The sequence below is a fragment of the Cololabis saira genome, chromosome 18 (assembly GCF_033807715.1).
Source record: "Cololabis saira isolate AMF1-May2022 chromosome 18, fColSai1.1, whole genome shotgun sequence".
Classification (NCBI taxonomy): domain Eukaryota; kingdom Metazoa; phylum Chordata; class Actinopteri; order Beloniformes; family Belonidae; genus Cololabis; species Cololabis saira.
Genome location: NC_084604.1, coordinates 38057486 through 38129276, shown reverse-complemented (window position 1 = coordinate 38129276; position 71791 = coordinate 38057486). Strand labels below are relative to the sequence as shown.

General features: G+C 43.6%; 4 protein-coding genes across 4 annotated transcripts in view; all 4 read left to right on the top strand.

Moving 5' to 3' along the window:
* LOC133464636 (uncharacterized) overlaps positions 1-2123 on the top strand; it is a 7639-nt gene extending 5516 nt beyond the window's left edge. The window contains exons 4-5 of the mRNA XM_061746737.1: positions 646-780; positions 1243-2123. Of these exons, the coding sequence (XP_061602721.1) occupies positions 646-780; positions 1243-1256 (149 nt within the window). The 3' untranslated portion in view covers positions 1257-2123. The remainder of the gene's footprint in view (positions 1-645; positions 781-1242) is intronic.
* A 14302-nt stretch (positions 2124-16425) lies between these two features.
* LOC133464833 (uncharacterized) lies at positions 16426-21886 on the top strand. The gene is made up of 8 exons (XM_061747018.1): positions 16426-16627; positions 16792-17085; positions 17251-17376; positions 17516-17541; positions 17639-17803; positions 18749-18817; positions 21093-21161; positions 21824-21886. Exons 1-8 carry the CDS (start codon positions 16504-16506, stop codon positions 21884-21886), a joined length of 936 nt encoding a protein of 311 aa, XP_061603002.1. The 5' UTR covers positions 16426-16503.
* Positions 21887-29361: 7475 nt separating this feature from the next.
* On the top strand, positions 29362-42895 carry LOC133418524 (uncharacterized). The gene is made up of 6 exons (XM_061707258.1): positions 29362-29475; positions 33663-33962; positions 37662-37949; positions 38066-38200; positions 38657-38680; positions 39757-42895. The coding sequence occupies exons 1-6, from the start codon at positions 29427-29429 to the stop codon at positions 39768-39770; spliced, it is 810 nt and encodes a 269-aa protein (XP_061563242.1). The 5' UTR covers positions 29362-29426; the 3' UTR covers positions 39771-42895.
* A 10473-nt stretch (positions 42896-53368) lies between these two features.
* LOC133464832 (uncharacterized) lies at positions 53369-68878 on the top strand. The gene is made up of 5 exons (XM_061747017.1): positions 53369-53400; positions 54613-54671; positions 59843-60340; positions 60724-60909; positions 66861-68878. Exons 1-5 carry the CDS (start codon positions 53369-53371, stop codon positions 68450-68452), a joined length of 2367 nt encoding a protein of 788 aa, XP_061603001.1. The 3' UTR covers positions 68453-68878.
* Positions 68879-71791: the final 2913 nt, after the last annotated feature.

Genomic DNA, 71791 nt, shown 5'->3' with positions numbered 1-71791 from the left:
ATGGAAGAGAAAAAAAAAGAATACAATACCACTGGCTCCAAATCATATTCAAATGTATCAACTTTAGTTATCCATCTTACTTAAAACAATATTTGATTCCATATACATCCTCATATTTTCTCAGAAACACTCAGCAACCCTACTTTTTCATTCCTTTGATATTTAAAGAAATTGGTAGACGTGCTTTTAAGTTCAAAGCCCCATCAGATTGGAACAACCTACCCATCAATATAAGAAAACTTAATTCCTTACATCTCTTTAAAAACTCACTATTCTCCAATCTCAATAAACCATGTAGTTGCCTCTAGTTGTATTGCCTTCTCATTTAATTTTTATTTATTTATTTTAAATATAATGTATCTATTTCATCATATATTGTATAATAATGATGATGACAATGACTATTATCAATATTGTTGTTCTTGTTGTTATTACTGTGTTATACGTAGTATTTACTGGTTTGTGTGTGAGAGCCTTATGTATTATGTATGTGACCGATTTGTACTGTGTTGGATGTTTTATGTTGGATCTCCTCGAAAACGAGATGATTCATCTCATCCGTTAATATATCTAAATAATATATATATAAAATATATCTGTTAATATTGACTTTTCTGACCATTTTGTTGAATCCTTTGGTTCCAGATTCCAGTGTGATCAATACCAGATTGATTATTGGATGGGAGGTCAGGGGGCTGATGGTGGTTCTGGTCAACATCGCTACGTTTCTCATCATTTACAGGATGAAAGTTAAAAGGAACAATCCCAAAAATCAAACAGGTGTGTTTGACCTGCCTGTCAGGTTGTTATTTAGTATCTGAAGTTAGTTTGAGTTGAACTCTGAAACAAAATCAACAAACAGCGTTTTCTCAAACTGGAATAAAGCAGTTAAAGATGTGATTGTTTGTGAAAATGGCGTGGAGACTGGTGGACGGCATCCTCTGGATCTGAGAGTCAGTGAGAGTCTGAGATGTTGGATTTCTAAATACCAGAGAGTCAATCATTATTTTGATCTTAGATGACTAACACGAGGTTAAATAAACATTTATAGCTGCTAACTTTCATAAATGTTACCAATGGATGACTTTCTGGTTTTCATTCAGATATTGATATAAAAGAGTTTATAATTGCAGATCAATTTCATAGGAACCATTGAGAACGGTACATCATTATGTAAATATGATCTTTATCTCCCTCTTGTGGTGAAAAAATGAATTACAAGAACATTGTATGTTTCCACAGGTGAAGAGGGATGATGATGATGATGATGATGTGGTGAACTATGAAAACGATGAAGACCTGTCTGCTTCTGTCCGATCCACAGATCCATAAATCAGCTGTGTGTGATGGAAACATTAGCGTTAGCCTGGGTACAGAGCAGCAGACGGATGTTTGGTCTCTGAAAGATCAGCTCTGGGGTCACCGGGGCTGTTTATGAGAATCCTAGTGTTTAGTTGTGATCTTCAAAAATACTATGCAGCTTTTCCTCGGTGTCACTCCTGCATCGAGGAGTCTGATGTATGTTTGACCTGCTTGCATGCTAACGATGTATTAAATCTCCTAAACTGGGATCATCTCTCACGTCTTTATTCCTGATAGTCTCATGCATATATTAATCATGTTTGTAAAATAGCATTTTTCCATCTCCATAATATCACAAAGATTAGGAACATCCTCTCGCAGAGTGACGTGCAAGCACTAATTAATGCGTTTGTATCTTCTAGACTAGATTACTGTAATGTGTTATTAGCAGGATGTCCAAGTAATTTGCTGAATAGGCTCCAGCTGATCCCTTGAGTGCTGACAGGAATCAGCAGAGAGACCACGTTTCTCCAGCGTTAGCGTCGCTCCATTGGCCCCCGTAACTTGTATTACTTGCGTATAAAGCCCAAAATGACTTAGCTCAGTGACATTTGCAAGACCTGATAGTGCCTTATGTTCCTGGCAGAGCTCTCAGAGTTCAGGTTTACTCGTAGTTCCTAGAGTATCCAAATGTAGATTTGGAGGGCGGGCGTTCTGCTATCAGGCACCATTACTATGGAACAAACTAGTTAGTGTTCAGTAAACCTCTAGTTAGTGTTTAGTAAACCTCTAGTTAGTGTTTAGTAAACCTCTAGTTAGTGTTGGGCCACAGTCCGATGTGAACTATGGATTGTGTGATTATATGAACAGTTGAGGCCTTGGGTCAACTTTGAGGCCCAGTTCTGGGGCCTCAGACTGAGACCAGTCTCGAGTTTTATGATACCTGACCGCATGGTTTGGAACAAAAAAAAAACATGGTTTCTCCAAGCAGAATTTGTGTGGACAGAGTTTCCTCCTTCAGGTTCCTGGGAGTCCATGTGGCTGATGACCTGGCATGTCACACCAACACAGCAGTGGCTGTCAGCAAAGCCCAGCAGAGACTGCATTTCCTGAGATTGCTCAGGAAGTGCAACGTGCAGCCCAAGCTCATGCATTGCTTCTACCGGTCGACAGTGGAGAGTGTGCTGACTTTTGTCATCACAGTGTGGTATGCCGGCCTCACTGTGAAGGACAAGACAGCTCTGCAGGGGGTCATAAAAGTGGCCCAGAAGATCGTCGGCCGCCCCCTGCCCTCCCTAAATGACATTGCAGACTCTCAGGGGCTGAAAAGGGCAAAAAGGATTTTGCAGGACCCATCTCATCCCGGGCACAGTCTTTTTGACCTGCTGCCCTCTGGCAGGAGGTACAGAGTCCTGAAGCAGCGGACAAACAGACTCAAAAACACCTACTATCCCTGGGCCATTAGACTGTTAAATAATACACAACATAGCATAACATAGCATAACATAACAAAACATAACATAACATAACATAACAATACACAACATAACAGGTGTATTTTCTGAACGATGTGGGAGTGATGTTTGGGTCACAGTTTGTTGCACTTTATCCATTCATTGTTTTTATTGCTTTTATGTTTTTATTCCCGTGCTTTTTATACTTATTTATTCATCTTATTTTGATTGTTTCCTTTGCACTTTGGTGGGAACATCCTAACCAATCTCATTGTAACCTGAGCACAATGACAATAAAGTCTATTCTAATTAGCATCTAAGGCCCTTCAGTGATAAGGAACAGCCCTCTGATTGGACATGGACCCCAAACTGCAGGAAGGGCCGCATTGACTTCCTGGGCTCAGCTATAAAGAGCAGACTCTCCCCTTTCTTTCTCTCGTCTCCTCTGCTCTCCTCTGGCCTTCTCTCCTCTCTTCCAGGTCACAACTCCTATTTTAGCATGAGGAACGACTAGCTACGGCCTCCTCCCAGAAGAAACGTCTGTCTGGAGCGCTGCACGAGTGACCAACAAGGTCCCGAGTCTCAGAGGAGCCGAACCAGGGACCCTGTACGCCTCGACGTGAACGCCTTTGGACCGACCTGGAGCTGAAGGAGGCCCAGCTGCTCTGCCCATAATGCAGAACCCTCATCCACAAGGAGACACGGATAACAGGAGTAAGAGAGAGCCGCTCTTTATCAGGATCCCCTGCTGAGCGCAACCACCATTTGTTCACCAAGGAACGCTGGCCGGGCAGACCAAACCACCTTTTATTCCACTACAAAGATCCACGTAAGAGGCTGTTTGTGTCTGGCAGAGAAACTTAGTTAACACAAGTTTAGTTTTACATTGTGAGCTGGACCGTTGATCCCTTCAAAACTGTGATCATTAGTTTAAGCGTGTTTGTTTACCTTTTGGTTTTTCTTCTCTCATCCTGTCCTACACAGGATAGGGTTAGGATTGCTATTGATGAAGCATTTTGACAGCACGTGGCCCCTGCAGGGACAACGACGCCTTGCAGATTGCCCCAGCCTCATACCCTCGATTGACGCATTGTCATGCAAGTTCCAGTTTCCTGAAACCCCTGCAGGAGACGACACCTTGGAAGTTGCCTCAAACAGACTTGGAACACTAGAGCACCCCATGGGGTGTTTTGGAACTTAGTGACAGTCATGCCAAATGCCCGATGGGGACATTTGGCCACAGATCACATCCAACTGTAAATTACTTTTCGTCTGTGACATTGTCACGCAAGTTCCGGCGTCTTGAATCCCTGTCGAGATGGCACCGTGGAAGTAGCTTTGACTTACAGCTCCTGCAGAGACGAGGACTCGATACCATATATGGACTTCCTGACTCAGGGGGTAGTCCCGAATTGGAAGATCACAGGCTTCTTGTATAAAAACAAGTTTTTATTTTATTTTATTTTATTTTTTTATTTTATTTATTTTTTATTTAATTTTTTTTATTTTATTTTTATTTTTATTTTTTTTTCATTGTCTTTTTTTCTTCTGTGCATGATGCTTTGCTTTCTTTTTTTAGCTACTTTTATTATGGTGATTGTTTTTGTTTTTCATTGACTTTTTTTCTTTTCTACTGTGCTTGATGCCTTTCGTTTTAGCTACTTTTATTATTGACTAGGGGTGGGCGGTACACCGGTGTCATAGTCATCACCGGTGTGACACTGCGCCACGACATGGATTTTGCAATACCGTCAATACCGTAATAAATCAATGATAAAATAATTAGCCTAAATAAGGCATTAAAAACGTCGGTGATATGCAAGGTTTGCTGCCGTGTTGTGACAGCAAGAGGTGGAAACACAAGCAACCTGTTTCATCACTTAAAAAACATGCACGCCCGTGAATATGAAGAGGCAACCCGGGCCAAAACGAGCGCAAGTGGGACCATCAGCTGGTCCCGCTGGGACCGCTGCTCCGCTCAGCACCAGCGGAGCAGCAGGCATCGTTTACTGCTGCTACACCTTACGACAAGAGTAGTAAGAAATGACAGGGCTTAAAGTATTCCGGCACCGTGCCGGATCTCCGGCGTACGGAGTTTTTTTTCTCGGCGTGCGAGTTTGACTGCTTTAAAAAAAAAAAAAAAAAAAAAGGTTTGAGAGAAAAAAAAAGTCTGAGTCAACCGAGTTCGTCTACCAATGGAATGAGAGGAAAGCAGCTCTGGCTCTCAACCAAACTAACACTAGCCAATCAGAAGCAGAGCGGGGCGGGTCTTTGACGGCAGCGGAGCGCAGAGCGCCGTTTCAACCTGCCGGAATACGAATCACCGACTTCAAGATGGAGAAAAAATTAATGAATGTCGGTTTAAAAGAATCTTTTTGGCCAGAAGAAAAAAAGAGTGACAAAAAAATACCCATAACCATGTTCTTCTCTCGAAAAAACACACCTGTACCGCGGGATTTAGGAGAAAAAGACGCTACAGCGCGAGTCGGGATGAAGCGGCTCAGAACAGCAGGGAAATACGTGCGAGGCGGTGCTGATCTCCGCAATTTGAAGCTTTGTATAATAATTATTAAAAAAAAAGGGTTGCTACTATGTGAATATCACTTATCACGGGTTCTTTTTGGAACGTAACCCTCTCGAAAAACAAGGGATTACTGTATATGAATACTCATGGCATAAACCTGTCAAGTTTTGGATTTAAAATTAAGGGAAATTTTCCACCACCCGCTGTCCAACCAGCCCAACAGAGGTCCAGTATTACATTTTAAGACAGGTTTACAAAATATTTAAAATATAATATAATAAAAATAAATATAATATAATATATATGTATATGTAAGATCTTTAGGTTTTTTGCCAAATAAATATGTTGAGAATGCATAATACTCTCCCATGTCTCTTTTTGATAAGGATACCTACCATTTACTTATTATATTATAAAAATATTAACCTTATTCACATAAAGGGACAGGACAGGCTACTCCTCCCAAAACGTACCAAAAAATACCGTGATATTATACCGTCACCGTTCAAAAGATGAAAAATACCGTGATATTAATTTTAGGTCATATCGCCCACCCCTATTATTGACTCACTTGTCTTTTAATTACTTTTATATTGACATACTTTTATATGTCAAGAAGAAGGGTATACACTGTATATATGTATTATTGTTGTTATTATTATTATTATTGTTATTGCTACTTTTATTCCTTTATATATCGGATACTCTTATATTGCAAGAAGGGGCCGGACTAGATAAGAATTTGCTTCTTCCTGTCCCTTCTTGAACAAAACTGGTTGTGCTTTATTATTGTTGTTGATGTATGGTGTTTTTTTTTATTGTTTTGTACAAGATGAATAAAGATCAAATCAAATCAAATCAAATCAAAAACCCTGTTGTAAAATCTCTCGGGGTCGGCATATCAACCAGACTCTGGTCTGTGTAGATCCGCTCACCGCCGGCTGAATAAAATCTCTCAATCCCACAGCGGATTCCTGAACTGGACTTTGTATTATTCTTCAACACTATCCTGTCCTCATATATATATATATGTATATATATATATATATATATATATATATATATATATATATATATATATATATATATATATTGTGTGTGTCTTGCAAAATAGCCTACCTGTCATACTCACATACCAGAATATTCTATTACTGTTAAGCCTACTATGAATATTAAAATACGCCGATCATGTGTCCGGTACCATGCCTAGATGTATGACGTTTGCAGAACCCCCCCCTGTGAAAATCAGTTTGCTATTCTGGTTGATCGGCGAAAAAAGATTCTGTTTCAGATGTTTAGGTCTTCAGATAATCCGTCCGTCCACCTAAACCTTGAACTGGAACTCTTGGTTGTGTGTTCAGAGGATTTACAGAAGTGTTAGGACAGTGGGTGTTGATGTGAAGATGTTTTTAGCCAGCAAGTTAGCAAGAAACAGGAACTAACATCAACATAATCAGATGAGAACAAAGAGAAGCCTCATTTCATCCGGCAAAGACAGAATGACACCACGACTGCAGCTCTTCATCACTCTACTGCTTCAGTTTGAAGGTAAAGATCAACTTTATTTCACATGTTGTATGTGATTTAAACCAGGGGTGGGTAGTCCTGGTCCTCCATTAAGTCTCTAATGGACAGAGGGGGTGTCGTTGGAGGAATTTTTTTAGATCTTCGAAAAGCCTTTGGCACTGTTAATCATAATATCCATTAGTCTAAATTTGTCCAATTACATTTTTCTGTACTTCCAACTGGTTCAATGGAGGGATGGAAATGAATTAGCCTTTTGGCTACAATTGGGTGCATTTACATTTTTAAAAATGTTCATTAATGTACATTATCCCTCTATAACAAATAAATGCAAATCAAATCAATCAGTTCAGGGTCGTGTCCTGCAGGTTTTACAAGTTTCCCTGCTTCAGAAAAACCCTGACAGACACGTCTGAGTCGTTACCAGAGCCGTGCTGACCTGGACAGGTGTGTTGAAGCATCTAAAACATGCAGGACACAGCAGGTGTCTGTCCTCAGCATCCGTCCTCCACCGACACTCCTGTCATCTGTGAGACGCCCCCCGGTGGCAGCAGCTGGTATAACATGTAGACGTGGATCAGTGGAGGACCGGGTCGTTGTTGGAGAACCACGTTCAACCCTCAGCTCACTGATTTCAGTCCGTTAACAAAAACTGAAGCTGGTTATTCACCTACATGTCTCTGCAAAAACAGGCTGGTTTAGAAAATCAAATATATCATATCAGCTAAAACTATGTTTTTCACATTAAAGTGTAAGAAAGAAAAGAAGTCAAAAGAAATAACTTTACATATTCATCTTTTTATAAAAGGAGACTTGACTGATTTCAGTATTTTACCAAAACCAAAAGATCTTTTTTTATTCTTCTGTTTCTGAGAAAATGGTTCAAAGACGAAGCAGAAGAGGAAGGTTTGCTTCCTCTTTTCATGTTTCCATGAAACCAAATATAACATTGAATTAAAATAAGCCAGTCATGTTAAGTTTGTTTTAACGATAAAGACTTGCACATGTGACAGTGGACGTCGGCCCGGGTCCTGCAAAGCTGCTGTCCTGCAGGTTTCACATTGTGGCAGGGTGGAGGAGCTGCAGCCACTCAGGCTGATTAGGGCACAGGTGGCCCCAATCAGCCTCTCCACCCTGCCAGCCTTCATAAGGCATGGCTGCCCAGCAGCAAGGGCTCTCCTGTGAAGCTGCTGTGAAGGTGCTTGTTCACGTGTTGGCGGTGTTTTGGTGACAAATAAACAGGGTCTGCACGAAACTCCGTGTCCTCTCCATCCTGTCGGTTGGGCCCCCGTAGCACTCGCACTGCTACATCTGGCGCCCAACGTGGGGCCCGAAGGATGGAGGAGAGAGGCATGGAGCGGGCCCTGGATGCGCTCGCCCAGGTCATGGCGGACCTGGCCGCCCTGCGCCGGGACCAGGGCCTCAGGGCCTGGCGGATCAGCTCGCTGTGCTGGCGGCTTCGATGCCCGCGGACCGACCCACCCCTGCACCCCGTCTGAGGTTCGCCGCAGCAGCGCTGGTGGTACCGCAGCTTAGAGGCCGGGAGCCAGAAGCTGCGGGCCGCCAGGCAACGGCTCCCGAGACGGCGGGGCCAACGGAGCGACCCATCCCTGCACCCCGTCTGAGGTTCGCCGTGGCAGCGCTGGTGGCGCCGCAGCTTAGAGGCCGGGAGGCAGAAGCTGCGGGCCGCCAGGCGACGGCTCCTGGGACGGAGATGGCGACGGAGACGGAGGGGGAGACGGAGACGGAGGCGGAGTTGGCTGGGGAGGCGGCTGCGGAGGCGCAGCCGCCAGCGACGACGGGTCCCGCGGAGACGGGGCCGGACCTGCGGAGACGGGGCCGGACCTGCGGCCAGAGCAGAGTGTGGCAGCAGAGAGAGGCGGTCCTGGAGGCGGACCAGCAGCCGGCGCAGGGCCGCGTCATGGAGGAGGGGGTGGTCCTGGACGCACCACGGCCACGGCTGCGGATGCCGTTTGGCCCGAGGCCACCATGGGCCCGGTCCCGAGAGCGGCTTTCTCGGCGGTCGGCTCGACGCCGAGGGCGGCCTCCCGACCGGTCTCATCATCCGTCCAAACCAGGAAGGCGCGGGGCCGCAGACGGTGATTCCGGGCTTCCTCTCCCGCTCCGAGGGGGGCGGGGGGGGAGTAGGCTCGGCCGGACAGACCCCGGCACGAGTTTGGCGTTGGGGGTGTGTGGCAGGGTGGAGGAGCTGCAGCCACTCAGGCTGATTAGGGCACAGGTGGGCCCACTCAGCCTCTCCACTCTGCCAGCCTTCATAAGGCATGGCTGCCCAGCAGCAAGGGCTCTCCTTTGAAGCTGCTGTGAAGGTGCTTGTTCACGTGTTGGCGGTGTTTTGGTGACAAATAAACAGGGTCTGCACGAAACTCCGTGTCTCTCCATCCTTCGGTCGGCCCCGGTAGCACTCGCCCTGCTACACACATGTTTCCCTGATTCAGCAAAACCCTGAAGGCGTCCAAATTGTGCAACAGACCGGCTTGTGTCACCACTGATACATGGACATATACTGATGAAAAATGAAAATGATTCTATCAAGTGGAGGTTATTGAATGTTGCTTCTGTGTTGACAAACCTAAATATGTAGATTAAATATGTTTCTTGGGTCAGGTTTTTGTGTGAAGTGTAAAACTTTTGTGTTTTTCTCTGCAGCAGGAATCAGTGATGGATGGATCGTTCTCCATCACAGAGCTGGAGATGACGTCGTCTTACCGCCTGACTTTGATTCACATTACCCATGTTCTGATGTTGACTGGCTTCTTTACAATCCATATAGAAATTTCATCGTTAGTCAAGGAAATATTGTTGAGACGTCACCTGGAGGTGACAGGATGAATGTGAGCAGTAACTGCTCTCTGATCATCAACAACATCACTGCTGAAGATGCTGGTCTTTACATCTGTTGGATTAGATATGATGTTGTTTACTCCTACACATATGTGTTCCTGAATGTTTTAACAGGTGAGTGTTTTGACTTAATAACATCCAGACTGTCAGTTTGAATCCTCCTCATCAACTCTGAGTGAAACGCTGTTAAAAGCTTGTGTGGATTTGTCAGCGACATGAACGTCTGATCTGTTTGGGATCGTCCTCAACATGATGGATCCTCTCAGAGGAACTGGACCACAAACACCTGACGTTTATTTACACGTTTAAATATTTGATGTTTCCATCAGACAATCACTCAGTAAAACTGGATCAGAAAAATGAGGAGTTTCTCATATTCGAGTGGCTGAAATAACAGTTATTTGTTTTCTTCCAGTCTCTCCATCTCCACCAGATGTGGATCCAGGAAGGGATGGAGATGTGACATTACACTGTTCTCTGGTGAGATAAATTGATTTGGGTTCCTGTGAGCAGAACAGCATCATCTGGGTGGATGAGACAGGAAGTGTGCTGCTTGGTGAAGGTGATGGGTTTGTGTCTGGAGGACAGAACAACTGTGTTTCTGATCTGATGGTGAAACATCAGAGAGGCTCCAAGAGAAGATTCACCTGCCAGGTTGTTGAAGGAGACAGAGTGGAGATAGATGCTGACTACACGCTGGACTTTACAGGTAAGACCCTGAAATCATGAAGATAATTAAAACTGGATGTCATCATTCAGACTTTACACTTTTAATCAGTTAAAGTGTTAATATTCACTTTCTGACCATTTTGTTGAATCATTTGGTTCCAGATTCCAGTGTGATCAATACCAGATTGATTATTGGATGGGAGGTCAGGGGGCTGATGGTGGTTCTGGTCAGCATCGCTACGTTTCTCATCATTCACAGGATGAAAGTTAAAAGGAACAATCCCAAAAATCAAACAGGTGTGTTTGACCTGCCTGTCAGGTTGTTATTTAGTTTCTCAATTCAATTTCAATTCAATTCAATTTCATTTTATTGTCCCCCAGAGGGGAAATTCGCTTTACAGGGGGGGATGAAACTAAGAAACATAGAACATAAAAGGCTGAGGATGTAGTGTGGAGAGTGGAGAGTGGAGTTCAGGGGCCTCATTTAAAATGGAGTGCGTAGAATTCATACTAAAAGTGCACGTACACCCAAAAGCCGAAAATGGCGGGCGCAAAAAAAAATCCGGATCTATAAAACCGCGTGCACGCAGACTTCCACGCAGTGTTCTCTTTATAAATCACAGTCCAGCTGGAAGGTTGCGCAGCTGAATCCGCCTCATATCCCGCCCTCAACACGCCCACTTCATACCAAAAATGGTATGTTTTTGCATATGAATGAGCCTGCTGAGCATGCGCAGTGGCTTCCTGTAGCCTGTTTGGCGTCAGAATGAATGAGAAGTGTCGAGCCACCGTGCCACTGAATTTCACTGAGATCTGAGATCGAGATGTTGTGGATGAGGTGGAGGACAGGAAAACCACATTATTTTGTGGTCACAGTAAAAGTAGAAAAATAAATAGTATAAAATACAGCGAGTGAGTGGCAGCACGCCGTTGCTGCGCGGAACGCCGTGAGTGCCCCGGCGCAACAGGGGGGACATGCCCCCCGTCTTTTGAAAATCATGTTTTTGTCCCCCCCACTTTTTATAGTTTAAAAACTAACGGTAGGATCAGCTATTAACTGCAAATCACACCCTGTGCGAAGGGCCCGGCAGCCCCGCTTCACCCCCCGCTCCCCCTCCTCCCCTCCCGTCTCCCCTCAGAGCTGCTCAGGGCGGGTTTATGGTTCCGCGTCACCAACGCAGAACCTACGGCGTAGGTGCGCGTCACTGCGTACCCTACGCCGTAGGCTCTGCGTCGTTTTAACGCGGGACCCTTACACCCGCACCTAAAGGTTTCACGCGCTTAAAACTCATTATATATATAAAACAATTTGTGTCCATTTAGGGAAGAAATTAAGGGCTCCGTGGAGCCCCTAAACGCTCTACGAAGCCCCTCATTTGTTCTGTCCTAAAGCGGTGGGTGAAGAGGAGGTTCCCGGCGTGTCCTGGCACTGCGGCTGCAGCAGCAGCAGAGTCCTGACTGACGCTGAGCTTCACACACAGAGGGACACGATCAGCGCTATTTTTATTATAAGTCTGATATATGTTGTGATATGTGATGACATTATTAAGAGTATGACATGAATCTGGCTTCATTTCACCCCCTCACAGCCTGCGTCGCCAGTTCCCTGTGTCTTAAGTAAATTCTTACGGAAGGGGCCTAGTTGCCGTAAAGATAAGCAGATTTTTCGGTTAGTTTTTTCTTTTTAGATCCGAGGATTTGCGTAGAAGGCGGCTTCCGCAACTTTCAGGCGCTTTTTCTGCGCAAGCAAGCTTTTATAGATGAGGCCCCAGAGCTGTTAATTTTTCAGTCCGTTAGATTTGGTCCTGGGCAATCTGAATCTCCTGCCAGAGGGTAAAAGTTCAAATTGGGCATGGAGAGGATGGTCAGGACACTGTAGGATGTCCTGAGCCTTGGATGTTTCCCTCCTGCCAAAGACAGTAGGCAAATCAGGGAGGGCAACACCAATGATTTTGCTGGCAACTTTAACAATATGTTGCAGCCTCTTTTTATCTCCTAGTGAGAGGCTACCAAACCAGGAGATAATGCTACCAAACCAGGAGATAATGCTACCAAACCAGGAGATAATGCTACCAAACCAGGAGATAATGGCGAATGTCAGGACAGATTCAATCACAGAGTGATAGAACATGGTCATTAATTTCTTGCACACTCCAAACCGGTTAAGCATCCGGAGAAAGTGCAAGCGCTGTTGTCATTTTTTTATACACAACATCTGTGTTCTCATTAAAAGACAACTTGTTGTCGATGACCACACCCAAGTACTTAAAAGTTGTGACTCGCTCCACACTCTCCCCCTTAATTACTGTTAAGGGCTGTGGGTTTGGGTTCCTCCTAAAATCAATGCACATGTCCTTGGTCTTTGTCACATTTAATTTTAAAAAAGAATCGTCACACCAGTGGATAAAATCGTCCACCACTGGTCCAGGAACTCTGCCCTCCCCCTGCAGCAGATTCACTATGACTGTGTCATCCGCAAATTTAAGGACATGTCTGTTCAGGTGGAGCTTCTGCAATCATTGGTGTACAGGATGTATAAAATAGGTGCGAGGACACAGCCCTGTGGAGAGTTTCTGAAGTTAGATTGAGTTGAACTCTGAAACAAAATCAACAAACTACGTTTTCTCAAACTGGAATAAAGCAGTTAAAGATGTGATTGTTTGTGAAAATGGTGTAGAGACTGGTGGACAAAATCCTCTGGATCTGAGAGTCAGTGAGAGTCTGAGATGTTGGATTTCATCTGTGACTTATTAATAAACAAGTTTATCAGAAGTTATATTATTATTATTAATAACAATGACAGAATGAAGATAATAAATGTGTAATCTTGTCAACTAACTCTAAGAATTTACCATTCTCTGTTCCAGATGTTCAGTTGCCAATGCAGCAGTATGTGAGTATCTTCACTAATATTTAATATTTCATATATATATATACCTTTAAAATATAAATATGTATGAAATATCTAGGTTCATCAAATGTTTCCTTTTTGTTCATTTCTATCAACATTTGCTGCTGATTATTCTTGGTTTTCTGTTAAAAACTTTCATAAATGTTATTAATGGATGATTTTCTGGTTTTTATTCAGATATTGATATAAAAGAGTTTATAATTGCAGATCAATTTCATAGGAACCATTAAGAACGGTCCATTATCACATAAATATGATCTTTATCTCCCTCTTGTGGTGAAAACATGAATTACAAGAACATTGTATGTTTCCACAGGTGAACAGGGATGATGAAGATGATGATGATGATGATGTGGTGAACTATGAAAACGATGAAGACCTGCCTGCTTCTGTCCAATCCACAGATCAATAAATCAGCTGTGTGTGATGGAAACATTAGCCTGGGTACAGAGCAGCAGACGGATGTTTTGTCTCTGAAAGCTCAGCTCTGGGGTCACCGGGGCTGTTTATGAGAATCCTAGTGTTTAGTCTTCATCATTTTGTGAAAAATACTATGCAACTTTTACTCGATGTCACTCCTGATGGATGTTTGACCCACTTGCTAACGATGTATTAAATCTCCTAAACTGGGATCATTTCTCACGTCTTTATTCCTGATAGTCTCATGCATAAATTAATCATGTTTGTAAAATAGTATTTTCCATCTCCGTAATGTCACAAAGATTAGGAACATCCACTCACAGAGTGACGCGCAAACACTAATTAATGCATCTGTATCCTCTAGACTAGATCAGTGTAATGTGTTATTAGCAGGATGTCCAAGTTATTTGCTGAATAGGCTCCAGCTGATCCAAAATGCAGCAGCGCGAGTGCTGACAGGAATCAGAGATACCACGTCTCTCCAGCGTTAGCTTCTCTCCATTTGTCCCCGTAAAACTCAGAATCCAATTCAAAATTGTATTACTTGGGTATAAAGCCCAATACGACTTAGCTCCGCAATATTTGCAAGACCTGATAGTGCCTTATGTTCCTAACAGAGTTCTCCGTTCTCAGAGTGCAGGTTTACTCGTAGTTCCTACATTTGGAGGACCCAAGGGACAGTCCCAATACACCCCTTAGCCCTACTTTTCAGTCCTACCCCTAAATTTTGCGCGTTCCTGTGAGGGTAGTGGTGTCCCAATTCCTCTTTGCATTTAGGGGTAGTGGGCATGAAGTGGGTATGAATCTAGCTCTAAAGAGCGACGGATTTCAGATGCTGACTCGCCGACCGAGGGCCAGAAAAATTTCCCAGAATGCTTTACGTCATCATTTGCAGACTGAATCAAACAAAAAAACATGGCGGACATTTCTCTTTTTTTTAACACTTTATTTGTCCCCGAGGGGCAATTTAAAAGGCCTAAGGAACAGCATTAAAAGACAAATAGAACATCAACAACATAAAAACATACATACATACATAGGGTGTGCAGTTAAAAATATCCAGGCTACTGTGAAGACGTCGTCTCGTCGAGTATTTTAAATGTGCCACCCGCTGGTGAAATGAGAAGGAGGATTATTCCGTAATAATTGGACCTAAACAGTGAAGCTGAAACTCATAATCTGAACAGTTCAAATTCCAGTTCGTTATCTGCAGATCTGAACAAGTTCAAGTTCTTTATTTGCAAATATGTTGCGTTCAGTTTAATGTTCGATGAACACGTTCATGCACAAGACAGGAAGTTACATCATCACATGGGCCTACACACCTGCAGAAGAGAAAAAGTATTTATATCACTGATCAGAGACAGATCAACACCACGAGTGGATTTGATGGGAGATAAAAGATTCTGTTTCAGATGTTTAGGTCTTCACATAATCCTTCAGATAATCCGTCCGTCCACCTAAACTCTGAACTTGAACTCTTGCTGGATGTGTGTTCAGAGGATTGACAGCAGTGTGAGGACACTGGGTGTTGGTGTGAAGATGTTTTTAGCCACTACGTTAACTAGAAACAGGAACTAACATCAACATAATCAGAGGAGAAGCAGAGAGAAGCATAATTTCATCCGGCAGAGACAGAATGACACCACGGCTGCAGCTCTTCATCACTTTACTGCTTCACTTTGAAGGTAAAGATCAACTTTATTTAACATGTTTCAGGGTTTTATGTGATTTATACCAGGGCTGGGTAGTCCTGGTCCTCCAGGGTCGTTTCCTGCAGGTTTTAAATGTTTCCCTGCTTCAGAAAAAGCCTGACAGACACGTCTGAGTCGTTACCAGAGCTGTGCTGACCTGGACAGGTGTCTGTCCTCAGCCTCCGTCCTCCACCGACACTCCTGTCATCTGTGAGACGCCCCCCGGTGGCAGCAGCTGGTATAACATGTAGACGTGGATCAGTGGAGGACCGGCTCGTTGTTGGAGAACCACGTTCAACCCTCAGCTCACTGATTTCAGTCTGTGAACAAAAACAGAAGCTAGTTATTCGCCTACATGTCTCTGCAAAAACAGGCTGTTTTAGAAAATCAAATATATAATTTCAGCTAAAATTCCTTTTCACACTGAAGTGCAAGAAAGAAAAGTCAGAAGAAATAACTTTACAAATTCATTTTTTTATAAAAGGAGATTTGACTGATTTCAGTATTTTATTGAGAAAATGGTTCAAAGACGAAGCAGAAGAGGAAGGTTTGCTTCCTCTTTTCATGTTTCCATGAAACCAAATATAACATTGAATTAAAATAAGCCGTGTCATGTTAAGTTTGTTTTAACGATAAACACTTGCACATATGACGGTGGACCTCGGCCCGGGTCCTGCAAAGCTGCTGTCCTGCAGGTTTCACATGTTTCCCTGATTCAGCAAAGCCCTGAGGGCGTCCAAAGTGTGCAACAGACCGGCTTGTGTCACCCCTGATACATGGACATATACTGATTAAAAATTAAAATGATTCTATCAAGTGGAGGTTATTGAATGTTGCCTGTGTGCTGACAAACCTAATATAATAACAATATAAATATGTAGGTTAAATATGTTTCTTGGGTCAGGTTGATGTGTGAAGTGTAAAGCTTTTCTCAGAGTGTTTTTCTCTGCAGCAGGAATCAGTGGTGGACGAATCGTTCTCCATCACAGAGCTGGAGATGACTTCGTTTTACCGTCTAACGTTGGTTCATCATCGAATCGATGTTCTGGTTTTGACTGGATTCATTACAAAGATGGAAATATATACAGACAATTCAAGTATCGTAATGGAAATATTGAGGAGACGTCACCTGGAGCTGACAGGATGAGTTTTAGCAGAAACTGCTCTCTGATCATCAACAACATCACTGCTGAAGATGCTGGTCAATACATCTGTTGGACTGGATATGAATACTGTTCCAAATCTGTGTATCTGAGTGTTTTATCAGGTGAGTGTTTTGAAAAAATAACATCCAGACTCTCAGTTTGAAGACAATAATGAGACATGAGACAATAAGTTAAACCAAGGCTGTAACTTAAAGACATTCTCACATTTAATCAGTTTGTTGGACATTTTTTATCCTGTGACAACACATTTTTTGTCTTCTTCCAGTCTCTCCATCTCCACCAGATGTGGATCCAGGAAGGGATGGAGATGTGACATTACACTGTTCTCTGGTGAGACACAGTCATTTGGGTCCCTGTGAGCAGAACAGCATCATCTGGGTGGAGGAGACAGGAACTGTGCTGCTTGGTGAAGGTGATGGGTTTGTGTCTGGAGGACAGAACAACTGTGTTTCTGATCTGATGGTGAAACATCAGAGAGGCTCCAAGAGAAGATTCACCTGCCAGGTTGTTGAAGGAGACAGAGTGAAGATAGATGCTGAATACACGCTGGACTTTACAGGTAAGACACCCTGAAATCATCAAGACCAGGAAATAAAGAGGAGAAGAGCAAAACATCATCTAAACTGTTTGTTATAATCACAATTAACCTCATATATGTATAATTAATTCAGACAATTGTTCATATTTTCCTTTGCAATCATTTAGTTGAATCCTTTGATTCCAGATTCCTCTCTGATCGACACCAGCGTGATCATCGGATCAGCAGTCGGGGGGGTGGTGGTGGTTCTGGCTGTTGCTGTTGCTCTTCTCATCGTTTGCGGGAGGAAAGAAGATCAGCAGAATGAAACAAGTATGAAAGTCATCAGAAAACAGCACATGTGCAGAACTGAACCAGCTCTTTTATTAGTAAAAAAATTATTTACTGAATTAAGCTGATGGACATGTAATGATGTTGTTGACCAACTCTTGAAATGTGACCTTTGTTTCAGATGTTCAGCAGCTGATGCTCCACAATGTGAGTTTCAGAGCGCTGTTTCTTCCCCTGTAGTCAAACATGGAACTGCAGCAACATTGAGTTTTAGAGACATTTCTGCATTTGTCTTTGTCTCCAGGATGATCCAGAGATCAATGTTACCTATGCTGCTGTTGGGGGTTTTAATCCAAATACTTCCACTAAAATAGTGGGGGAGTCCGAGCCGCGACACATAGTCTCTCCAACTTACCTGGGTCTTCTCTGGGGTCTTTCCCGGTGGAGAAACATGGCATCGGTTTTGGAGGTGCTGAGTCTCGTTCCAGCTGCTTCGCATTTGGCTGTAAACTGCCCCAGCACATGCTGAAGGTCCTGGCCTGATGAAGCCAACGGGACAACGTCATCTGCAAAAATCAGGACCCACTCTGGCCCCTGGCTACGCCTAGAAATCCTGTCCATAAAAATTATGAACAGGACCGGTGACAAAGGGCAGCCCTGCCGGAGTCCAACATGCACCGGGAACAAGTCTGACTTACTGCCGGCAATGCGAACCAAACTCCTGCTCCGATCATATAGAGACCAGACAGCCCTTAACAGAGGGCCCCGGACTCCATACTCACTGAGCACCCCCCACAGAATGGCACGAGGGACACGGTTGAATGCCTTCTCCAGATCCACAAAACACATGTTGACTGGTTGTGGACCGGTATCTATCAAGCTCCTGCACAAGCTCCGGCTCCTTCCCTCCCAGTGAGTTGACATTCTATGTCCCCACTGCAAGGGTTTTGATACAGGGATCGGGTTTTCGAGGCACCCAGCCATGACTGCTACCCAGACCACATTGCACCAGTCTCCCATGGTCCTCCTGCGGGGGAGAAGAACCCATGTCGCCGTTTTGGGCTGAGCCCAGCCATGTCCCATGGGTAAAGACACGGCCACCAGGCCCTTGCCTTCGAGCCCCAACCCCAGGCCTGACTCCAGGGAGGGGCCCCGGTGACGCCGATCCGGGCGACCTAACGGTCCTTGGTTTTCTTTTGTCCATGTTTGGCTTGTGAACCGGTTTTAGTCACCGAGGACTTGCTTGCCATGGGAGACCCCAATTCCTCTTGTAACATTTGTAATCTGATCTCCTTCTCGTCTCTTGTTGCTAATAACAATTAACTTTCATCGTGACAGCAAAATCAAACTTGTAGTTTCAAACAGCAACACAGATCTTGACACCATTTTCTGAGTATTTCCTGTTTTCCTCCAGGATGAGTCAGAGAACAACATGACCTACGCCACTGTCGATCACTCTGGGAAGACTCCTGCTAAGATAAATGTAAGTAAATAAAGAACAGGTGATTACAGGCTTCTCTTTCAGGGGTTATTGAAGTGTATTCTGGGGGCGGAGCTAGTTTCAGAGGTTCCTGTATTTTGGGGCAGAGCCAGGACTTACTGGACAGATTGTATTTCTCTGCCAGCTTCAGATTGTCTCGGTGTCTCTGGAAGAAATTCAGGAGGACACTGCTGAGAAGAAGACTGGGGATGCATCATTGAAACGTTGCTTCCACAACCAGCGTCCTCATAAATGATCAATGACTGAGGGCTCGGCCAGACGTTCCCAAGAGACCCTCACAATATGTTGGGGTCTGCCCGGTCTGTCCAACCTCCTCCTCCGCCAGCGCATCCAACTCACCACCAGGTGGTGATCAGTTGACAGCTCAGCCCCTCTCTTCACCCGAGTGTCCAAAGCCACTTTTGCACTAGTATCGGCTCAGCCCGGCTCGGCTCGGCGCGGCACGGCACGGTTCCACACGTGTGTTTTCGCACTGCCAGGGGAGAAGTGGGGGGGTTGGGGTGAAGCTGCTGTGATGCACTCGATTGCGCAACCGCTTTGTTCATGTCGGCGCAGATGAGAAATCAGCTGTAGCCGCGAGCGGCTGAGAGTAAAACAGCCCGTCTACATTGCTTTTTAAATTTTTTCTTGACAGCCACCAGGTTTATGAACATCTGCACCTCAGAGTTGGATCACCAAACAGACGTTTTGCGCTTTATAATAAAATCGCTGCGAGCCGCGAGTCGCTCTCGCGCTGACTCCCGCTTCCTGATTCAAACGTCTGCCGGCCCTGCCCCCCGACCAATCAGAGGCGCGGAGGGTGGTGACGGCCCCGCCCCCCCGACCAATCGGTGGCGAGGAGGGTGGTGACCTCAGAAATAGTCCCTGCTCAGCCCGCAATAGAACCTCACTGAAATGGTTACAGAAAAAAGTATCGACTTGGAGCGGCTTTACCCGTCTCAGCCCTAGTGCGAAAGCGCAAAATGGGTCCGTAGCGGGTAGAACCGAGGAGAAGTGAGACTAGTGCAAAAGCGCCACAAGACATGCGGCCGAAGGTCCGATGAAACAACAACAAAGTCGATCATTGACCTCCGGCCTAGGGTGTCCTGGTGCCACGTGCACTGATGGACACCCTTATGCCTGAACATGGTGTTCGTGATGGACAAGCTGCGACTAGCACAGAAGTCCAACAACAAAACACCGCTCGGGTTCAGATCGGGGAGGCCGTTCCTCCCAATCACGCCTCTCCAGGTATCACTGTCATTGCCCACGTGAGCGTTGAAGTCCCCCAGTAGAACAATGGAATCCCCTACTTCAACAACAAAATCGATCATTGACCTCTGGCTCAGGGTGTCCTGGTGCCATGTGCACCGATGGACACCTTTACGCTTGAACATACGGTTCGTTATGGACAAACCATATAGTCCAATAACAGAGCCCCGCTCGGGTTCAGATCGGGGAGGCCGTTCCTCCCAATCACGCCTCTCCAGGTATAACTGTCACCCCCGGCAACTCCAGAGTAGTGGAGAGTCCAGCCCCTTTCAAGGAGCTGGTTCCAGAGCCCAAGCTATGTGTGGAGGTGAGCCCAACTATCTCTAGCTGGTATCTCTCAACCTCACGTACAAGCTCCGGCTCCTTCCCCCCCAGTGAGGTGACATTCCATGTCCCTTCTTCAAGGGTTTTGGTCCAGGGATTGGGTCATTGACCAGGCCTGGCTCCAGGGAGGGGCCCCGGTGACGCCAATCCGGGCGACGTAACGGCCCTTGGTTTTTTTGTCCATTTTTGGCTTGTGAACCGCTCTTAGTCCGGGCCCGTCACCGAGTACCTGCTTGCCATGGGAGCTTGCCCTCAGACAACATAGCTCCTAGGATCATTCGGGCAACACAAACCCCTCCACCACAGTAAGGTGGCGGTTCAAGCAGGGGTGATCAGAATGACCATAAAATAATATCAATTAGCCTCATAGGTCATTATAAGATCAGCTAACCAAGCTAGAAGAACTACCTGTAACTAACTGCAGGCTTCTCAGGTGGGTTTGTTCCTTTCATTTGCAACGTGTCACTGCACAGTACAAAGAATCAGACTCTTCAGAAACATGTGGCTGATATCACCGAGAACTTGTCCAATTCCTCTTGTAACGTTTATAATCTGATCTCCCTCTTGTTTCTTGTTGCTAAAAACAACTTACTTTCATCGTGACTGGAAAATCAAACTTGTAGTTTCAAACAGCAACACAGATCTTGAGACCACTTTCTGAGTATTTCTTGTTTTCCTCCAGGATGAGTCGGAGAACAACATGACCTGCGCCTCTGTCCATCACTCTGGGAAGACTTCTGCTAAGATAAACGTAAGTAAATATAGAAGAACAGGTGATTACAGACTTCTATTTCAGGGGTTATCGAAGTGTATTTTGGGGGCGGAGTTAGTTTCAGTGGTTCCTGTATTTTGGGGGCGGAGCCAGGACTTACTGGACAGATTGTATTTCTCTGCCTCTGATTGTCTCGGTGTCTCTGGAAGAAATTCAGGAGGAGACTGCCGAGAAGAAGTCTGTGGATGCATCGTTGAAACGTTGCTTCCACAACCAGCGTCCTCATAAACGATCAATGAAGTTAAACATTACAAACTTATACTTCAGACAGTAAAAGTGACTTCCAGCTGCAGACGTGTTGCAGAAAAAACTAAAAAGTGGTGATGTCATCGCAACTGAATAAAAAGGGGCAGATTAAATAAGATTCTTCTTCTTTCTGCTCACTTTCATTCCGAATTTAGGAACGTTTGTGTTTATATTAAATTGTTTGTTGTTTTATTTTATCAATGAATGAAATAAAGAATAAATAAAATAAAAATAAAACCTGATTGTGAAGTCCCAGTTCTTTATGATGAACTAAACATCATATTAGCACAAATGGTTTCAAACTGAAATGTCCAACCAGCACATGTGGGTGTAAATGTGGCTGATGAGCAGGATTTCTGAGCAATCATGTGACGTTTCTGGTTTGTTCACTTCAGGTCAAGGAGGAAGAAGATGTGGTGATTTATTCTGCTGTGAGGATCAAAACTAACCAACAGTGATCCCAGCAGTTTCTGCAGCCGTGTCTCCAAACCAAAATAGAGGATAAAAGACCTGGAGGACGTCCAGTTGTCCATCTGCTGACAGGAAGTGGACGGTTGGACTCATGTTCAGTCGTATTAGATGTAGTTGTTCAGCAGGATCACTTGCCTTCTTCTTTCTCTGCTCTACCCTTCATTTGTACTCTGATGGTAATATTTGGTGTTTTATATCTGGGGCTGTTGATTGCATCTCAAGTTGATTCAAGTCTTAAATTTGTCTCACTGTCTCATCAACAGTTGTGTCTGGTTTTCAAGCTTACTTTATTCAGTATCAATAAACTGGACTAAACAAGTGTCTCACTCTAATATTTAATTGGAGCTCCTTTAGATGTCATGTGACCATGTCCTTGTTTCAGTCAGATCATCATGTATCTAAACTCAGGTCAGCATGCAACTCCTGAAGCTCTGGCCTGCAGACATGCACAGAAGAGAAAAGAAGGGGGGGGGGGGGGCAGACCAGCACAACACACTACAAGAACAATGGAGAACAATGATGGTTATGAGATACTTATAATTAATAATTGAGAAAGGAAAGAGAAGGAGGGGTGATGGGCACCGCTCAGTGGATCATGTTGGTGTGTCCCCCTGCAGCGTAGCTCTATAGCAGCGTAGCTCTATAGCAGCCTAGCGCTATAGCAGCATAGCTCTATAACAGCGTAGCTCTATAGCAGCGTAGCTCTATAGCAGCATAGCTCTATAACAGCGTAGCTCTATAGCAGCGTAGCTCTATAGCAGCATAGCTCTATAACAGCGTAGCTCTATAGCAGGGTAGATCTATAGCAGCGTAGCTCTATAGCAGCGTAGCTCTATAGCAGCGTAGCTCTATAGCAGGGTAGATCTATAACAGCGTAGCTCTATAGCAGCATATCTAAGATGAAGCTCTGTTTCAGACCAGCTGCTCTGGTCTGGTCCTGCAGCTATGACTACTAACACACTAGTTGCACTAACTAGAGGTTTACTAAACACTTATTGACACAGGAAGTGAAGAAGCGGGGAGACTATTTAGCTAATCAGAATGCAGAACACAATGCACAATGCAAATCCGTGAAGCAGCGAGACGTGAAAAGTAAACTGCGTTATGGCGAGAGATTACTTATAACACTTGCCTTCATAAGGATAAAGTTGTTTAAAAAATTAAAAAATAAAAGAATTAGTCCCTTCTCCCCTTGTGCGTCTGCCTGTCATGCACAGGTACGCGCGCGCGCATACTGTTTGTTTACTTTTAGCCAGTTGTTGCAGCAGAAGTGTCACCTTAAATAAAGTTTTTGCATTTTGGATCGTTCAATGTGTACGCTCCGCTACCTGGACCCCGCACTTCGTCTTGTTTGTCGTCGTCTTGAACGATACTCCGCAACCTTCTTGGTTCTCGGGGGCCGTTGACTTTGCCCTGTTGCCCTGTTGCCCTTAAGCCCATCTTCTTCCCTTGAGCAAATATTTCCCTTTTACATGTTTCCTCCTGTCTTCAACACCTTTCTTCTCCCATCATCTCAAGAATGTTTGGGCTACGTTTGACCATTTTCTTCAGATTTCCACCTGACTTTAGCAATTTCTTTGATTTTCAACACACAGAAGTTTTTTAAGCAAGGTTCAGCTAATCAGCGTTCAACCCTGCACTTCTACTGACGTCTTTACTCTGATGTTCTCATCACTCTGGAACAGAGTCAGTCTGAATCAGAATCAGAAAAAGCTTTATTGCCAAGTCAGACATAATCAGACGAGAGAAACTTGACTCCGGTTCACACCGCTGGCACCATTTGCACCATTTGTACGCCATTTCTTGGAGGAAGGATGACATTGGGATGGAGGAGGAAAAAAAAAGGCATCTTCACACTGTGTATTAAATACCCTGTGTCAAGGTGCAAAAAAAACCCTTAGCACAGAAAAGCAACATACACACAGCAAAACAACATCATAACTTGCATGGGTATGGGGGGTGGGCAAGCCGGGCGGGGGTGGGGGCTGGATCCCAACACAGTTCATCCAAGTGAGGGCCGCGGCTTTGTGGCACTCGAAACCGGAGACCGTGTCAGGGGGGCTGATAAGAGGGGAGCCGGGGAAGGCGGTGAACATGAGGGAGGTGTGTTATCAGTAAGTGTGTGTGTGTGAGCGGTAAGTCTGTGAACTTTGCCCCAGAGCTGCTCCTCAGCCATTGTCCTTCATGTTATCAGACGGCTCGGTACAGTTCTGATACTAGTCCACAGATGTCCTGGAAGGGGAGGGCTAGTGGGGGGGAGAGTGTCTTGTTTTCATTCCTCCAGGGAGATTGTGACTGGAGCAGCCTGCCAAGCTGCCCTGTCTAGGTCAGATTATAGAATCAACAATGTATTGAAAAAAAGGCAGATTACCAGTAATTTTCCGTCTGCCTTAAGTCTCTGGTTCATCAATGGCGACTCCAATCAAACAAATTTGTGGTTGTAGCACGGCAAGTGCCACGGGCCCTGACCGACAGGATGGAGAGGACACGGAGTTAGTGCAGAACACCAGAAACCCTCACACGTGCCCAAGCACCTTCACACAGCTTCAGCTTCATCATTCCCCTTGCTGCTGTCCAGCTCTGCCTTTTAAGGCAGGCAGGGTGGAGAGCGGCCGCCACTCAGACGGATGGGACACAGGTGCGTGTGTCCCATCAACCTCTCCACCCTGCCACAGTGGTCAATTCCCAAGACGAGCTTCCAACTTCTCCAAGGTCTTTTCCATCTTGCCAATTAGATCAAAAACTGCCGCCAGCCTGCGCTTCTGCTCAAGATCCGCATCCAGCTTGCGATTTAGCTCTCCCAGCGTTAGAGTCTGAGTGGTGGTCGCAGAGCTTATCCCGTCAGCCACGTCGGGCAGATCTGAGAGGGCCAGAACAGCTGTCAACGACTTACGCATTTGTCGATATGCCAGGAATCCGCCAGCTCCAAAAAGCAGAAATCCTGCTATCATGAATTCAATTATGAAGGCATCTTCAACGTCCTCGACCGACAGAATCGACAGACACACAATCCTCCAATGTTTCCAGGAGTCCATCACGTATAAAAAAAAAATGTCCCATCGGGGCAGGAGGGCTCCCTTGTCCCCTGACTTCTCGTCGCAAAAATTTGGTCAATTGTGCTGAGAGACCAGTTAACCAATTCCATGATTGTAGAGTTTCGGAGGATGTGAAAAAGAGAGGCTCTAAGACCAGAAAAAAAGCAGGCAAAAAGCAGCAGCAGGGCAGATAAGGAGGGAGAGGGAGCAGAAAAGCGTCCGCCTTCACCGAGAGCCGGAAGAAGACTGGACTCATGAGATCACGTGACCTCATGAGATCACATGACCTTCCTCCATTTCTGCAGAGTCCAATGTTCAGGTGTGCTTTTATTTATTTTCTCTTTACAGATCATCGTCATCAATGACTTCCTCAAAGATCATGGTTGATCAAAATCCTTTCACGATTTGAAAATGTGTTTTGGGAAAATTTTTACTTATTTCTCAACGAGAATCTAGTTTTCGAGGATGTTGGAAAACTATGAAGTTGTGTGTTTATCCAATTCAACCATTTGTCAAAAGAAGTTGTGTATTTGTGTTTGAAGCCATCTTATGACAAAAACTCATACAATTATACAAGATTACGAGGAGTATCTGACACCTCCAAGCGTTTGTGAGACTGCCCCCAAGTGGCAGCGGCAGGATATAACATGTTTTCTACAATTTCCAACTCAGAGCTGCTACACGACCATCTTCAAACCCTTAGTGGACCACAAACATCACGAAATACACACAAGTTCATCTTTTAATAAACCTCTAACAGGACAAACATGAAAAAGAAGTTCATGTTTTGTTTCCCAGGTCAACAATGACCTCTCAGAAACGACAAGAACGTCTTTTAAGTTGAGGTACAACAAAAAGACAAAAACTGAATGTTCAGTCGAATACAATTAAACCTAAAAACAAGGAACTTTTTAAATGCTGCTTTTGCAGACATTTCATTTGTGTCGGTTATTTTCCAAAGACAGTTTTAGCCTTTTGTGGCCCACAAAGAGGAAATAACACCATCACACACCTGCAGCAGAGAAAACCACCAGAACATGTGGTTATTTTTAAAAGATGGTCTGATGTTGTAACTTTATTGCCATATTAGTCCAGAATGCCCCTCCTTGAACCGTCACCTTACAAGACCTCTGAACTCATGACGTCATCTCTGTGCGCGCACTCTGTCCTCCGTTCAGTGAGCTCTTCAGCCGTATACTCTGGCTCAAAACGGTAAGGACGTCCATCATATTCAAAGTCGTCGTCCACAACCTCAGAATTTGACAAATATTCAGACATGTTTCAAATAACTAACAGTAAACTAACAGTAGAACTCCAGCTGTACACGGAGCTGTGTCTGGGATGCGCGCACAGAGATGACGTCATGAGTTCAGAGGTCTTGTTTACAAACTGATTTATTTGTTACACACACAGCCCCGGATGTAGACAACAGGTCCTGGAAGCAGATCTAGTGATTCATAAAAGAAATGAACGAGTTTCGCGGCAATCATGTGTTATTTAGACGCTGCATCGGCTGTGTCCCGCTGTGCCCCATGCGCTACCATTATATGGAGAAGCGGCTCGCACAAAACTCTTAATATCTTCCGAAGGACTCCAAATGACACCAAACTTGCCTGGGTGAGTATACGACCGTAAAAATTGCCAGAAATAAGGTCCAGGTTGTAAAAAACCGAACTTTCCCTTTAAAGGTTCTAGTTCTATCCAAGGATGTTAAAGGTTCTAGCTCTATCCAAGGATGTTAAAGGTTCTAGCTCTATCCAAGGATGTTAAAGGTTCTAGCTCTATCCAAGGATGTCGCCTCCGGAGTTCGGACAGGGAGATGGCGGCGTGTTAGGAAGTCGGAAAACCAAGATTCTAGATTCTACAATGGTTATAACATAAAAAATAAAACAAATGCAATGTAATATTACTTTAAAATACCTTTCAGACTGAACTGAACTTCTTAACTTCATGATGCGGTAAGTGACACATGTCTCACTTTACCTCAAACCATTTGTCTCATTTTACTCCACAGCCACCTTTTTAGAAAAAACACCCTCTCTAGCATTTCAGGCTAATCTTCAACGAGCATCAATCACACAGTGTTATATAATGGTAGTTCATGAACATGGATGATATAAGTTTTTTTACCTGAATCAATTTGTTTTGACACAATCGTTGATTAAGTTGATAGGAAGAAATGTTACTTTTTCATGCAAAAAAGATATTTTTATCAAAAAAGCATGCTTACCAAATCACCATGAGGTCCTTTTCTTCATAGCCATTGGGAAATGGGAGGAGCTTGAAAACATGATGGTCACTTGACCACAAATGTGTACCATTACTTAGATACAGGGGGTTGTCATTACCCGACGTGAGTCGCTGCCCGATTTGAGTCACACATGCGCAGTCGCTTGGACAAACTACAGTTACGTCACCAGACTTGATAGACAAGATCTAAACACACACTTGTTTTGATATACACTACTCACAATAAGTTAGGGATATTATTATTTACATGATTGCTTTTCCTATTTGGTCTGAATTTTAATGAAATAAGTAAAAGTTCCCTTTGATATCACTAATGATGAATGAGGAAGAAACACCATTTTCATTAGTTTAATATTACCCCCAAAATTTAGACAATAAAAATAGTCTCTCACAATATACCTAACTTATATATAAAGTGTGTGTGTTTAGATTAGGGCTGTGCGATTAATCGATTTTAAATCTAAATCGGATTTATTAATCACAATCGATGTTAAAAAAAGGAAAATCGGAAAATCGATTTTCCTTTTTTGCAGCTGGCTGCATTACAGACATTACATGACGTTTAGTCATCTTTATTTGGTCAAGAAAATTATAAATGTCACTTTACTAAACTCAAGGAGGATTTACAGGATCTTTCAACTGCACTTCATTCCCAATAGGGACATTTGTTTGCTATTTTTCTTTAAAAATAAAGATAAAATAAAAATAAGATGAGATAAGATAAAAATTTGAAACAATTTATTCCATTGTCTTTTGTAGTTTTACCAAAAAAATCGAAATCGAAAATTGGGTTTTCAGAGAAAAAAAATTGGGATTTTATTTTTGTCCAAAATCGCCCAGCCCTAGTTTAGATATGATCATATATAGAGAATGATGCATTGATATGTTCATATTTTTTCAGTTGGGAATGGTATAAACTAACACATTTTTAACATTACATTACAATCATTTTACATTCATAATGCAACTGCGCATGTGTGACTCTAATCGGGGAGCGACTCACATCGGGTAATGACAGGGGTGTCTCACATTACCCAACGTCTCACATTACCTCACCTTCCTGTGGAATGAGTGATGGTGTGGTGTGCTGGTGTAGTGTTTTACCAGTGGCAGGAAAAACGGACACATATTGTTTCATAGTGTATTATTATCAGGGGTGCAGATCCGATGTCAGGATTGGGGGGGACACCAATGTGATTTTAATTTTTAATTTTTTGCCAATATGCAACTCATACCAGGCCATAAATTGGTAAAGGCTTGCCAAAGAATACTGCACAGGGAATCCTTTATTGTGCTTACCTTTATTGTTTATTTGTCCTAAACAGCCAACAGTGTGTGTCACTGCTTACTTAACTGTTATATTCGTAAATCATAATTTTAGGGGTTTTGGGCATGTAGTGTCTACTCATCTCAAATTCTTCTCACCATCTTCCTTTTATCCTATGGGACTACTTTATGCACGATCAATTGATATATGGATGAAATATGGAGCCCTAAACAAGTTGTTTAAACTAACTGATCATGTTTTAACACAGTTATGGTGGTAAAAATTTAAAAAATATTAATTCAGACTAAAAAAAAAAATGTATGGAGTAGCAATACTTTCATTCTGTACAGTTCAAAACGCACTGTGGATGTATTTTTTTAGAAATATATTTTTAATAAATATTGTACATATTCAACATTTAAGTCTGAAAATACATTTGTTCAATTTTGAATAATTTAGGGTATTTTTATTGGGGGGGACAATTCATGTTTTTCAGAAATTGGGGGGGACATGTCCCCCCCGTCCCCCCTGGGATCTGCACCCATGATTATTATATTAAGTTACGAAATCTCATGGGATGTTAAACTATAGTATTATTATATTGTTATATATTATAGTATGGTGATATAATTTGGTTATATGTTATAATATTTTATAAAAATTATGTTATATTAAGATATTACTATATTATTATGGTATATTTATATTATATCGTGCTACACCACTCTATATGTTAATTATTTATTTATTCTCGAATTAATATTCTCAATTTATGTATTTACTTTCACCATCTTATTTACACACACAAACACACACATAAACTGATGTCGTCTTTTGTCGTTGTTTGCACTGTATGTTAATAAATAAAATAAAAAAATAAAAAACTCGCCCTGAAACAGGAAGTTACATCATCACACACAGACCTGCAGCCATGCCTGCAGCAGAGAAAGTAATTAGATTACTGACGGAGACAGAATGACAGCACAACTGCAGCTCTTCATCACCCTACTGCTTCACTTTGGAGGTAAAGATCAACTGTTTCGCCTGTTTCGGAGCTTTATGTGATTTAAACCAGGGTAGGGTCGCCACCTTTCGGGAATAGAAATACGGGACGTCCCGATTTCAGCGATTTTCCGAGCGCTAAAAAAAAGGGACATTCCCAAAACGTCTAAAATGCATAGAAATGTATATATTTTATATGGAAAAAATGGAAAATGGAAAAAAATGCTTTAATAGCATTGAACTTTCATGAGTGTACAGACAGCCTGAACCTGAGCATGGTCATCGTAAATGAAACAAAGTCTGCCTGCATTGGGCCGTTAAACAGAACCGCACCTTAATTAAATGACAGAACGACAAAAGCCAAGCAGCTCCTTGTCTTTCAGAACTGTCTGCTCAGAGTTCAGTGATGAGGAGCTCTCTTCATCAGCTACACTCAACTATTTGTTATCATTTTGATTATTTAATTCTTTATCAATTTCATAACATATTCAAATTTTTTTTGGGGGATTTTCATGAGCTGTGGGCCATAATCATCAAAATTATAACAAATAAAGGCTTGAAATATGTCACTTTGCATTAGTGATGCACCGAAATGAAAATTTGTGGCCGAAACCGAAACCGAAAAATAATAATAAACACTTGGCCGAATACCGAACAATACCGAACATGGTTCTTCGCAGTTTTTCATTTATTTTGCCAATTTTTTCACCATTGCATAAATCAAATAAATGTGATTTAGGCATGCTTTTAAAAGAAAAAAATCTTTTACAAAATTACAAGGTAGAAAACATTTGTTGAACATAAAAAACTGAACATTTTTTAATTTCCCAGCATTTCTTAAAGCAAAGAACAATAACTTAAAATAAATAAATTAGCATAATACATTTTGTGGCCATCTTTGAGCTTACGTTAGGCTTAACTGACTGAACATTGTAACATAGGCCTTAAAACAATAAAAATGCATTAAAGCGCTCAGGGTTTTTATCATTTCAAATGATAAATCAAACTTGTAGTGCTGAAAGACTTTGCAGATGTTTCCCCTCTAGATATTTGAGCAGAACATTCATGTCAAACAGCCATTCTTGTATTATTCTCTGCCACTCTAAAATACTTCCACACTGCTGACATGTTTGCACCACTTCACTCCACGCTCTTCCACGTTTGATTTCCTCATCTAAACGCACCTGTAATAGATTGATTTATGTTGTTTTGGTTCCACCTGCTGGTGAATGTTAGGTCAAATTCTTATGTGGTTAGTTTTTGGTTGGCCAACGATTTATGTTTGTGGTGCGCAACAGTTACGGAGCGGCCAGTCTATTCCTTATATTACAACGCCTTTATTAATTGTTCAGTTTTTTTCCCACTTATTCCACCGAATACCGAAAGTGTTTTTTTGCCATTTTCGGCCGAACAATTTCGGTTACCGAACAATCGGTGCATCACTACTTTGCATGTAGTGGGAAATAATATATTTGTTTCACCTTAAGTTGAATTTACTGAAACAAATTAAGTTTAGCAATATATTCAAATTTTCCCACCTTCACCTGTATATTAGTTAGTTTTAGTTAGTTTTATTTGGTCCATTAGTAAATCAAAACATGCACCACAGTAAAGCTGGATATATAAATAAATGAACCAGAAAAGGTGTAGACTGAAGCCGTAGCTTATATGATGCCTACCCTTTTTTACAATACATCACATCACATCACATCAAATCAAAATAAAAAGTATTACAGAGATCAATTACAACAAAAGCATGTGATATAGAGGATTTACAGGAGAAGCTGCTCTTGGTCATAGTTTATATTTATCAATTGCCCTAAGTTTAAACATTTTTTTTTGAATTTGCAGATAGAACTACACATTTTTAGCTCATCACAGAGACTATTTCACAAGTTTACCCCTTTAACAGAAACACATTTACTTCTAAAGTTTGTCCTTACCTTTATTTTTTTAAACATACAAGTTCCCCTGAGTTCATACCGACTTTCTCTGGGTAAAAACATTTCCTGAATGCAGTAAGGAAGTATGTTGTTGTGTGCTTTATACATTATAAGAGAAGTCCTTAGCTCAACTAGATCTACACATTTCAAGGTATTTAGTTTAATGAAGAGTGGGTTCGTTGGGTCGCAGTATTTTGAATTATTTACAATTCTTATGGCTCTCTTTTGTAATTTAATTATTGGATCAATATTTGTTATGTAAGTATTTCCCCATACCTCCACACAGTAAGTCATGTATGGAACATTGAGGGAACAGTACAGTATATAAGTGGATTTCTTATTGAAAAGTTATTTTGTCTTGTATATGATTGCAATGGTTTTGGACAATTTAGATTTAATATTGTTTAGTATGTGTTTTCCAATCAAGTTTATCATCAATTATCACGCCCAATAATTTATTTTCACATACTCGTTCAATTTCGACATCATTCATTTTGAGCTTAACTTTACAATTTACTTTTCGGTTACCAAAGATTATACATTTTGTTTTACTTAAATTCAGTGATAATTTATTGATATCAAACCAACTTTTAAGAACTTGCAACTCTTTTTCCACTGCACTCAAAAGCTGTTCCAAATGTGTACCAGAGCAATATATACTGGTATCGTCGGCAAACAACACAAATTTTAACAGTTTCGACACATTACAAATATCATTAATATACAAAATAAACAGTATGGGACCCAGCACAGATCCTTGTGGAACACCATATGTAACTTTTAATAAATTAGAATTTTCATTGTTCAGATGTACATATTGGAATCTGTCTTCCAGATTATGACCAATAAATGAGAGCATAATAAATGTCCCGTATCATACCATATCAAGCTCGGGGGATGTTTCAGGTATGAAGAACTGTGCAACAGATGTCTGGCTCTTCTGGGATGTTATATTACGTTTGTGGAGGTTCCTGCAGCATGCTGTCTGACACACCTCCGGGAGACCTCTGCTTCCTCTTTTTGTGTTGCCATGAAACCAAATATAACATTGAATTAAAGCTGTAAGCAGTGATGAACGGCCCTCCACCCATGTGCACGTTCAGGCTGCAGTGGAAGCTTGTTTGACTTGCATGTAGATTCTTCAGGCCTGGACTTTTAGCGGATGAAACCACCCACGACTCTCTATATTAAACCATTCAAAAGTTATGGCAGAAAGTAGGAACCTTCAGATATTGACCAATCAGAAGAAGGGGCGGGGCTAATTTGCACCAATTATGTAAGGACTCAAAACCGAGTCAGATGACACCACCCACGACTCTCAATGTCATACCATTCAAAAGTTATGGCAGAAAGTAGGAACTATCAAATATGGACCAATCAGATGAAGGGGGGTGCGCTTTGGCATCTATCGTCGCCACGGTAACGTGTTTGACTGAGAAAAGTAATGCGCATCGTCGCAGGATGGAGACGCACATTTTGATGTATAAAACACACCTGGGTGCACGTTACGGTTCTGGACGTATTAAGAAGAAGAAATGGAATAAATTGCACCAAAATGACACGATTAATTCAAAATGGCCGACTTCCTGTTCGGTTTCGGCCATGGCGCCAAGATACTTTTCTTTAAGTTGCGACATGATACAGGTGTGTACCGATTTTCGTGCATGTACGTCAAACCGTATTGTGGGGCTTGGGGCACAAAGTTTTCTAGAGGGCGCTGTTGAGCCATTAGGCCACGCCCATTAATGCAAACCATTAAATATCACTTGGTGCAAAATTTGGTGACTTTTGGGGCACGTTTAGGGGGGCAAAAAGGCCATCATTTCGTTGGAAGAAGGAGGGAAAAAAAAAAATTCCTACAGATACAATAGGGCGTTCGCCATGTCAGTGCTTGGGCCCTAATTAAAAGAAACCGAGTCATGTTCATTTTTTATGAACTTTAACCACAAAACAAGTTTGTTTTAACGATAAACACTTGCACATATGATGGTGGACTTCGGCCCGGGTCCTGCAAAGCTGCTTCCCTGCAGGTTTCACATGTTTCCCTGATTCAGCAAAACCCTGAGGGCGTCCAAATTGTGCAACAGTCCGGCTTGTGTCACCCCTGATACATGGACATATACTGATGAAAAATGAATTGAAAATTATTCTATCAAGTGGAGGTTATTGAATGTTGCTTTTGTGTTGACAAACCTAAATAGGTTGAATATGTTTTTTGGGTCAGGTTGATGTGTGAAGTGTAAAACTTTTGTGTTTTTCTCTGCAGCAGGAATCAGTGATGGAATCGTTCTCCATCGCAGAGCTGGAGATGACGTCGTCTTACCGCCTGACTTTGATTCACATTACCCATGTTCTGATGTTGACTGGCTTCTTTACAATCCATATATAAATTTCATCGTTAGTAATGGAAGTATTGTGAAGACGTCGCCTGGAGCTGACAAGATCAGTTTGAGCAGTAACTGCTCTCTGATCATCAACAACATCACTGCTGAAAATGCTGGTCTTTACAACTGTAGGGTTAGAAAAACTGTTGGTCCCACATCTATGTTTCTGAATGTTTTAACAGGTGAGTGTTTTGACTTAATAACATCCAGACTGTCAGTTTGAATCCTCCTCATCAACTCTGAGTGAAACGCTGTTAAAAGCTTGTGTGGATTTGTCAGTGACATGAACGTCTGGTGTGTTTGGGATCGTCCTCAACATGATGGATCCTCTCAGAGGAACTGGACCACAAACACCTGACGTTTATTTACACGTTTACTCACTCACTCATCTTCTTCCGCTTATCCGTTCCCGGGTCGCGGGGGCAGCAGCCTCAGCAGGGATGCCCAGATTTCCTTCACCCCGGACATTTCCTCCAGCTCTTCCGGCGGGAGTCCGAGGCGTTCCCAGGCCAGCCGAGAGACAAAGTCTCTCCAGCGTGTCCTGGGTCTTCCCCGGGGTCTCCTCCCGGTGGGACATGCCTGGAACACCACCCTAGGGAGGAGGGACATGCCTGGGACATGCCTGGAACTCCTCCCTAGGGAGGAGGGACATGCCTGGAACACCTCCCTAGGGCGGCGTCCGGGAGGCATCCGGTACAGATGCCCAAGCCACCTCAGCTGACTCCTCTCAATGTGAAGGAGCAGCGGCTCGACTCCGAGCTCCTCCCGGGTGACCGAATCCTCACCCTATCTCTAAGGGAGCGTCCAGCCACCCTGCGGAGGAAACTCATCTCTAAGGGAGGAAACTCATCTCTAAGGGAGCGTCCAGCCACCCTGCGGAGGAAACTCATCTCGGCCGCTTGTATCCGCGATCTCGTCCTTTCGTGACTACCCAAAGTTCATGACCATAGGTGAGGGTAGGCGCGCAGATTGACCGGTAAATCGAGAGCGTCGCCTTTCGACTCAGCTCCTTCTTCACCACGACGGTCCAGTACATCGACCGCATAACTGCGGACGCTGCACCGATCCGTCTGTCAATCTCACGCTCCATCGTTCCCTCACTCGTGAACAAGATCCCGAGATACTTGAACTCCTCCACCTGAGGCAGGACTTCTCCACCCACCCGGAGAAGGCATGCCACCCTTTTCCGATGGAGAACCATGGCCTCGGTTTGGGAGGTGCTGATTCTCATCCCTGCCGCGTCGCACTCGGCCTCAAACCGCCCCATCACATGCTGAAGGTCCCGGTCCGAAGAAGCCAACAGGACAACATCATCCGCAAAAACCAGAGATGAAATCCTGAGGTTCCCAAACCGGATCCCCTCCGGCCCCTGGCTATGCCTAGAAATCCTGTCCATAAAAATTATGAACAGGACCGGTGACAAAGGGCAGCCCTGCCGGAGTCCAACATGCACCGGGAACAAGTCTGACTTACTGCCGGCAATGCGAACCAGACTCCTGCTTCGATCATACAGAGACCGGACAGCCCTTAGTAGAGGGCCCCGGACTCCATATTCACTCAGCACCCCCCACAGAATGACACGAGGGACACGGTCAAATGCCTTCTCCAGATCCACAAAACACATGTAGACTGGTTGGGCAAATTCCCATGAACCCTCGAGCACCCTGCGGAGGGTGTAGAGCTGGTCCAGTGTTCCACGACCGGGACGAAAACCGCATTGTTCCTCCTGAATCCGAGGTTCAACTATCGGCCGTATTCTCCTCTCCAGTACCCTGGCGTAGACTTTCCCCGGGAGGCTGAGAAGTGTGATCCCCCTGTAGTTGGAACACACTCTCCGGTCCCCCTTTTTAAACAGAGGGACCACCACCCCGGTTTGCCACTCCAGCGGTACTGTCCCCTTCCTCCATGCGATGTCGCAGAGGCGTGTCAACCAAGACAGCCCTACGACATCCAGAGACTTGAGGTACTCAGGGCGAATCTCATCCACCCCCGGTGCCACTGAGGAGCTTACGAACTACCTCAGTGATCTCGGCTTGGGTGATGGATGAGCACGTCTCCGAGCCCCAACCCTCTGCTTCCTCAGTGGAAGGCATGTCAGTCGGGTTGAGGAGATCCTCGAAGTATTCCTTCCACCGTCCGACAATGTCCCCAGTCGAGGTCAACAGCTCCCCACCAGCACCATAAATGGTGCCGGCAGAGTACTGCTTCTCCCTTCTGAGGCGCCTAACGGTCCTCCAGAATTTCCTCGAGGCCGACCGAAAGTCTTCCTCCATGGCCTCCCCGAACTCCTCCCAGACCCGAGTTTTTGCCTCCAGGACTGCCCGAGCTGCGGCTCGCTTGGCCTGCCGGTATCCAATCTACTGCGTCAGGAGTCCCACCGGCCAACATAGCCCGGTAGGACTCCTTCTTCAGTCTGACGGCATCCTGTACTTCCGGTGTCCACCACTGTGTTCTAGGATTGCCGCCACGACAGGCACCGGAGACCTTGTGACCACAAGGCAGAGAACATGGTCCACTCTGACTCAATGTCCCCCGCCTCCCCCGGGGTCCGAGAGAAGCTCTCTCGGAGGTGGGAGTTGAAGATGTCCTTGACAGAGGGATCAGCCAGACGTTCCCAACAGACCCTCACAATCCGTTTGGGTCTGCCCGGTCTGTCCAACCTCCTCCTCCGCCAGCGCATCCAACTCACCACCAGGTGGTGATCAGTTGACAGCTCAGCCCCTCTCTTCACCCGAGTGTCCAAGACATGCGGCCGAAGGTCAGATGAAACGACAACAAAGTCGATCATTGACCTCTGGCCTAGGGTGTCCTGGTGCCACGTGCACTGATGGACACCCTTATGCCTGAACATGGTGTTCGTGATGGACAAGCTGTGACTCGCACAGAAGTCCAACAACAAAACACCACTCGGGTTCAGATCGGGGAGGCCGTTCCTCCCAATCACGCTTCTCCATGTATCACTGTCGGAGTACTAGGCCGGGTACTCCGCACTGCTGTTCGGCCCGTAGGCACAAACGACAGTGAGAGACCTTTTCCCGACCCGAAGGCGCAGGGAAACGACCCTCTCGTTCACCGGGGTGAACTCCAACACATGGCGACTGAGCTGGGGGGCTATAACCAAGCCCACACCAGCCCGCCGCCTCTCACCCTGGGCAACTCCAGAGTAGTGGAGGGTCCAGCCCCTTTCAACGAGCTGGGTTCCAGAGCCCAAGCTATGTGTGGAGGTGAGCCCGACTATCTCTAGCCGGTATCTCTCAACCTCACGCACAAGCTCCGGCTCCTTCCCCCCCAGCGAGGTGACATTCCATGTCCCCACTGTGAGGGTTTTGGTCCAGGGATTGGGTTGTCGAGGCACCCCGCCACGACTGCTACCCAGCCCACATTGCACCGGCCTTTCATGGACCTTCCTGCGGGTGGTGGGCCTACGGGAAGGCGGGCCCACGTCGCCGTTTCGGGCTGAGCCCGGCCGGGTCCCACGGGCAAAGACCCGGCCACCAGGCGCTCGCCAATGAGCCCCAACCCCAGGCCTGGCTCCAGGGATGGGCCCCGGTGACGCCGATCCGGGCGACGTAACGGTCCTTTGCTTTTTCTTTACCATGATGAGGTTGTGAACCGCTCTTAGTCTGGCCCGTCACCCAGGACCTGTTTGCCATGGGAGTCCCTACCAGGGGCGAAAGTGCCCCCGACAACATAGCTCCTAGGATCACTCGGGCACACAAACCCCTCCACCACAGTAAGGTGGCGGTTCAAGGTGGCGGTTCAATTTACACGTTTAAATATTTGATTTTTCCATCAGACAATCACTCTAAAAACTGGATCAGTAAAATGAGGAGTTTCTCATATTCAAGTGGCTGAAATAACAGTTATTTGTTTTGTTCCAGTCTCTCCGTATCAACCACATGGGGATCCAGGAAGGGATGAAGATGTGACATTACGCTGTTCTCTGAATAAATACCTTTATGGCTGTGAGAAGAACAGCATCATCTGGCTGGATGAGACAGGAACTGTGCTGGTTGGTGAAGGTGATGGGTTTGTGTCTGGAGGACAGGAGAGCTGTGTTCATTATCTGATTGTGAAATATCAGAAAGGCTCCAAGAGAAGATTCACCTGCCGGGTTGTTGATGGATGGAGAGTGAAGATAGAGTCTGAATACACGCTGGACTTTACAGGTAAGACCCTGAAATCATGAAGATAATAAAAACTGTCTGTCGTCATTCAGACTATACACTTTTAATGAGTGTTAATATTGACTTTCTGACCATTTTGTTGAATCTTTTGGTTCCAGATTCCAGTCCGATCGATACCGTATTGATAATTGAATGGGTGTTTGGGGGGCTGATGGTGGTTCTGGTCATCATCGCTATGTTTCCCATCATTTACAGGATGAAAGTTAAAATGAACAATCCCAATAATCAAACAGGTGTGTCTGTCAGGTTGTTATTTAGTTTCTGAAGTTAGATTGAGTTGAACTCTGAAACAAAATCAACAAACACCGTTTTCTCAAACTGGAATAAAGCAGTTAAAGATGTGATTGTTTGTGAAAATGGCGTGGAGACTGGTGGACAACATCCTCTGGATCTGAGAGTCAGTGAGAGTCTGAGATGTTGGATTTCATCTGCTGGTTTTGAAAGAACTACTGCAGGATAAAATGATCTAAACTAGACTTGAAGAGAAGATGTCATAGCTGCACATGTAGAGAAAAGAGGAAGTAGAAACTATTTCTTCCCTCCAGCATCACTGGAAATGTAACATCAGTGACTTATTAATGAATAAGTTAATCAGAAGTTATATTATTCTTCATAAAAATGACAGAATAAAGATAATAAATGTGTAATATTGTCAACTAACTCTAAGAATTTTACATTCTTTGTTCCAGATGTTCATTTGCCATGCAGCAGTAGTGAGTATCTTCACTAATATTTAATATTTTATATATATCTACCTACAAAATATAAATATGTATGAAATATCCATGTTCATCAAATGTTTCCTGTTTGTTCATTTCCATCCAGATTTCCAGCTGATTATTCTTGATTTTCTTTTAATAAACCTAAATACCATAGTCAATCATTACTGTTGTCTTAGTTGACTAACAAGATGTTAAATAGACATTTATTGCCTCTAACTTCCATAAATGTTATTAATGGATGATTTTCTGGTTTTCATTCAGATATTGATATTAGAAGGGTTTATAATTTTAGATTGTAGCAAGGCTAGTGCTACGGGGGTCGACCAACAGGACAGAGGACACAGGGTTTCGTGCAGGAAACAGGTTTATTTACCCCTCTTTCACCCAGACACACGTGTCAGCAGCTTTCTCCCAGCACCCGTTTTGCTGGTGTGCAGCTGCTCCTTATGAAGGTGGGCAGGGTGGAGAGGCCGATTGGGCACAGGTGTGGGTCGCGCTGTGGGTCCCGCCGTCGCTGGAGCTGCCTAAGAAGCCGTCGCTTGGCGGTCTGCAGCCTCTGCCTCACGGCCTGCGGGCTGCTGCGCCACCAGTGCCTCCAGCGCTGCGATCTGCTGCTCCCACTGGCCCTGCAACAAGGCTGCCAGGTCTGCCAGCACCTGTGCCAGCGCCTCCAGGGTCCGCTCCCCGCATCCCTCCTCCATCCTTTCGGGCCCCACGTTGGGCGCCATTGTAGCAAGGCTAGTGCTACGGGGGTCACCTGACAGGACCGAGGACACAGGGTTTAGTGCAGGAACTCTTTATTCAATCGCACAGCCACACGTGCCCCAGCAGAACCTTCTCCCAGCAGAGCTCTTGCTGGTGTGCAGCTGCTCCTTATGAAGGCAGGCAGGGTGGAGAGGCCAATTGGGCACAGGTGTGCCCAATCGGCTGAGTCGCTGCTCCTCCACCCTGCCACATAGATCAATTTCTCAGGAACCATTAAGAAAGGTCCATTATCATGTAAATATATGTAAATCTCCCTCTTGTGGTGAAAACATGAATTACAATAACATTTTATGTTTCCACAGGTGAACAGGGATGAAGATGATGGTGATGTGGTGAACTATGAAGACGATGAAGCCCTGCCTGCTTCTGTCCGATCAACAGATCAATAAATAAGCTGTAAACCTCTAGTTAGTTTTCAATAAACCCTAACTAAACTATACTAACAATAAATCTAGTTAGAGTTAGTAAACATCTATTTAGTTTGTGTGTGTGATGGAAACATGTGATCTGGGTAGCAGTCGTGGCGGGGTGCCTCGACGACCCAATCCCTGTACCAAAACCCTCTCAGTGGGACATGGAATGTCACCTTGCTGGCGGGGAAGGAGCCGGAGCTTGTGCAGGAGGTTGAGAGATACCGGCTAGAGATAGTCAGGCTCACCTCCACACATAGCTTGGGCTCTGGAACCAGCTCCTTGAAAGGGGCTGGACCCTCCACTACTCTGGAGTTGCCCGGGGTGAGAGGCGGCGGGCTGGTGTGGGCTTGTTTATAGCCCCTCAGCTCAGTCACCATGTGTTGGAGTTCACCCCGGTGAACGAGAGGGTCGTTTCCCTGCGTCTTTTAGTCGGGAAAAGGTCTCTCACTGTTGTTTGTGCCTATGGGCCGAACAGCAGTGCAGAGTACCCGGACTTTTAGGAATCCCTGGGAGGAGTACTGGATAGTGCTCCAACTGGGGACTCCATTGTTCTACTGGGGGACTTCAACGCTCACTTGGGCAATGACAGTGATACCTGGAGACATTGCATGGAGGAAGGGGACAGTACCGCTGGAGTGGCAAACCGTGGTGGTGCCTCTTTTTAAAAAGGGGGACCGGAGAGTGTGTTCCAACTACCAACTATAGGGTGATCACACTTCTCAGCCTTCCCGGGAAAGTCTACGCCAGGGTACCGGAGAGGAGAATACGGCCGATAGTTGAACCTCGTATTCAGGAAGAAAACGGTTTTTGCAGGGTGCTCGAGGGTTCATGGGAATTTGCCCAACCAGTCTACATGTGCTTTGTGGAACTGGAGAAGGCATTTGACCGTGTCCCTCGTGCCATTCTGTGGGGGGTGCTGAGTGAGTATGGAGTCCGGGGCCCTCTATTAAGGGCTGTCTGGTCTCTGTATGATCGGAGTAGGAGTCTGGTTCGCATTGCCGGCAGTAGATCAGACTTGTCACCCCGTGCATGTTGGACTCCGGCAAGGCTGCCCTTTGTCACCGGCCCTGTTCATAATTTTGATGGACAGAATTTCTAGGCATAGCCAGGGGCCGGAGGGGATCCGGTTTGGGAACCACAGGATTTCGTCTCTGCTTTTTGCAGATGACGTTGTCCTGTTGGCTTCATCGGACCGGGACCTTCAGCATGTGCTGGGGTGTGACGCGGCAGGGATGAGAATCAGCACCTCCAAAACCGAGGCCATGGTTCTCCATCGGGAATGGGTGGCGTGCCTTCTCCGGGTGGGTGGAGAAGTCCTGCCTCAGGTGGAGGAGTTCAATTATCTCGGGGTCTTGTTCACGAGTAAGGGAAAGATGGAGCGGGAGATTGACAGAGGATCGACGTAGCGTCCGCAGTTATGCGGTCGATGTACCGGACCGTCGTGGTGAAGAAGGAGCTGAGTCGAAAGGCGACACTCTTGATTTACCGGTCAATCTACGCACCTACCCTCACCTATGGTCAAGATCACGGATACAAGCGGCCGAGATGAGTTTCCTCCGCAGGGTGGCTGGACGCTCCCTCAGCTGAGGTGGCTTGGGCATCTGTACCGGATCCTCCTGGACGCCTCCCTAGGGAGGAGTTCCAGGTATGTCCCACTGGGGGGAGACCCCGGGGAAGACCCAGGACATGCTGGAGAGACTATGTCTCTCGGCTGGCCTGGGAACGCCTCGGACTCCCCTCGGAAGAGCTGGAGGAAGTGTCTGGGGTGTAGTAAGTCTAGGCATCTCTGTTGAGACTGCTGCCCCCACGACCCGGGAACGGATAAGCGGCTGACGATGGATGGATGGATGGATGGGTGATCGAAACATTAGCGTTAGCCTGGCTACAGAGCAGCAGACGGATGTTTTGTCTCTGAAAGCTCAGCTCTGGCGTCACCGGGGGCCTGTTTATGAGAATCCTAGTGTTTAGTCTTCATCATTTTGTAATCTTCAAAAATACTATGCAGCTTTTACTCGGTGCCACTCCTTTATCGAGGCGCCTGATGGATGTTTGACCCACTTGCTAACGATGTATTAAATCTCCTAAACTGGGATCAACTCTCACGTCTTTATTCCTGATATTCTCATGCATATATTAATCATGTTTGTAAAATAGCATTTTTCCATCTCTTGTAATATCACAAAGATTAGGAACATCCTCTCTCAGAGTGTTGCGTGTTCTGACCTAGTTGGAACCACATTTTAGTTAAATATTTAGCCACTAGGGGGCACTTGTCTTATTTATGAGCCTCATGGTCTGTTTTGTACCACGTAGGCCGCCATCTTGGTTTTTCTTTATTGACAGTGAGTGATTGTAGAGCTGAGCAGGCAGGGGATCACATCCATCCTTTTTTGGGGAATCAGTTAAAGGAGCATGAGGCTCCTTTAAGAAATGAGACTCATTAGCGCCACCTTCGCCACGACGGCCGTCGGGGGTACTGCAGCCAACAGTGAAGCCGGCACGGGAGAACGCGCATGCAGCGTCATTTGACGTCACATCCGCAGGACAGCGCGGGAAATTCGGGCCCGGAATTGCAGCACATTTTGCAGCACACAGCCTGTTCAAGGCAACGGAGAGATACGCTAAAGGGCTCATTCGTTTTGGTTTGGAACGCTTCATCTGACATTATTACTAAAAAACGTAAAACTTTTACAACTTTTTTTCATAAATCCTGCCTCAATCCTGCCTCATGGTCCTTTAATGAAGGCATTGTCTGTAAGTACGGTTTTAAAATACATATATTATATTGACCAGGACTCCCTGGCAGAAGAGATATTTTATCTCAATGGGACTTTCCTGGATAAATAAAGGATAAATCAAATAAAATAAAATATTGAAGTTACATTTGTTTCAATCTGAACTTGTATTTTGTTTCTTGCTGTTCATCAGTTGTAGTTCAGTCAACTAAAATTATTTGTAGTGCTCTGTCAACTATATTGCAGCTTTATATTTGTAGCCTCACGTGCTTTATACCTTTAAGGTACCGTGAAATATGTTGATTGATGGGGTTTATCCAATAAGTGTTCATTGTTGTATTGTCTTTATTTCAGTTTTACCCAATTCATATGCTGTAATAAAGCCATCATTATTCGCTACAGTGTGTGGAAGGAGTTTTCTGTCTGCCTAGTTGAGGAAGGAGGACTCTTTTGACGAAGGCAGAACAACGCGCAAACACTAATTAATGCGTTTGTTTCCTCTAGACTACATCACTGTAATGTGTTATTAGCAGGATGTCCAAGTAATTTGCCAAATAGGCTACAGCTGATCCAAAATGCAGCAGCTGAGTGCTGACAGGAATCAGAGAGACCACGTCTCTCCAGTGTTAACGTCGCTCCATTGGCTACCCGTAAAACTCAGAATCCAATTCAACATTTTATTAATTGCGTATAAAGCCCAAGACGACTTAGCTCTGCAATATTTGCAAGACCTGATAGTGCCTTATGTTCCTAACAGAGTTCTGCGTTCTCAGAGTGCAGGTTTACTCGTAGTTCCTACATTTGGAGGATCCAAATGTAGATTTGGACGACGGGTCTTCTGCTACCAGGAACCGTTACTATGGAAACAACTTCCCGTTTGGGTTAAGGAGGCTGACACCACCATAACTCGATAGACCATGACATTATTTTGGGAAAGATGGAAAGGTATGGAGTCAGAGGGGTGGGACTGGAATGTCTGAAGAGCTACATTAGACATAGAAGCCAGTATGTTCAGGTGGGTGATGCCCTGTCCATGCCAGCAGACATCACATGTGGAGTGCCACAAAGGTCAATAGTTGGACCAAAATTATTTATTATGTACAGTGCATCCGGAAAGTATTCACAGCGCTTCACTTTTTCCACATTTTGCTATGTTACAGTCTTATTCTTAATTTGATTAAATTATTTTTTTCCTCAAAATTCTACACACAACACCCCATAATGGCAATGTGAAAAAGGTTTTTGGGAGATTTTTGCAAATTTATTAAAAATAAAAAACAAAGAAATCATATGTACATGTACAAGTATTCAAAGCCTTTGCTCAATACTTTGTTGATGCACCTTTGGCAGCAATTACAGCCTCAAGTATTTTTAATATAACGCCATAAGCTTGGCACAGCTATTTTTGGGCAGTTTTGCCCATTCCTCTTTGCAGCACCTCTCAAGCTCCATCAGGTTGGATGGGGAGCGTCGTTGCACAGCCATTTTCAGATCTCTCCAGAGATGTTCAATCGGATTCAAGTCTGGACTCCGGCTGGGCCACTCAAGGACATTCACAGAGTTGTCCTGAAGCCTTTGAAATCTGGCTGTGTGCTTAGGGTCGTTGTCCTGCTGAAAGATGAACTGTCGCCCCAGTCTGAGGTCAAGAGCGCTCTGGATCAGGTTTTCATTCAGGATGTCTCTGTAAATTGCTGCATTCATCTTTCCCTCAATCCTGACTAGTCTCCCAGTTCCTGGCGCTGAAAAATATCCACACAGCATGATGCTGCCACCACCATGCTTCACTGTATGGATGCTATTGGCCTGGTGATGAGCGGTGCCTGGTTTCCTCCAAACATGACGCCTGCTATTCACACCAAACAGTTCAATCTTCGTCTCATCAGACAAGATAATTTTGTTTCTCATGGTCTGGGAGTCCTTCAGGTGCCTTTTGGCAAACTCCAGCCGGGCTGCCATGTGCCTTTTACTAAGGAGTGGCTTCCGTCTGGCTACTCTACCATACAGGCCTGATTGGTGGATTGCTGCAGAGATGGTTGTCCTTCTGGAAGGTTCTCCTCTCTCCACAGAGGAACGCTGGAGCTCTGACACGGAGACCATAGGGTTCTTGGTCACCTCCCTGAGTAGGCCCTTCTCCGTGATCCAACTCTGAGGTGCAGATGTTCATAAACCTGGTGGCTGAGGAGAGAATTAAAAAGGGGATCTAGACGGGCGATAAGGAACGACCAGATCTACCAGGAGCTCTGTCATTTCTCAACTGCTCGCGGCTCCCAGCTGACTTTTGAGCAGCAGAGACAAAGTAAAATACATTTAAAAAGCGTTGCCGCTTGAAGCTTCTCTCACTCTCAAATTTAAAAATATTTATATATATTTTTTTTTTTTGTCTGCACACATATTAATGGTTAATACCATGCTGGTAAAAACCTGAGGCATATATATGTGCATTGTTACTATATTTAATATATATACATATATTTGCATACATACGCATACACACACATATATATATATATATATATATATATATATATATATATATATATATATATATATATATATATAAGTAAGTATGTAAAATTTATTTATAGAGCACTTTTCGTAGATACAATCACAAAGTGCTTTACATCAGGGATAAAATATATATATATATATATATATATATATATATATATATATATATATATATATATATATATATATATATACATATATATATACACATACAAACCCAGTGTTTTTTTTTGTTTGGTTCTTTTGGGGAGGGGGGTGACACCCGCTGATAAACCAGGAAACAAGAACACATGGAGGCACACGTCGAGCACTGGAGATATGCAACAAAAACCACAAACAAAACACGAAACCGAGCCGGTTTCTGAAATGGAGCCGACCAAAACACGAGCAGTAATCAACCCAAATCTCGAGATCCAATCACAGTCTGAGCTAAGCTACCGCGACTAAATAACCCCAAAAACTACAGAGCAAGCATGCAGGTGAACAAGCTAATGTGTACTGTATGTCTATGTGTGTGTGTGTGTGTATGTATATGTCTGTGTGGTTATGTGTGTATGTGTGTGTGTATGTTCCGTGTGTACCCAGGCGAACCCTGGTCACCCAGTCCGGGCCGGACATGTGGCCAGGACCAAAGGAGCGCCCCGAGCGGGCAGCTGGGGGGACCGGAGACGGGCCCGGAGAGAGGGAACCCCCTAACAGGGCGACACCCGCGTGGGCCCGACAACGGAGGGCCCCAGACCCAGGCATCCCATTCATTCATCCATTCATCTATCCGGTTTCTATAATAATAATAATAATAATAATCATAGGTTATCTACCAGTTTATTATTATTTATTCGAAACATTATTCTAGCAGGCATCCCACTGCCTTCTCAAATCAGATTAGTTATAGTGCAGATGTTCATCATTACATTACCAGAGCTTCAACTCAGCGTCAACTTACATTACCAAGACCAAGAACTAAATCAATGAAAAACACTTGTATATAGATCAATTTCATCATGGAACACTCTTTCTTTAAATATTAGGAGCTGTTACGGCTCCCAGACGTTAGTGCCTGTGTTAGGTGTGTAGTGTATTAATATTTTGTTTCTGTATTTTTTGGGCGAGTTAGCACTCCTGTTTTTGATCCATCTTGTTCTTCCCACTGACGGTTCAGATTGACAGGTCCCGCCTCCTGCCGCGCCATTGGTCCTCCGCAGCTGTGGCAGATGAGACTGACGAGCTGACACCAAGCTGCTGGTGGTCCTCAAAAGCAGCACACCTCAGTCAGCATGAGAGGGCTGCTACTGTTCAGTGTGGCAATCCTCCTCGCTGTGTTCTGTGCATGTGTGATTTGTATCGGTGTTTAGTCTGCTGTTTTCTTGTAGTCCTTAGTTTATGCTCAAGAGTGTTGTAACTTGCTGTAGCCTGTATTTTATTTTATACCGAAGCAGTAAGGGTAAACCGCCATTTAATTTGATCCCCTTTTTCTCCTGTTTTTGTTAAGTTAGGAAGTTAGGCTCAGAGATTGTAATTTTGTTTGATCTTTTGTTTCCTCCCAGGGCTTAGGTAGTCTGGTTGATAAGATAGTTTCTTTTGTTTGTTATTTTGGCCTAGGTTTACCCCGAAGAGAAGCTTCATTTTCATTTTTGTCATTTTGTTTCTTTTGTGCTAACCCGGTTAGCACTGATTTGAACTTTGGATGTTGAACCTTGAGCTGTGCAACAATAAATACAGCTTTTTTGTTGTGAACCATCTCTTGCTGCCTCATTCTTATGTTGTGCCTCTGTTCCCCTAGCTTGGGGCGTAACAGGAGCATTCCAAACAAGAAATCATTCAAAAAACATGTTAAGCCATTTTTTAGATTGGAGAGTTAATAGTGTTATGTTATCATTTTGGGAACTGTGATTTATTCTTTTCTTTTTATTCTTTTTATTCTTTTCTTCTCTTTTTAATTGCAATTTGATCTGTGTATGTTTTATAACTGGAATTGTATGTTATTGTGTATTGTTGTTTATATTGAACTTTTTAAATAGGACCCCAGGAAGACTAGCCTGGCGTTTGTGCATAATAATATACTAACAACAATAATGATAGCAATAATATTGTATAGTAATATCTATAAATTATTAAATTTTGTTGTCCTGCCAATGGAGGCCCAAATCCTCCATGGCAGGACCCTTCCATACCGCATTCTCACCGACAAAGATGCACATTCATGCACCATTTCCCCCTCCCCGGGGCGGTCCAGCACCGCCACAAGGCACCCCAGGTTGCGCGGCGAGCCCCGCCAGGCCCGGGCATCGCGACCCACCTATCGCAGGCCGGCGAGGGAACGCGGGTGATGTGGGACCCCCTCATATTTTTCAATGAAGCTGTCCTATCGTGCAACAAAGAGTGAAGAAGTGAGAATGGAAACAGGCCTGTAGTTAGTAAAAATATTGTTTTCTCCAGCTTTGTATAATGGGATCACTTTGGCAGTTTTCATTTTACTGGGAAAGCAGCCCAGGTTGAATGACAGATTACAAATATATGTTAAGGGTTCTACAATAGTGTCATTACTTGCTTTATTAGTGTCATGTCGAGACCCTTCCAATCCAAGGAAGTTTTGTTCTTGAAGTTATTGACAACACCAATAATTTCATTTCTATTAGTCTCTCTCAAGAAGATGGTGGCTGGATTCCTCTCTGCATGGAATTTTTCAACACCGCCCCCTTGTGGAGAATTTATTTTCTTTGCCAGTTGAGGTCCCGCATTCACAAAGACGTTTTGAAGCCATCTACCAAATCATTTTTGTCAGTTGTTGTCAATTGTTTTACCATTTTCTATAAAATAATCTGAGAAGTTCTTAATAATAATAATAATAATTTTATATAAGATTCTTTTCATGAAAACATCAAAAACATAATGGAATCTTTCTCCAGGAAGGGAAGCCAAAAACAAAGGAAAGTATCTCTCCCGTGGCTAACCTCTGATTGTTTTAACTTAATGAAAGAGCGGGACCTACTTCTTAAGAAATCCTTAAAGTCTAGCCTAACTACGGACAGATTGAAATTTACCGCAGCAAGGAACAAAGTAACTCAGACTATACGGAAAGCTAGAGCAGACTTTATTATTGCAATCATGGAAAGTGCACGGGGTGATGGGAAAAAAATCTGGCAAAATATTAATAAATTAACAGGTAAGCAGAACAAACAAAACACAGACTTAGAACTTATTATTGACAACAAACTGGTGAGAAGTCCAGACATTCTGGCCACCGAACTAAATAACTTTTTTATAAAGTCAGTGGAAGACATCTCTAAACTTTTTCTCCCTGTGGAGTATGGCTCTGTTCATATTAATCATGCAATACCAATAATTGACATACAACAGATCACTGAAGCTGAAGTAGTTAATGTCATCAGCTCACTAAATAACTCCAAGGCCAAGGACATCCATGGACTTGATACCATGTTTTTAAAACTACATAAAGATTCACTCGCCTATCCAATCACACACTTAATTAACACATCCATACAACACTCAGTTGTTCCATCCGCCTGGAAGCTGGCTATAGTCAATCCCATCTTCAAATCTGGAAGCAGGACAGATATGAATAACTACAGGCCGATTAACATCCTTCCAGCCACCTCAAAAATAATTGAAAAATGGATACTGACACAGCTCACTGAACACTTGAACCTTGGTCATACTCCGTTGCACCCCGCCCAATTTGGCTTCCGGGCACATCACATCAATAGAAAAAACTAAAAATTACCTGGATAAGTCAGCATGTGTTGGTGCAGTATTCCTGGACCTGAAAAGGGCATTTGATACAGTGGATCATGCAGTGCTTTTAAATAAACTCTCTTTTTTTAACTTCTCAGAACCAGCAATCAGGTGGATAAAGTCATATTTAACCAGCAGGAAACAGTGTGTTGTTGTTGATGGGGTTAAGTCCTCCCATCTTCCATGCTCAGTGGGGGTCCCACAAGGTTCAATCCTTGGGCCAGTACTTTTCTCACTATATATTAATGATTTGCCTATTGCATGCAGAAACACCCACATACAAATGTATGCTGATGATGCAGTTATTCTCACTTCAGGAAAAAAACACTCAAGAGGCTGCCCAAATACTCACGAAGGAACTGACTAATATCCACGAGTGGCTCAAAAAATCATGCTTGTTATTAAACACAAAAAAGACTGTCTGCATGTACTTCTCAAAAAAATAACAAAGGACATCACACACTCTAATGTCTTTCTGGGAGGAGAGGAGCTTGAGCTCGTGAAAGAGTTCAAGTATCTAGGGGTCACCCTAGATTCAACCCTCACCTTCAAGAAACACATCAAAAACATCTCAAGAACAATCAATTTTAACCTCTCCAACTTTAAACTGATCAGGCCATCTTTAACTACAGCAGCAGCCAGGGTGTTTCTGCATGCAATGATCTTTTCTTATGTTGAATACGGGTTTACAAACTGGTCGTTCTCTACCACAGTCGCACTAAGACAAATTGAATTGCTTTACAAAAGAGTAGGGATGGGAATCGAGAACCGGGTCTTGTTGAGAACCGGTTCCCAGTGTTTCAATTCCTTGGAATCGTTTGCCTTTTTCGCAAACGATTCCCTTATCGATTCCAGTGTGCGCGAATGACGTCACCAAGCACGTTGCGCAACGTGCGCATTCGCGCCCAGCAGGAAAACACGGGGACAAAGCAGCATAAACTCTCCAAAGTTTAGTTACATTTTACCAAAAAGGATGACAACAGGGCGACAATACTTGCAATGTGGACATTTCAACAGAGGGGGGAAACTGTTAGGACTCGGCCGGCTGATGCGCTGGGAGCGCGGAGTCAGCCGGCGTGTGGTAAGGCTGATTTATGGTTCCGCGTTACACCAACGCAGAGCCTACGGCGTAGGGTACGCGGTGACACGCACCGTACGGCATACCCTATGCCGTAGGCTCTGCGTCGATTTAATGCGGAACCATAAATCATGCTTTAGAAGAGCTGCGCTCCGTCGGACAGCGGAGCTCCTAACACAGCTGCAGCATCAGCTCATCTATGGAGAAGTTAAAGAGCTTCTACCACTAGATTCTCCTTTCATCAAGGCAGGGAAGAGTATCAGGCCAGAATAGATGAATGTTACCAGCAGTGACTAAGTTTGTGGCGTTGAACATGTTACTGGACATTCTTGTGTAATTGCCACAAAATAATTTGTTGTATTTAGTTAATTTCTACAGAAGAATATTTATTTTATTATTATTATTGTATATTAAATACAAATTTTATATTAAATACATATTTTATATTACAGATAATTTGTGGGGACCCCCTGGCACCGTCGAGGAGCCTAAGGCTGGGGGCGTCTTAAGACTTAACTTATATTTTTTTGTTCAAAGATATAAAACAAAGTTGATACTAAAACTGTTTGTTCTCCTTTTTTCCAAATGAGAATCGATAAGAGAATCGATAAAGAATCGAATCGTTAAGCAGAATCGAAAATGGAATCGGAATCGGAAAAATCTTATCAATTCCCATCCCTTGAAAAGAGCAATTAAAATATTTGACAAAAAACCTATTTCGCATCACCACTGTCACATACTCCAGAAACATAGGTTTCTTAGTTTTGAGAACTTCACTAAATTTAAGAATGACTGTGCAATATATAAAATACTAAAAGGGTTGGCACCACCTCCCTTGTCAGATTATGTCAAACAAAATGAAAATAGCAGCTACACGACCAGGGCCACCACAAGAGGGGACTGTATAATCCCGTTCAGGCGCACATCATGTGGGCAGGCTGTACTCTCGGTTGCAGGTAGTCACCTATGGAATACTACGCCCTCTGTGATCCCAGACTGTAACACATATGGGACATTCAAAACTAACTTAAAAAAATGGATAATAAGTAACCAAACTTGTAACCACTGTTGATATGCAATGTATGGTCCTTTTTTTTTTTTTTTCTTTTTTCTCAGGATTAATTTCTGCCCATCATTACTATTAACTACCTCACATTATAACTGACAACCACAACTAGTCACACTTACAACAATAACTAAGTACCGGACTCTGCATTGCTGCAACCTCAAACTTCATCTACACACCCCGTACAGACCCCTACAAACATTATTCTTTGTTTATTTATTTATATATATATTTTTTTCTTTTTCCTCTTCACTATGATTAATTTCTATCTATCATCATTTCGTATTTATGACTGTCTGGTTCCTCCTCCACTGCTTATCAATTAATTAGTTCACAATATAACAACTACAACTAGTCACAATTACAACAATAATTAAGCATCGGACCTCAAACCTCATCTACACACCCCGTACAGACCCCCCCCTCCTTTTTTTTTTTACTTTCACTTATTTTATTTTGCATGTACCATACTCATGTACTGGCAGCACTTTAATATTCAACTATTTAACTATTTATTACTATTTATCATGTACCACAGCAGATACAACATAGCACTACAGCACTTTAGTTCTCAAACCATCCATTTCCCCAGCACGGGTTTTATCGTCATTTTTATTGTGAATGCATATGCCATGTTATGTGTGGTATATTGTTTTTCTTTTTTTGTGATTATTATTATTGTTATGACTTTTGCTGATTACATCTGGCAGGGGGACTACCGATGTAAAGCCTATGGCTGCAATCTGGGTGCATCTACATTTTATTTTTTTATTATAAGAAAATGTTGATTGATGTACACTGTCCCTACCAAAATAAATACATTGAAATTGAAGCAATAGAAAGAACGCGAAGAAGAAGATATTTTAATCTTTCTTTAAAAGTGGAGAGGAGAAGAAGTATTCAAGGAGCCGAGCTGGATCCCGGACACCAGCAGCTCTGAAGCCTCTGCTGAAAGCTGTCCATACCACTGCTGTGTCTACCAGTGAATGTGAGCGTGCCTTCAGTTGTATGAACAACATTCTTACAGACAGAAGGAACTCCCTTGCTGTTACCAGACTTTCAAACCTGATCTTTCTGAAATGGAATGGGCCACCATTAGAACAGTTCAGTCCACAAAGCTATGTGATGTCACGGCTGGCGAAGGGGAGACAAAGAGCAGGAGACAGGGTGTAGGGTCCAACCCCAAAACCTGAGGTGAACCCGAGTAGCCAACCACAAACAGGCAGGAGACCAGGGGCCTGTACTACGAAGCAGGATTTGGGGTTAGCGAGGTAACTTCAGGTTTAACCCTGGGTTTTCAGGACTACGACGGTGGTTCACTTCTTACCGGGGTACATCGCCATGGTAACTTATGCTGAACAGCTAACCTGCTCCGGAGCAGGTTATGTTCGAGATACAGATCGCCGGGTATAAAAGCACCGCCCACTGACCAATCAGCTCTCTTGGAAAATGGCATGCCCTTTCGAAGAGAATCCAGTGGAGCTCGGTGCGCGGATCGTGAGAGGATCCCTCCTGTCTTCTTCTTGTCATTTTTTTTTCTGTTTGCTGCAAGTAATGTCAATGCTATTTCATTGTGCTTTTGTATACTGATATCATCCTAAAACAGAGAGTGATAGAAACACTAAAGCCTTGTACTTGTTGTACTTCTAAGATATGAAAGTGAGCCTACTTACCGCTTTGAATTATGTTTTTATATTTATTTTTTATTTGCTCCCATGTGCGTTTCACTCCGCTGGGGTTGCAGCTGAAGGAATGAGGCTACAATTGTCATACACGCCATACGAATACATCTAAGCAACACATGCATTTAACAGAATAGACAACTGTAATTATAGTCAGATCTACTTATGCCCTAATGATGGGGCAGTGATGTTTATATCCCTATGAACTTACGCATTTATACAGTCAGCGATCTTTTGCCAGCTGTCTTTCCTGCATTTTGCAGCTGCAACTGTGTTGCTTTTTGCCTGTATTATATGCCTATACTCATCATATTTCCGTAAAATTATTGTTTGCTCTTCGCTACTGAAATAAGCGGCTCTGACAGCGGACTTCTCCATGCTTGCGATTGGTCATGCGCTGAAAACACCGCCCCTTTTATGTGCACGCGCTCATATCCAGATTGGAGAAAGCTGGGTTGATATACCGAGTTGATAACCACCGTCGTGTGACCGCTTAGCGTGATTGCAATTGTCCGGGTTAGTGAATCTGGATAAGGAAAAGATATCCTGGGTATGTTGAACTTGCTTCGTAGTACAGGCCCCAGACGATTGAAATAAAGAGCCAGATGGCTGTTTATTAAGGGGAAAAAACTGACTCAGGGGTTGATCCGGAGGGGAAGGCAGAGGAAACGGGGGAGCGATGGTTGGGGGTCCAGGAGACCAGGGTCAGTCGTGAGTTGGCAGCCGGGGGGGTCACAGGGATCCACGAGAATGGCTGCGAGGGGAGCAGAGGCGTCGAGGAGGGTTCCAGGGGTGGCAACGTAGACACAGGAACAAAAAGCCTTGGGACAAAAAACAAAAAGGGATTAATGTAAGTGTTAGTGGCCAGCTGAGCTGGTTTGGTATATATCATGCATGTTCCTGGGTTCACCACTGGAGTTTATAAATGCTAATTGCCACACACCTGTGATGGCCACATTCACTTGGAGAGCAGGTCAGCTTCAGCAGGGAGGAAAGGGGAGCAGAGAAGCAAGTAAGTTTTAATTTGTCTACCATGCTGTTTTGGTTTGTTCGCTTCTAGCATGATTCATGTGAAGTGTTTTTCTTGTTGTTTTTCTTTCAAGTGCAGTTTGGTTGGGGTACCTGTTGCCAGTCACTGCTTAGATATGGAAAGTTTGCACCCTTGGTAGGCGAAGCGAGGTATGTGTGTGGGTTTTAAAGAAAATGTAAACGTAAATGTATTAAAGTGTTAAATGTGTAAACTTAAGTGTTTTAACATGTACAAATGTTGATAATTTGTTATATTTGTTTTTTAGTTTCACGGTACTCGATGGAGAAATAAAAGAATTGTACCAGTTGAACTCAACGCAGTCTTATTGATGCCAAGGGCTGTAACAGTAAGCACGGCACAAGGGTTCAAACTCGAGGGCTGAACAAACTAGAGAAAGTTTCCCAAAGGGCCCGATTTAGTTACTGCATGGGTTCAGTACAATCAAGCACTGAGTGAAGGTCCAGGTCTCCTTTTAAGCCTGGGCTGGCGATTAGTGGCAGCTGGGGTAGATGGCAGATCAGCAGCACCTGTGCTGCTGGCTCTCCCAGCCAGAGGAGGAGGACTCCTAACACAGGGAATGTGAAGCTCCAAGCCGTTCGAGCAAAGGTGACCCCAAGACCTGCTGGGGCCTTTTCTAAGTAGGTTGAAATATAATCACAATCTGTGTCTTATATATTCACAGTCCACTTCTTTTGACACATTTGTACAATATAATGCAAACCAGAACAGCAACACTGCTATGAATTCTACTTATAAAAGCTTAGTAGTTTTTAACATTTGTTGTCTGAAAAATTATGATTCTTCTTTATGTTTATTATGGGTCTGTGTGTTATTTTATCCATGCCTTGTCTCCATATTTGATCTATGTGTGTCTCTCATGTGTCTGTCCACAGGTATGTTCATACCAGTGCCTTGTTTGTCAACCTCCTGTTCAAGATGTGGTTGCATTTTTGTAAGTATATGAAGATCTTATTCATCAATAATATCATGTTGTTGGTCCTCCTAAATATTGGCACCAAATATAGCACCAAATCATACAATATAAAATGCAACACATGGTGCTTTACATGCAGAATAAAATAACAATAAAAAAACACAATTTAAAACATTCCATACGACCCCACCCCCCACGCGTACACACACACTCACTCACACTCATATACATGTGCACACACTCACACGCCCACACACACACACACACACACACACAATAAGTGGACTGGTGACATCGCTTAGCACTAACGATCCAGGTGAGGAAAACACTACCTATGGGTGGCCGTCCACACTGAGAAGCTCCACCGACCACGACCACAAGGAGCATCGCCACAGAGACCCCCCCAACCCGGACAGACCGGGGCAGACCCCACACAGAAGGTGGAGCCCCCCCCCAGCCACCCAGGCCTGAGGGATCCCCATGACGACACCCCCATGGGCGGAGCAGGCACACCTCCCAGTGTGGACGACCCCCCTGAGGAAACACTGGAGCTAAAAACTAAAAGATTAAAAGAAAGTAAGAAATGCCTAAAAGTGTAAAATTTTAGAGAAATCTATATAAAACTTAAGATGAATAATAAATAACAAAGTAAAAAAGTCACTAAAATGGATTAAAGTTTTAAAGAAGTAGACACAATACATAGCTAAAAAGACTAGGTAAATGAGATCATATAAAAGCCAAGCTAAAAAGGTGTGTCTTGAGCCTCCTTTTAAAAATATCAACGTTCTCTGCGGCCCTGAGGTTCTCTGGCAGGCTGTTCCATAGATAACTAACTAACTAACTAACTAACTAACTAACTAACTAACTAACTAACTAACTAACTAACTAACTAACTAACTAACTAACTAACTAACTAACTAACTAACTAACTAACTAACCCTGAGGTTCTCTGGCAGGCTGTTCCATAAAGAGGGGCCATAATGGCTGAATGCAGCCTCACCGTGGGTTTTGGTCCCGGTTCTTGGAATGGTTAAAAGGCCGGTGCCAGAGGACCTCAGGGTCCGTAAGGGTTGATACAGTAAAAGCAGATCAGATAATAAGTAGTAAGTTTCACTACAATCAAATATTTAAGTCTAAAATAATAGACAGTCTTTGTCGACCTTTTTTTATGATAGAAACAAACACAGGAGTATGTTATTTAATTGATTTACTTGTCAACTGCATAGCTCACTTCTCCAATTTCTCCATGCCTTGTCTCCATATTTGATGTATGTTTGTCTCTCATGTGTCTGTCCACAGGGAACTCTAGGTGCCAGTTGTTCATCAGCCTCTCTGCTACCTGAGGGCCACCCCCCTGAACACCTCCCTTGTGTACACATAATTTGTTTGGAAAATTCAATAAAACAATTTTCTTTTAAAAAATCAGGATCATGTCCTAGTATTTAAATATATCACTTAATCATCTGCTGTTACCCACCGCTTAATTTACCTGACATCAGTTGAATAAGGGGAGTACCGGCACTTCTTTTTGTCCACTTAAAGCACTGAGTAGAACCAGTATGGACACTAATCCCTTACCTGAGGTCCAGTAGAACCAGTATGGACACTAATCCCTTATCTGAGGTCCAGTAGAACCAGTATGGACACTAGTCCCTTACCTGAGGTCCAGTACAACCAGTATGAGGTCCAGTAGAACCAGTACGGACCCTAATCCCTGGTCCTGGTTGATTTCTTCTCTAATTCTCATGATTTTACTGCTAAAGAAGCTCATATAAAGTTTTCACTATTGAGAGCTGCAGGAATGGAGGATCAACAGAGTTGTGTCTCTCTTTCAGCCTGGCTACAGCGCTGAACAGAAAACATGGGTTACTTTGTTATCCTCTATCAGCGATAAGCGTTTGAAGTGGTTTCTGAGAGGATTATCTGGACGGTGCAGCAGCTGCCTCAGAGGCTCATTGTTGCTCCGGTAGTAAAATTGAAAAATGGAATAGTGAAACGTCCTGGTACGTTTGCTTATTCAAATGTCTGCTAACGGCCGCTGGTCTGAGGTCGGGCTGCAGCTTATCTCAGCTCCACCGGCCGGACTGGCACGTCCAGGGTTCGTGTCGGCCGGCGGTTCCTCTCTCACCCTCTCGTTCACATGATGGAGGTTTCCTGGAGGAAGTGATGAAGACTGTAGATGCTTCCTGAGCTGCAGACGTCCAACAACCTTCAGGCAGAACAAAACCAGCAGAGAAACGGCTTCAATCAGACGCAGAACGAGTGAAGCCTTTTGAGAAAATAACTCTTTTTACTGTTTAACCATCTAATGTCTACGGAAGAGTATTAGGGCCAGGCAGGAGAAAAATAAAAATAATATTTTAGAGGAGGAAGATTTTTTTTTCATTATGCACTTCGAGAAAAAAAAGTCAATGTCGAGAAAAAAGTCGAAATGTCAAGAAAAAAGTCGAAATGTCGAGAATACTGTTGTACATTTTGTACAAGTACAATTTCGAGAAAAAAGAAAAAGAAAAGAAAAAAGCCTTTTTTCTCAACATTTCAACTTTATTCACAAAATTTTGAAATTTTCTTGACATTTCGACTTTTTTCTCAAAGTGCATAGTGAAAAAAAAAATATTCCTCCTCTAAAATCTTATTTTTATTTTTCTCCTGCATGGCATAATACTCTTCTGTAAATTTCTTCAGTTTTCTTCATGAAGTCAGAGGAAAAAGAGACTGAAAAAGGACGTCTTTCTCATCAGCAGAGTGCCGTGCCGTTCAGCCGAGACCCAACCACCTCCATGTCCTTAAAAATAACAAAGTGCAGCATGGATTTCATGATGATGCTTCAGTTCAGTTTGATGGAAGTCTTTATTTGGAACATGATATAAAGTAAAAAGTAACAGTCGTACTTAATGAGTTACATTATTTATTTATTTAATAATAATTAAATACGTTTTTATTAAATTGTTAGTGCTGCCCCTGCAACCCGGGAACGGATAAGCGGAAGAAGATGAATGAGTGAGTGAGTGAGTGAGTGAGTGAGTAAATTGTTAGTAAAGAAACATCTCTTTAATAGATACATATAAAACATATTAAATTATTTCTTATATATATATATATATATATATATATATATATATATATATATATATATATATATATATATATATATATATATATAATATTGGTGCAAACTATGATAACTATACATTGTTTAAATATGTTGATGTTATACAATGTATGAATATGTTTTCATTTTATTTAAATGTTAAAGGGAATGACTTTTTCTTTTTCTTTATTTTCTGTTTTTCCTTTCTTTTTATATATGCTACCTCTTTAGGTTTGCTTTTAATGTTTTGTTGTAATGTACTGTGTATTATGTGTTGGACCCCACGAAGAAGCTAATGGGGATCTCAAATAAAAAAAATAAAACTATAAACAGACGCTTTAAATTAATTTGTAATAAAAAATGAAGTCTTTATCATGGCTGATTAAAAATAAGATTCTTATTCAAACGTGTGAAGCTGATGACTGGAGGACCCTTGGATGGGCCCGACCCCCAACCCTGCCTTCAGGTCTTGGTTCAGGTCCTGGTTCCTGGTCCCGGGGCCGGATTCACAAAACATTCTTAAGAAAAAACATCTTCTTAAGTGTCATTTTTTTCTTAAGTTCAGTCTTAAGAAAAAAAAAGAGAAGAAGTCATATTCTCCAAAAAAGTTCTTAAGTATTTTCTCAACTTTCTTCTTAAGTTTCTTCTTAAGAAAAAACTTAAGAATAAATGGTATTCTTGAAATAAAAGTTCTCAAATTTGTTCTTGACTTTTTTATTAACTTTAAGACAACCTTGACCTGTCTTAAAGTTTCTTCTGTGAAAAGGTAAGACTCTAATATCACCTTTTTCAACACATTATTAGTATATATATATATAATATATATATATATATATATATATATATATATATATATATATTTATTATAGTATTTTTGAAAATATTTGTAAATTATTTGTAAATATTATCAATTTTTTTTGGTGTTTATAATTTTTTTCTCTCTTGTACATACTCTTTTTCTACTTTTTATATTGCTCTTTTTATTATTTAACTAATTATTGGTTATTTCTATTTTAAATTTTTGGTATAAAGCGTGGGTGTGTGTTTTGGCTGCTGCACGACTGAATTTCTCCTCTGGGAGATAAATAAAGTCTTCTATTCTATTCTATTCTATTCTATTCTATTCTATTCTATTCTATTCTATTCTATTCTATTCTATTAATCTCATCCACCATAACCTTGAAAAGTTCCTGCATCTCTTTTTCTCCTTCTCCATGTTTAGTGAGTGACTGACAGTTAAGACCAAACTACCTATATATATAATATATTTATATATAAATGTTGTTTGTTGGCGCCTGCAATGCAATGACATATTTTAAGAAGTTCTTAAGTAGGAAAAATAAGAAATTCGTAAGAAATGACAGTTCTTAAGACGGTTCTTAAGAAAATATTGAGGAATTGCACTTAAGAACTTTCTTATGAACTTCTTAATTTTAGATCTTAAGATATTTCTTAAGATCGTTCTTAAGAACATATTGGTGAATCCGGCCCCTGGGTTTCTGGTCCTGGTTCAGGTCCTGGTTCAGGTCCTGGTTCAGGTCCTGGTTCAGGTCCTGGTTCAGGTCCTGGTTCAGGTCCTGGTTCAGGTCCTGGTTCAGGTCCTGGTTTCTGGTCCTGGTTCAGGTCCTGGTTTCTGGTCCTGGTTCAGGTCCTGGTTCCTGGTCCTGGTTCAGGTCCTGGTTTCTGGTCCTGGTTCAGGTCCTGGTTCCTGGTCCTGGTTCAGGTCCTGGTTTCTGGTCCTGGTTCAGGTCCTGGTTCCTGGTCCTGGTTCAGGTCCTGGTTCCTGGTCCTGGTTCAGGTCCTGGTTTCTGGTCCTGGTTCAGGTCCTGGTTTCTGGTCCTGGTTCAGGTCCTGGTTCCTGGTCCTGGTTCAGGTCCTGGTTTCTGGTCCTGGTTCAGGTCCTGGTTCCTGGTCCTGGTTCAGGTCCTGGTTTCTGGTCCTGGTTCAGGTCCTGGTTCCTGGTCCTGGTTCAGGTCCTGGTTTCTGGTCCTGGTTCAGGTCCTGGTTCCTGGTCCTGGTTCAGGTCCTGGTTCCTGGTCCTGGTTCAGGTCTGAGGGTTTGATAGCGATTCCTTTTACGGTTTGTCTTTACTCCTCAGTTAAACCTGACGAGTCAGCAGTTTTATCAGCTTCATCTTTTGTCCTCATAAGGACATCTGGTCACTTCAGACTCCACCTGCTGCAGGTGGACCGTTGGTGTCGGGAGGTGGGGGGGGGTGATGGGTGGGGGGGTGGGTGCCAGTCTCATATAACAGGGACACGTCCTGCTGAGCTCAGAGCATCTTCCTCTGAGAAGCTCCCAGAGTCTCCTGATCGGACCCCAGCAGCTAGGACCCGGACCAAGACCCGGACCAGCAGCCAGAACCCGGACCAGGACCCGAACCAGCAGCCAGAACCAGGATCAGGACCAGGACCAGGACCAGGACCAGCAGCCAGAACCAGGACCCGGACCAGGACCCGGACCAGCAGCCAGAACCCGGACCAGGACCAGGACCAGGACCAGGACCAGCAGCCAGAACCAGGACCCGGACCAGGACCCGGACCAGCAGCCAGAACCCGGACCAGGACCAGGACCAGGACCAGCAGCCAGCTCTCCGGTCGGACCCCAGCAGCCAAACTGCAAAAACTTTTTAGTCAAAGAAATCTCATTACTCGTATAACAAGACTCATCACTGGAAAAAACAACAATTTTCACCTGTTTCAAGTAGATTTTTAATTAAAATAAGTAGAAAATCTGCCAGTGGAACAAGATTTTTTTTTGCTTGTAATAAGAAGATAAATCTTGTCTCACTGGCAGATTTTTCTACTCATTTCAAGTGAAAATGTATTTGAAACAGGTGAAAACTGTCAAAAAACAAGTTATTTATCTGGTAATGAGTCTTGTTTTAAGTGTAATGAGATTTTTTGACTAAAAATGAGACATTTTAACTAGAAATAAGAAAAAATATTCCTGGTAAGATTTTGCGTTTTTGCACTGCAGGACCAGGACCAGCAGCCAGAACCCGGACCAGGACCAGCAGCCAGAACCCGGACCAGGACCAGCAGCCAGAACCAGGACCAGGACCAGCAGCCAGAACCAGGACCAGGACCAGCAGCCAGGACCAGGACCAGGACCCAGCTCTCCGGTCTCCCTCCAGCTCTGCAGGCTCCTTCTCATCTGCTTCAGGTGAGGATCCTGCTCCTGGCGTGAAAAGTGTTCTTGAAGTGCTTTGAGATGGTATTTGTCGTGATTTGGCGGAAACTTAAAAAAAAACAACTTTTCTGGGAATTCTGAGATAATTAACTGGTTCATTCAGAAAAACAGAGCAGATTTTTTTTTTCTCAAGTGAATGCAATACGCTTCCGTGCTAAAGTGTGCAATTTACTGCACCGAAAAAAATAAATCTAAACGCATGTAAATATAACATATTTCAATCGGTGATGTTAACAATTAAAAATGAAGTTTGTTGCTTTACATGAATAGCCTACATCTAGTTTTGAACTTAATCTGCATTTGTTCAAAAAACAAGACATTGTGCATTTTTTCCTTATTAGTATTTATGTGAATCCCAGTAATCTTTTCATTTACACACAAACAACAAGCAATGATCTTGTTGTATTTACTTTTCCTTTTAACAATTTTAATCTATTGGGCAGATTGACCAACGTTTAGATGACACATGCTTTATTTGTTTAAGTAGAAACCACAGTAAAAAATATCTTGCTTGATCTACTTCTACTTCTACTAAAAATTAAGGCGACTTTTTTGCATGAGATTTTTATGTAGATCAAGAGAGACTAATCTTTGTATAAACTACTTAATTTTTAGTATGTACAAATTTCATTTGCAAGTAAAGTCAACTTAATTTTTGCAAGTAAAGTCAACTTAATTCTGATAAATAAAGTAAACTTAACACAATTAAATTGACTGTACTAAAATGTAGAATTTATTATTTACATACAAAAAATTAAGTAGTTTATACAAAGACTCGTCTTTCTTGATCTACATAATAATCTCATGCAAAAAGTTGACTTGTTTTTTTTAAGTAGATCAAGCACAATATTTGTATCAGTGTGGAAAAAATCCCAAACATCCTGGCTGAACATCCACTCGCCCTGAACGTGTTAGTCCACATAGGTACTAATGAAACCATTAAAACCAGACTTCCGTTATGGACCTAGAACAGTCTCATAATTAACAAATGCACAGGACAAGTTTTACAAATGCACAGACCGATTTGCAAATACACACACCGATTCACACGTGCACAGAACAATTCACACGTGCGTAGGACAAGATATACAAATGTATTTTTGATGCACACACAAATATAACCTGATTTACAAACGTTTTTTGTCTGTGAGCTGCGCTGGATTTGTGTGTGAGTTTTGAGACTCCCTTGACGTGACTCGATCCACAAATACGTTTTTTTTAACACGGAAGGATCTGCAACCAATCAGATATCTTCCTTTGTTTCAGCCAATCTGGTTGAACAGCCCGACAAACCATCTCCGATCACGCTGTTTTCTTTACCGGGATGACAAGAAAAGCAGAACAGTGATCTCCTCTCCATCCTGTTTATTTATCTTTTATCTCCTGTTGCTGTTTATTTATCTTTACTCCACCAACTCGAAATATTAATCACTTTTCTAAGCGAACGCAGTTCAAACAGCAGGTGTATCGCCCCTTTAATCTGATTGGTTTACGAGTAAGTCGTGTTTTATCCACTGCTCTGCGTCCCCCACGTGGGTAGCACTCTTATGATTGGCTGAAACAAAGGAAGACATCTGATTGGTTGCAGATCCTTCTGTGTTAAAAAAAAAACGTATTTGTGGATTGAGTCACGTCATGGGAGTCTCAAAAGTCACACGCAAATCCAGCGCAGTTCACAGACAAAAAAACATTTGTAAGTCAGGTTATATTTGTGTGTGCATCAAAAATACATTTGTATATCTTGTCCTACGCACGTGTGAATTGTTCTGTGCATGTGTGAAACGGTGTGTGTATTTGCAAATCGGTCTGTGCTTTTGTAAAACTTGTCCTGTGCATTTGTCAATTATGAGACTGTTTTAGCTCCATATTCCGTAGGCTCCTTGTTCTCCTCCTGATCCAAAACAAATGCATCTTCATCTCTGCTAGTCCCCATAAAGATGCACTTCCCAGTCAGAATCACTCAGCTACGCCTGATTACACTGAACTCCAAATCCCTCTGTGCTGATAATGACACTGTGCTCACCTCAGCTCACTTCAGTCAGAATGCGTCTGATGGCAAACAAGGCCCTTACACTAAATTACTTATTTAACAGTGAAAACGTAGCCTTCCTATGACTTACTGAAACCCATCTCGGACCTGCAGCTGAGCTGGGGGTTTAGTAGGAGCGGATGAGAGGAGAATACACACTTAAACTAATGAGTAAATACTTACCTGCTGTACTCTACTGCCCTTATTTTTTAACAACTTGTGCTTTTTATTATTTTACCTCTTTTCTCATAATTTCAGTTCATTTTATTTGTTATTTAAGCGTACTCTTAAATTAAATACTTTTTGAAAACCGCGCAAACACATGGATAAGCCCTGAATGAAGGCATTGTGACGTAGAATTGTCAAATTGGTTTGATTCACCACACGAATCGGCACAGATTATTTTGTAATACTGTATTTGACCCAGTCTTTGTACGTTTTGACCGTATAGAAATGTAATTCTTGCCATTTTAAGAAGGTGATGTACCTGCTGGATCTACTGCCCTTACCTTTTAACAACTTGTCTATTATTTTACCTCTTTTCTTATCATTTTATTTCATTTTATTTGTTATTTATGTTTTAATTGTGTCTAATTGTGTTGTTTGGTTTATTACACACACACACACACTCACACACACACGCATGATCATATACATACACGCATACACACACATAGACATACACACTGGCTTGTTCACCTGCATGCTTGCTCTCTAGTTTTTGGGTTTAGGTAGCGGTAGCGGTAGCTTAGCTTAGACTGCGATCAGATCTCAAGATTTGGGTCGATTGCTGCTTGTGTTTTGGTCGGCTCCGTGCCGGTTTCGTGTTTTGTTTGTGGTTTTTTGTTGCAGATTTCCAGTGCTTGACGTGTGTCTCCGTGTGTTCCTGCTTCCTGGATTGGCAGTGGATGTCGTATGCATATATATATATGTATATATATTAAATATAGTAATAATGCACATATATACACCTTTGGTTTCTACCTTCATGGTATCAATCATTAATATGTGTGCAGACAAGTATAAAAAAAAAAAAAAAAAAAATTGTGTCTTGCCGCTTTTAATGTTGATGTAAAGCACTTTGAATTACCTTGTGTTGAATTGTGCTGTACAAATAAACTTGCCTTGCCTTGTGACAGGATCAGTGATCTGGCTCACAACATAAAACTAAACTTATGTTAACTAAGCTTCTCTGCCCAGACACAAACAGCCTCTTACGTGGATCTTTATTAAGTGAAGAAAAAGGTGATTTGGTCTGGCCGGTCAGCGTTCCTTGGTTAACAAATGGTGGTTACGCTCAGCAGGGGATCCTGATATAAAGAGCGTCTCGCTCTCTCTCCTGGTCCTCATCTCAGTGTGGATGAGCGATGCATCATGGGTACAGCAGCGTGGCCTCCTTCAGCTCCAGGTCGGTCCAAAGGCGTTCATGAATGCAGGGTCCCTGGTTCGGCTCCTCTGGGGCTCGGAACCTCGTGGGTCACTCGTGCAGCACTGCAGACAGACGCTTCTTCGGGGAGGTGGCCGGTCCGTAGCTAGTAGCTCTTCATGCTAAAATAGGAGTTGTGACCTAGAAGAGAGGAGAGGAGGCAAGAGAAGAGAAGAGAGAGGGGGGCTTTGCTCTTTATAGCTGAACCCAGGAAGTCAATGCAGCCCTTCCTGCAGTTTGGGGTCCATGTCCAATCAGAGCGCTGTTCCTTATCACTGAAGGGCCACATAATGCAAATCCTGCTTGAGCTTTGAGTCCATGGGGGTTTCCTTTGTTCCAAACATGCGGTAAGCTGTAAGGAAAAATCAAGGCTGGTCTCAGAACAAGGCCTTAAATGCCTTAAAGGGATTGTGACATGAAAAACACATTTTTCTTGATTTTTTGTGTTTTGTTGGGTGTCTTGACATCAATTACACCCAAAAAACAACGAACTTTTAACATTCAGTGTATTGTGTGCTTTCTGGGATTTTCCGCATAACTGTGCAAAAACGGCGCACCTGGTTTGCTGGCGGGCCGTTACGTAACGGCCCGCTAAATCACCGCCCCCTCCACCCAGCTCCCTGCCTCCTCTCCTCTCCAGCGCACCATAAAGGCTGATTTATGGTTCCGCGTTACACCGACGCAGAACCTACGGCGAAGGGTTACGCGGCGACGCGCACCGTACGCTGAACCCTACGGCGTAGGCTCTGCGTCGATTTAACGCGGAACCATAAATCAGGCTTAACACGGAGCTGTTTACAGCCTCTTCTGTTCTCATCAGCGGAGGAAAACTGCTAAGAAGACCCGCGGCCACTGACTGGACTTAAGATAAGGGGACACTTTATTTACATGCCTTTATTTTTATGATTGTTTGCTGTGGTTCTCCCTCCTGCTTTTCCGTGCATGCTTCGCCTGTCGCTCCGACGCCGCTGTGAGCGTATGGCTGGAGGAGGAGGAGGTTGGGAGGAGGAGCGGAGCAATGATTGACAGGAAAGGGGGAAAGGAAGCATTTTTCACGGCGCAAAAAAAAAACACTGTAATAAAAAGCCAGGAAAAGAGAACTAGAGTGAAGTTTTTCTTGTTACACTCTTTTAGACACATTTGAGGGATGTTGGCCAAGACTTTTAATAGTGTTAAAAGCATGTTAAAAATGATGTCACAATACCTTTAAAGTTCACTTAAGGCCTCCACTGTTCATGTTATCACATAATTCACATAGGACTGAGGTCCAACACTGCTTTGGTTGTGCTTCTGGGGACCAGACCTGACCTGAACCAGGAGACCTGGGGGGTACAAGTCTGATGTATTATTTATATACTATTGCCACTTTTCCACTAGTCTCGCTTCAGCCCGGCTTGGCTCGGCGCGGCTCGACGCGGCTCCACCCGTGTGTTTTTCCACAGCCAGGTGAGAAGTGGGGGGTGGGGTGAAGCTGCTGTGACGTACTCGATTGCGCAACCGCTTTGTTCATGTCGGCGCTGATGAGAAATCAGCTGGAGCCGCGAGCGGCTGAGAGTAAAACAGCCCGTCTACATCCCTTTTTTAATTTTTTCTCGACAGCCACCAGGTTTATGAACATCTGCACCTCAGAGTTGGATCACCAAACAGACGTTTTTGCTGTATAATAAAATCGCCGCGAGTCACCTTGCGCTGACTCCCCGCTTCCTGATTCAAACGTTTGACGGCCCCGCCCCCGACCAATCAGTGGCGCGGAGGGTGGTGACGTCGGAAATAGTCCCTGCTCAGCCCTGATAGAACCTCGCTAGAATGGTTACAGAAAAATGTATCGGCTTGGAGCGGCTCTACCCGTCTCAGCCCTAGTGCGAAAGGGCAAAACGGGGCTGTGGCGGGTAGAACCGAGGTGAAGCAAGACTAGTGCAAAAGGGCCATAAGAGAAGTATTTTAAAGTCTATTCTCTGAGGTCCAGGGAACCGGTGTAAGGACCTCAGAACCGGACTGATGTGGTCCAGGTTCTTAGTTCTGGTGAGGACCGGCAGCAGGGTTCTGGACCAGCTGTAGCCGCCACAAACCGGTCTGTAGAAAACTACCAGAAAGACTTAAGGAAACACCTACTAACATACTTTGGCTTATTGTGTTATATTTAATGTTACTAACGACTAATTACAGTACAGTTAACATTTTGATTTGCACAACAATTCATTTTCATTTTGCATAAAAGGTTTACATTTATTAATCCTTTTTTTATTACACTTTTACTGGAGAATATTCTGAGGTATTTACTTACCGGTAGTTTTACATCCCTCATCTCCAAGTCTCTAGCATCAAAGGTGGGCTGGAGGTCCACCAGCAGCCCACTTCCTATGATGTTCCCAACCAACCGTACTGGTTCAGTCCGTCATGGACTTTAATTCGTTGCTCGGTGAGGCATTGGGAAGGAAATTAATGCATGCCATTTTGTGTGATTTGCAGTGATGGCTCCTCCACAGTGGACCACCTCCGTCCTGTTGGCTTCTCTGATCCTTGTCCTCTGGTCCGCCTCTGCGTGGTCAGATTCCTCCACCAACCCATCGGCTCTCACCAGGTTCAAGAGAGGTCAGATTACACCTGCCACCAAAGCTAAAATTGAGAAATCCCTCGATGTCGCGTTGAAAGCCCTGACTATTTTCAAAGATGAGATGAGTAAGATTGACCGGAACACAATGACCACTGTGATGAAGGCCCTAGCGGACTTTGCTGCCCTGGCACCGGGCATCGGCAGTGCGATCTCCGCTGTCATCAGTCTGGTCTTACTTTTCATACCAACTGAGGATAAAGTGATGAAAGAGTTTGCTATTGTCAACAATAAGCTGGACTCCATCTCCATGCAGATCTCCCAACTTAACACTCACGTGAAGGTTTCCAGCTTCCTCGGTACCTACTCTACAAACGAAGCAACCATCATCAATGCCTGGAAGGAGCTCGAAAAGCTCAACAAGAAGCCATTGAATGATAATACGCAAGGCGAGATTAAAAAATTTATTAAATACTGCAAGGACACAAATGTCAGGAAGGATGTTGACAACTTATTTCACTTTCTGACAGTGGAAGGCATATCCATCAGTGAAAACATCAACACTTTGTACAAAGAGAAGTTTAAATGTCACGTTAAGTACATGGGTATATATAGCTTGTATTTAAATGATCTGATGTTGAAAGGAATGATTCTGAATCAGGCTTATTTAAAACTGAGTCATCAAAGCTCACCTGGTGACCACACCGAATTGGTTAACAAGCTGAAGAAACTCTATGAAATTCAAAAAAAGAGATTTCATGAGTGCTACGACTCCTACGAGAAACAGATGGAGACGGATGTGGTGGAGATTGCTAAAAGCCGCAGTCCTGATGATAAAATGGGCATCGCTAAACAGGTGCATGCTCATCTTGATGATAAGTACGACTGGTACAATTGGCAGGTGGTGGTGTATAACACCAAAGACGATAAAAAACACCGGATATATAACATGAGAAAGATTAATGCCAACACTGTGACAGTAGCTGTGACCTACACCCTGAAGGTCAGTCCGGCTGAGGAGGAAATTGTTGGACGAGCAATCAGGAAATTATCGGCAAAATGTGATGTTAAGGATGTTGAACGATTGAAAGATCATTTAATAACTCTCCCTTCTCCAGGAGTAGGTCGTTCTCAAAGAAACGTCTCTTTGTCTGAATATGTCAAGATAGGAGATGTGATACATAGAAATAAAGACGTTGCAGAATTCCCAAAGCCCTTACATATAATTAAATGTAAAAATAAGATGCACAAGAGTGTTGCTCTGCACGTCTCCAAGAAGCTACCGGTCTGCAAACCGAACCCATGTAAGAACAGTGGAGTGTGCAATAGGCTGCTGGAGTCCAACTACTTCCTGTGTGAGTGTCAGGACAGTTCCTATGGAGACGTATGTGAAAAGAAAGTTAACACAAACCAGATTACTGAGATGCTCAGGGACGTTCCCTTCACCGTCCCTGTAGGAGAACCACCAAAGGTGCCATATCCCCCGGGTGTAAGGAGGAGCAGAATCTAAGTATCTAAGCCCCGCCTTTAACCCTCCCCTAATTTAAACTAATACATTTCAAAATTAAATACCATAACACATTTAATAGTAAAACTTTTTGTCGTTAACGTTATATACTGGCTGCAACACTGAACAAACGGTTTAACAGTTAGTTTCTCCCTGGAGCGAGTAACAGATGGAGGCACCACCTATAAGCTCATCACGTCAACATCAGAGGACAGGTCAGGGTCAGGGACAGGTCATGTCACATGTTAGTTTAAATCCCTGTTTGTGAGCAAAAGACAAGAAAAACCTCTCTGTATGTATTGCAAAGAAGAAAAGTTTTACTTTAAAGTTTTGTGTCTCTCATCAAATGTTTGGATGATAAAGAACGAGGCTCTGATATGGTTCTGGTTGGATTACGAGTGAATCAGTGAATAAAAATAATTGATTTAATCATGTGTTTAATCAGCGGTATTTCTTTCGGCCACACAGAAACCATCATTTTCAACAACCAAGGAAAATCACGGCATACACTTTCATTGTTATGCTGATGATACGCAGCTCTATTTGTCTATGAAGCCGGATGAAACAGAACCGTTAGTTAAACTTCAGGCATGTCTTAGGGACATCAAGGACTGGATGTCCGGAAATGTCTTTTTCTAAATTCAGATAAAACAGAGGTTATCATTCTTGGTCCAGAGCATCTTAGGAAGGGATTAGATGGTGTTGCAATGGCTTCCAGTGCAACTGTGAGAAACCTTGGTGTGGTTTTCGATCAGGATTTGTCGTTTAAACCATATGTTAATCAGGTTTGTAAAATAGCATTTTTCCATCTCCGTAATATTGCAGAGATTAGGAAAATCCTCTTGCAGAGTGATGCAGAAAAACTAGTTAATGCGTTTGTATCTTCTAGACTAAATTACTGTAATGTGTTATTAGCAGGATGTCCAAGTAATTTGCTGAATAGGCTCCAGCTGATCCAGAATGCAGCAGCACGAGTACTGACAGGAATCAGCAGGAGAGACCACGTCTCTCCAGTGTTAGCGTCGCTCCATTGGTTACCCGTAAAATTCAGAATCCAATTTAAAATGTTATTACTTGCATATAAAGCCCAAAACAGCTTAGCTTCGCATTATTTGCAAGACCTGATAGTGCCTTATGTTCCTGTCAGAGCCCTCCGTTCTCGGAGTGCAGGTTTACTCGTAGTTCCTAGAGTATCTAAATGTAGATTTGGAGGGCGGGCGTTCTGCTATCAGGCACCACTACTATGGAACCAACTTCCAATCTGGGTTAAGGAGGCTGACACCACCTCCACCTTTAAAACTAAACTTAAAACCTTTATGTTTAGTAAAGCCTATAGTTAGTGTTTAGTAAACCTCTAGCTGGTGTTGGTAAATCTCTAGGTAGTGTAAACTCTAGTGTGTTAGAGTCACTCCTGTAGTTTCTTGTACTGGCCCCCCCCTTTCTTCTCTTTTTTCTCTTTTGTACATGGTGCAGCATCCTCTGCCGGTGGCGAAGAGCATCTCTAAATGCACAACACCGGAACCTGCAGCGTGGGAGTGAGAGGGGCAGGGTAACGGCCCGGGCAGGCGGGGGAGAGGTTTTTCCGTCAAGACTCCTCTCCCTGGCCCTGCCCCTTCTCAACCTTTCCCCGACCCTGAACCCCAACCTGGGGCTTGCTGATTGGGCCGGAGCTTCGGGAGCTGCGTGCTGGCCTGCGGTCCCCACCCCGGGTCATCCCGTTGCTGCTTCCACCTGCCTGCTGTGCTGCTGACGTCCCCGACCCCCAGTCTGACTTCCTTATGATCCAGGTCCTGCTCAAGGTTTCTTCCTCCTAAAGGGGAGTTTTTCTTGCCACTGTTTGGCTTAAGGTTTTTCTCCCACTAGGGGAGTTTTTACCTGCCATTGTTTATGTAATAATTGCTCGGGGGTTCTGGGTCTCTATATAAATAAAATTGAATTGAATTGAGAAGCATGCTGGGATGTTTGAGGGCGTGTGTCCATGTCAAGTCAATTTAACTCAGTTTTATAATGCGTCTATTACAACACAGTAATGACGACGCAGGTCTGGATCATAGGTGGCGCCCGCCCTGCTCCTCGTCTTCGTCAGCACCAACATGCAGACGCGAGCTGGACTTCTGAAGACCTGCATGTGATCCGTGTTCTACAGTCGTACAGTCGTACCTACAATCGTAGCTACAGTCACAGCTACAGTCGCAGTTACAGTCGTAGCTACAGTTGCAGCTACAGTTGTAGCTACAGTCGTACCTACAGTCGCACAGCTACAGTCGCAGCTACAGTCACAGCTACAGTCATAGCTACAGTCGCAGCTACAGTCACAGCTACCATCGTAGCTACAGCCGCAGTTACAGCCACAGCAACAGTCACAGTTACAGCCGTAGCTACAGTTGCAGCTACAGTCGCAGCTACAGACACAGCTACAGTCACAGCTACAGTCGTAGCTACAGTCGCAGCTACAGTCACAGCTACCATCGTAGCTACAGCCGCAGTTACAGCCGCAGCTACAGACGCAGCTACAGTCACAGCTACAGTCGTAGCTACAGTCGTAGCTACAGTCGCAGCTACAGATGCAGCTACACTTGCAGCTACAGTCATAGTCACAGCTAGAGTCGTAGCTACAGACACAGCTACAGTCGCTGCTATAGTCGTAGCTACAGTCGTAGTTACAGTCGCAGCTACAGTCGTAGCTACAGTTGCAGCTACAGTCGCAGCTACAGTCGTAGCCAAAGTTGCAGCTGCACTTACAGCTACAGTCGCAGCTACAGTTGCAGTAGGGGCTCAGCGCTTTATGCTACAGTTGTAACTACAGTTGAAGCGGGGGCTCAGTGTCATCATGCTAAAGTCGTAGCTACAGTCGTAGCTACAGTCGCAGTAGGGGCTCAGCACCGTCGTGCTACAATAACAGCTACAGCCGCAGCTACAGACACATCCAGAATTGCAGCTACAGTTGCAGTTACACATGCAGCTACAGTCGCAGTAGGGGCACAGCGCCGTCATGCTACAGCCACAGCTACAGTCATAGCTACAGTCACAGCTACAGTCGCAGCTACAATCACAGCTACCATCGTAGCTACAGCCGCAGCTACAGATGCAGCTACAGTTCCAGCTACAGTCATAGCTACACCCACAGCTACAGGCGTAGCTACAGCCGCAGCTACTGTCACAGCTACAGTTGTAGCTACAGCCGCAGCTACAGTCGCAGTTACAATCGTAGCTACAGCCGCAGCTACAGTCGCAGTTACAATCGTAGCTACAGTCACAGCTACAGTCGCAGTTACAGTCGCAGTTACAGACGCAGCTACACTTGCAGCTACAGTCGCAGCTACCATCATAGCTACAGCCGCA

What these genes read in the sequence shown, in the direction of transcription:
- LOC133418524 (XM_061707258.1), top strand. Translation starts at nt 29,427, where the DNA reads ATGACAGCACAACTGCAGCTCTTCATCACCCTACTGCTTCACTTTGGA. An exon ending in GTTTCTGAATGTTTTAACAG is followed by an intron (nt 33,963 to 37,661) that starts GTGAGTGTTTTG and finishes GTTTTGTTCCAG; the next exon opens with TCTCTCCGTATCAACCACAT. An exon ending in CAATCCCAATAATCAAACAG is followed by an intron (nt 38,201 to 38,656) that starts GTGTGTCTGTCA and finishes TCTTTGTTCCAG; the next exon opens with ATGTTCATTTGCCATGCAGC.
- LOC133464832 (XM_061747017.1), top strand. Translation starts at nt 53,369, where the DNA reads ATGGTTGGGGGTCCAGGAGACCAGGGTCAGTC. An exon ending in CCAGGAGACCAGGGTCAGTC is followed by an intron (nt 53,401 to 54,612) that starts GTGAGTTGGCAG and finishes GTCTGTCCACAG; the next exon opens with GTATGTTCATACCAGTGCCT. An exon ending in CTCCTTCTCATCTGCTTCAG is followed by an intron (nt 60,910 to 66,860) that starts GTGAGGATCCTG and finishes TGTGATTTGCAG; the next exon opens with TGATGGCTCCTCCACAGTGG.
- LOC133464833 (XM_061747018.1), top strand. Translation starts at nt 16,504, where the DNA reads ATGAGTTTTAGCAGAAACTGCTCTCTGATCATCAACAACATCACTGCT. An exon ending in AGCAGCTGATGCTCCACAAT is followed by an intron (nt 17,542 to 17,638) that starts GTGAGTTTCAGA and finishes CTTTGTCTCCAG; the next exon opens with GATGATCCAGAGATCAATGT. An exon ending in ACATGGCATCGGTTTTGGAG is followed by an intron (nt 17,804 to 18,748) that starts GTGCTGAGTCTC and finishes GTTTTCCTCCAG; the next exon opens with GATGAGTCAGAGAACAACAT.